General features: G+C 36.6%; 10 protein-coding genes across 18 annotated transcripts in view; 7 read left to right on the top strand and 3 right to left on the bottom strand.

The window, feature by feature from the left end:
- The window catches only part of LOC130727852 (probable prolyl 4-hydroxylase 3), a 7,673-nt gene extending 4,477 nt beyond the window's left edge, over window positions 1–3,196 (top strand). Inside the window, exons 8-9 of one of the 2 annotated variants that reach the window (XM_057579120.1) lie at window positions 34–55; window positions 2,093–3,196. The gene's annotated coding sequence lies outside the window, so the exon portion shown is untranslated. Of the gene's footprint in view, window positions 1–33; window positions 1,899–2,092 lie in introns of those variants that run through there. The other variant, XM_057579119.1, reaches the window with a different exon arrangement.
- Window positions 2,005–8,543, bottom strand: LOC130727851 (RNA pseudouridine synthase 2, chloroplastic). Of its 6 annotated transcripts, none has more exons than XM_057579113.1 (8): window positions 8,148–8,543; window positions 6,834–6,977; window positions 6,017–6,256; window positions 5,687–5,889; window positions 5,120–5,198; window positions 4,666–4,841; window positions 4,373–4,553; window positions 2,005–2,282 (listed from the first exon to the last, which is right to left on the bottom strand). In XM_057579113.1, exons 1-7 carry the CDS (start codon window positions 8,499–8,501, stop codon window positions 4,421–4,423), a joined length of 1,329 nt encoding a protein of 442 aa, XP_057435096.1. In that variant the 5' UTR covers window positions 8,502–8,543; the 3' UTR covers window positions 2,005–2,282; window positions 4,373–4,420. The 6 variants fall into 6 exon arrangements, 5 of the variants coding, with proteins under 5 accessions (XP_057435096.1, XP_057435097.1, XP_057435098.1 ...); XM_057579114.1 differs by having other exon boundaries at window positions 2,005–2,272; window positions 8,148–8,524; XM_057579115.1 differs by having other exon boundaries at window positions 4,416–4,553; window positions 8,148–8,524.
- Window positions 8,544–9,462: 919 nt separating this feature from the next.
- Window positions 9,463–15,740, bottom strand: LOC130727850 (probable nucleoredoxin 2). 2 transcript variants are annotated; one of them, XM_057579112.1, is made up of 4 exons: window positions 15,587–15,740; window positions 15,300–15,478; window positions 11,341–11,844; window positions 9,463–10,360 (listed from the first exon to the last, which is right to left on the bottom strand). In XM_057579112.1, exons 2-4 carry the CDS (start codon window positions 15,441–15,443, stop codon window positions 9,710–9,712), a joined length of 1,299 nt encoding a protein of 432 aa, XP_057435095.1. In that variant the 5' UTR covers window positions 15,444–15,478; window positions 15,587–15,740; the 3' UTR covers window positions 9,463–9,709. The 2 variants fall into 2 exon arrangements, with proteins under 2 accessions (XP_057435095.1, XP_057435093.1); XM_057579110.1 differs by having other exon boundaries at window positions 15,300–15,711.
- A 5,477-nt stretch (window positions 15,741–21,217) lies between these two features.
- LOC130712223 (uncharacterized) lies at window positions 21,218–22,759 on the top strand. The gene is made up of 4 exons (XM_057562066.1): window positions 21,218–21,249; window positions 21,344–21,476; window positions 21,558–22,099; window positions 22,216–22,759. The coding sequence occupies exons 1-4, from the start codon at window positions 21,218–21,220 to the stop codon at window positions 22,757–22,759; spliced, it is 1,251 nt and encodes a 416-aa protein (XP_057418049.1).
- A 5,578-nt stretch (window positions 22,760–28,337) lies between these two features.
- On the top strand, window positions 28,338–32,721 carry LOC130727849 (protein ALP1-like). Of its 2 annotated transcripts, XM_057579108.1 has the most exons (4): window positions 28,338–28,659; window positions 29,768–30,291; window positions 30,393–30,618; window positions 30,696–31,364. In XM_057579108.1, exons 2-4 carry the CDS (start codon window positions 29,776–29,778, stop codon window positions 30,938–30,940), a joined length of 987 nt encoding a protein of 328 aa, XP_057435091.1. In that variant the 5' UTR covers window positions 28,338–28,659; window positions 29,768–29,775; the 3' UTR covers window positions 30,941–31,364. The 2 variants fall into 2 exon arrangements, with proteins under 2 accessions (XP_057435091.1, XP_057435092.1); XM_057579109.1 differs by lacking the exons at window positions 29,768–30,291; window positions 30,393–30,618; window positions 30,696–31,364 and adding exons at window positions 31,438–31,796; window positions 31,890–32,721 and having other exon boundaries at window positions 28,472–28,659.
- Window positions 32,722–34,689: 1,968 nt separating this feature from the next.
- On the top strand, window positions 34,690–37,571 carry LOC130727848 (uncharacterized). Its single transcript, XM_057579107.1, has 4 exons — window positions 34,690–35,085; window positions 35,873–35,975; window positions 36,815–36,976; window positions 37,179–37,571. Exons 1-4 carry the CDS (start codon window positions 34,802–34,804, stop codon window positions 37,347–37,349), a joined length of 720 nt encoding a protein of 239 aa, XP_057435090.1. The 5' UTR covers window positions 34,690–34,801; the 3' UTR covers window positions 37,350–37,571.
- Window positions 37,572–38,851: 1,280 nt separating this feature from the next.
- LOC130727846 (probable 26S proteasome non-ATPase regulatory subunit 3) lies at window positions 38,852–42,795 on the top strand. Its single transcript, XM_057579106.1, has 8 exons — window positions 38,852–39,070; window positions 39,183–39,373; window positions 39,842–39,997; window positions 40,084–40,220; window positions 40,325–40,379; window positions 40,462–40,572; window positions 40,756–40,995; window positions 41,928–42,795. Exons 1-8 carry the CDS (start codon window positions 38,992–38,994, stop codon window positions 42,438–42,440), a joined length of 1,482 nt encoding a protein of 493 aa, XP_057435089.1. The 5' UTR covers window positions 38,852–38,991; the 3' UTR covers window positions 42,441–42,795.
- Window positions 42,796–46,745: 3,950 nt separating this feature from the next.
- Window positions 46,746–49,262, top strand: LOC130727845 (uncharacterized). The gene is made up of 6 exons (XM_057579105.1): window positions 46,746–47,027; window positions 47,168–47,216; window positions 47,426–47,552; window positions 48,073–48,143; window positions 48,293–48,365; window positions 48,748–49,262. Exons 1-6 carry the CDS (start codon window positions 46,835–46,837, stop codon window positions 48,859–48,861), a joined length of 627 nt encoding a protein of 208 aa, XP_057435088.1. The 5' UTR covers window positions 46,746–46,834; the 3' UTR covers window positions 48,862–49,262.
- Window positions 49,263–49,382: 120 nt separating this feature from the next.
- Window positions 49,383–50,709, bottom strand: LOC130727844 (UPF0496 protein At1g20180-like). Its single transcript, XM_057579104.1, has 2 exons — window positions 50,626–50,709; window positions 49,383–50,509 (listed from the first exon to the last, which is right to left on the bottom strand). The coding sequence occupies exons 1-2, from the start codon at window positions 50,660–50,662 to the stop codon at window positions 49,467–49,469; spliced, it is 1,080 nt and encodes a 359-aa protein (XP_057435087.1). The 5' UTR covers window positions 50,663–50,709; the 3' UTR covers window positions 49,383–49,466.
- Window positions 50,710–58,225: 7,516 nt separating this feature from the next.
- Window positions 58,226–61,423, top strand: LOC130727843 (la-related protein 1C-like). The gene is made up of 6 exons (XM_057579103.1): window positions 58,226–58,911; window positions 59,181–59,769; window positions 59,847–59,991; window positions 60,075–60,165; window positions 60,688–60,759; window positions 60,876–61,423. The coding sequence occupies exons 1-6, from the start codon at window positions 58,534–58,536 to the stop codon at window positions 61,122–61,124; spliced, it is 1,524 nt and encodes a 507-aa protein (XP_057435086.1). The 5' UTR covers window positions 58,226–58,533; the 3' UTR covers window positions 61,125–61,423.
- The last annotated feature ends 7,893 nt before the right edge of the window (window positions 61,424–69,316 follow it).

The following is a 69,316-nucleotide window of genomic DNA, read 5'->3' as shown; positions in this document are numbered from 1 at the left end:
ACCATTTGAGGACCTAATGATTTTATGTTGCAGGATACACATGGATTATTACATGGTGAGTAAATCATAATATTTCTATTGGAAAAACACAGGTTTGTTCAAACTCGATGCATTACTACGCTACATACTACCTAGTGACATTTTACTTCACTTAGATATGCCAGCAGTTTCCCCGTGTAGCTGAAAAAAATCCATTCCCCTAGCTCACGAATAATCTTTGCATTGCGGATCCTAGAGAAAAGAGAGATGCGGAAGGAGAGTAATTTCAGTTGATGATACGAATTGCTATTTTTGTTTTCGGTTCCCACTAGGGTGGGGAAGTAAGAAAACTGGTCCACCGGTGGACCAGGGGTATTTCAGATATTACCTCTTCCTCTCTTTCTCCCTCCCACTCCCCCCTCTCTCATAGCCTCCCCGACCACCACCGCTTCTGCCAACCATCGTCGCCTCCATCGACAACCCTTCCTCCACCGCCATCAAGCATCAACCAAATCTGGAAATAAAGATAGACATCAATTCCTCTGACCGCATCGCAACTCCTTTTACTGGAATTTATTTTTACTGGGTTGGGTTCAGAGAGAGGTTGAAGAAGAATCTTGAAGAAGAAGAAAAACCCAGATCAGAAGCTAAACAGAGTTAATTTCACAATAGAAGAAGCAATTAGCAAAGCCAATTAATAGTATGCCATGGTTTTAGTTTCCCAATCCCAAACAGAGAGTTACCTTTAAACGGAACGATTCACGGGACATGGGCATATACCAAGTTCTCAACGAAGCCAGTGCTCTGAGCAACACTTTTCAGAACCAGATAGACATCAATTCCTCTGACCGCATCGCAACTCCTTGTTGCCAAAGATCCAATTGAAGGGTTCAGTTCCAAACACAAAAAAGACAAGAAATTTGGAAAAAATTTCACAGACCCAGATCCGTTCACCATTGCAGATATAATTGACAGATTAATCCCAAAAGATGGTCACGTGAAGATGGAAAATGGGAGTACCTGAAGTGAAATCAGAGAGTGAGGTCTGAAATATGTTCTTCTTCTAAATTCTTCTTGCTTCTGACAAAAAGGAACAAAAAGATGAGAACTAGAAGACCCTCTGCAAATCAGTGAAGCAAAGGTTGACAAGATTGTCGAAGCTGTTGGAAACTTCGACTCTGTTGTAGTTGTCGACGATGCTCAGGAGCACCAGCGGGTGAACCACCACCTTCTCGATCGGTCGAGATGATACTTGCTGCGTTTTTATCACATCCTGGAAGCTCTTCTTCTCTCCCTGTAGATCTGGGTTCCGATCTCACCTGAAACCCTTGCTCCTAGATCGGCGTTTTGTTGAGTTCATCTTCCGCTTCCATCGTCGTGTACTCGTAGATCTGCATCATCCCCTAGATATTCTCCCTGATCTGCGTCCTGAGGTCCAGTGTGGAAAAGAGGTTGAGGTCGCCGGTGTGGAAAGGAGGTTGGGATGGAGGAGGATACGATAGCAGTGGTGATCGTTGTGAAGGTGGATACGGTGGTGGCAGTGGTGGTCATCGAGAGGGTGGATACGGCGGTGGTTACTGTAGCCAAGGATATCTTTCTAGTCTTTAGATTATGTTTACTTTTTTACCCTTTTGAGTATAAATGAATCCTAGCCACTCATTCCAAAGAATATTCTTAGATCCTAAATCCAATGGTGTATAATCCTGGTCCACCGGTGGACCAGTTTTCTTACTTCCCCACCCTAGTGGGAACCGTATGTTTTCATAGTTTCAAACGACGATGATATGTATATATTTCTAAATTAAATACTGAGTTAACGGTATATTCTGTTTTTTGGATAATGTAGAGGGGCCTAAGCCCAAGAGTTGCCTGTATACATGCCATACATGTTTTGAAAATGAATTGAAAAGAGTTCTACATACGCATCCAATCATATCACTTCATTTTTCATTTAAAATAGCACCATTAGCGCAATTTGCCCTAACTCATAGTCTCATACCATTATTCTAATGAAGTTCATAAACATTGAAGAAAAATTAAATTTAAGTTAAAACTGATTAAATTCTTTTGATGTACATTTGCTTAACATGTGTACATGTACCCTTTTCTTAAGGGGCGGGGCGAGGTAAAGTAAATGTAAGGAGCTGAGGGATATTCCTCAAATCAAGATTGCTTGAAATACTCAGACCCTGAATTTTCCCTTAAGAATTGCTATGTCAGGTTGCTTGCTTGGTAAAAGGAATAAAAGCCGTCAACTAGATGATAGCTCAGTCGCTTCCTTCTTGAGACTGGCCTGCAAAGATCTGTAAAATGTAGTAAAATACTATATGTAACTTACATATAACACCATATGCGATGTACTAAGATGCACATTGTAATATTAATAAGATGCCGAATTTAAAACTCCAAATTGGCCAAAGAGAATACTTTTTGTAGGTAAAATTAAACTCTCCACTTGAGACATTACATGTAAACTCATTGATCATATACACAGCTAAGCAAAGGAACCATTTCTCTACGAATAACTGGTTTGAAAAAAAGTTATAAAAAAATGACCAAATTAAAAATTGTGATACTAGGTAGCAGGACAATTGTGATACTAGGTAGTGTAGGACAATTGGAATACATATATCAACACTATTATTAAACAATGACTGAAATTATTATAGAAGTCATATTGCATACCTACGAAAAAGTTTCTTTATATATTTTTTGGCTTATTAAAATATGCAAATTAAAAATATTTTTAAGACAATTTTAACTTCCTCAAAACTAATTGTTTTATCAGAAAAAAACCCGACCAAACAATGTTAGATTTCTTTTTTTCAAATTTAAAATTCTCAATATGCAAAATCAATTGAAACCTATGATGCACGGGTACTCCAAAAATCGCATTGTACCCGTAACGGGTACGTACCCGGTACGGGTACGCCGTGGGTACGTACCAGGTACGTACCCAAGTCCACCCAAAAAAAAACTGGGGTACGCTTTTGGGTACGCCACGGGTAGGTTTGGGTACGCCCGTGGGTACTCCGGATACTTTTTAAAAAAAAAATTGTTCAAAACTACCTCGTTTTTGTTCCCTGATGATGGAGAAGGGAATGATGACACCATTACTGTTTGAGAGAGCTTTGATTTTGTACTGTTGGTTGTTGAACAATCTATCGTTTAATTGTTTTGTTGTGTTGACCAATCGTATTGTCTCTTTTGCACTATTTTAATTTGTGTTACTGTCTATGTTGAACAATCTTATGTTATGTCTCTTCAATGTTACTCAATCTTATGTTATGTTTCTTCAATCTTAAGATTATCTATGACGGTATGTGTTTGAAGATATATGTTAAGGTATTACATATTCTTTTGATGATTTTCATTAGGTTGTGATGGTTTTTATGTTGGTCTTTCATATAAGTATTGACCATTAGGAGATTTAATATTTTTAATTAATAATATTGTGGTAGAAAACATTTTATTTCTATTTATATATATATATATATATAAAACTGGAGGTACCTGTACCCTGGTTTTTCAAAAAATGCCGTACCCCGTACCCGTATCCATGCAACATAGATTGAAACTCTTCCGTACTCAGAATCAAGTTAAAAAGAAAGCCCACTTAGGAGAATAAAACTTGTTTTCTCAATTCACAATACCCAAATCCAAGATCAAGCACTCAACTACTCTGAACATGCAGTGATCAACTATGTCACATACTCACACATATCAACGGATTGTTTGCTTCAAAGTCACTAAATAATAAGTTTAGGCACACTTTTTGTTCCTTTATTATGATTTATATTTATATGCGCTTTTGGCCTGCCAATAAAGATTTTAGTAAATATAATTTTCTAAAATTTTTATTTGATTTAGTTAAGTCTCCATTAGTTTTTGTTCATAAAAAAAATTCTCCAAACCTTATTTTTCCATCTCAAATTCGTTAGGAACCCCTAACTACGTAAGTAAAAATAAGGATATAAAGTTTTTTAGGTAAAGAGATACTTTTTTTGGTACAAGAAGAAAGCAATAGAAGCAGAAAAAGGAAAAGAAAAAACGGGCTAGCCCTAGCCTACGGTCTCACAAAGGAGACTCCCATCGAATCAGCCAACAACAAACTACCCATGCCTACTGATGATAGACTTGATTATAATAATTTAAGGATGGAATTCAAGTAAGAAATTAGTAAACCAAAATCACGCATTGATTAAAATAGAGGAATAAAAATGTAATTAAATCTGAATTATGTTTTCCGCAAATTACTAGATGGTGTCAATTTTCATATTTATTCTGTTTACACTAACATGTTAATGTTGTTCCTCGTATTTTAAAAATTTTAACTAACAATTGTGATGGGAAAAAAGAGGTTCAGCCAAGAAGTTGGATACGAAGGCCAAACCTGGTATGTATGAATATGAATGGGACCAATGGCTTACACGCACCCTCATTAGAATTTTGAACGCTTTGAGTAAGAAACCTTCTCACTGCCAATTTTACGAAGCTGGTCCAAAATCTCATCAAAGTCTACAGGGGGTTGGCATGAGAAGTGCACCTGCTCCCCTGAATGGGGATGCTGAAACCTACATTAAACAAAGGGAAAAACAAACACACCAATCAAGTTTCGTGAATTATGCAAATAGAATGAGAGCTAAGGTTTAGCTGGTAAGTGAAATAGGCATTTATCATCTTTACCCGAGAGTCAATGCGTGAAGGCAAGGCCTATCCAAGGCAGAAACCATTTTCATAATTCCGCTATGCAAACTTGGAGGTGTTCGGAGCCGTAGCAGTGACATGATCATGCTTTTGGTCCCACCATATACCTCATCACCCAGTAGAGGAACATTCAAGTACTTGGCATGCGCACGGATCTAAAAAGCAATAAATATGGATTCTTAATACGATAGCAAATTGTAGCAGAATATGCTTTAAAAAGTTGCATTTGATGGTATTTTTTCAAAATATTGGTAAGTTAAAAAGAGGATCAGTTTTGGAGTCATTAGGAGTATAGTGAGGAGAGAACAGGATCTCTTGAGTAACATGAGAAATTGTATTCTTTTCCAGTCCTAAAACTTACGATTCATAAGATAGTGCGGCATAGAATTGCATGATACACAACTTCTTTCCAAAGTTAAGTACCATAAAGTACCTGATGAGTGCGCCCAGTTTCCAACTTCCACTCAACCAATGCACAACTTCCTCCAGCAAGTGTCTCAATTACTTTGTACCTGACATATGGTAAATAATCAACTTTTAGATGAATATAAGTCCTTAGCGTAGCACTTGTTATGAAACATTAAATATACCTCATAGGCCTTCCATCATGTGGAAGAAAGCAAAAGCAGCACAATGACCAACAACTTAAATTGATTTTACAAGGTGAGATCTTCAACTGTTTCCTTTAAATTCAATCATTTGATTATAAGAACAGAAAATCCCAAAGCATGAAATATCTTCTAGCCATTTGTCATGGATAATTACTAGTTACATAAGTTAAATTAAATCCACAAGAAAGTCAATTGGTAAGGCACCTGGACTGAATAATAAATTCTATATGTACGACCCACATATTTAAAATTATACATTTATATCAATACTCTAAGTCTCTAACTGATACATTCTAAATTTCACAATAGTCAAATATGACCAGAAACAACTAATATAATTAATATTAGTAAATAACTAAGTATGAATAAAGTGTAAAAGGATAAATCACCTACTAGCAGCATGACGGGCCTTCATGGAACTAGCTGGTCCAGTTACAGCGGTCATACGAATCCGATTATTAGGATCACGGCCAACTGCAACCTCAATTCGCCCAGCAACTGGAGTAGGTACCCCAATAGTAAGACTAACATAGACCCTCTTGATAGTACGTAGCTTGAATTGTTCAGACAATTTCTTATGAGAATGTTCATCCTGATATGGAAGAAGACAAATGACAAAGAGTGCAAAGGTGAATGTTAAACTTTTGAAGCACAAAATATTTCCATTCTTTATTGAAGCTGTAAACTTGTGATAAATTTTGAGAAAATGTAAGAAGCACCTTCGCAACAACAAGTAATCCACTTGTGCCTTTGTCCAATCTGTGTACGATTCCAGGGCGAATTGATGCCGCAGACCCTTCACAAGAACTTGCCTGGAAGAAGCTATTCAATTCATCATCAGAATCTTCTGTATATGCAAGAGCGTCCTCGTTAGAAAATTCAGCATTTGGAAGGTTGCAATGGTGAAGAATGCCATTTACAAGCGTCCCAGATGTATTGCCAGGTGCTGGATGCACAACCTAGGTTAAAGACCAAAAAATGAAAGGGTCAATGTCTGCATTTTGAGTTCGTATCCAACTATGCCTTCTGAAAAAATCTTTCATGATTAGAACAATTGATTAAGAAATATAGAAACTGAAACTCCACAAACTTAACAGCTAAGAAATTCCCGCAGATTAATGCAACTTCACATCTTTTTCTACACTTTCCTTTCTTGTTTTTCTTTGGGGATGGAAGGTTGGGGAAACAAGGCAGAGGTGTTGCTAAAATAAGTTGAACAGACAAAATGAGCCAAGCACATGTTGACATGTAGCAAGCTTTTGCAGCCAATGGGTTCATTTAAAGGTCAGGAAAAATAATTTTCAAAAACAAGAAATCCTGATAGCACAGAGCTAATTATTTTAAAAATCCCTTACACATGATTATTTTTGAAATCCCAAATTTAATCATCAAGTATACAGCTCCTGACGGTTTAAAAATTAACACAAATAAATTTCTAAACCTAAAGATAGAAGCTCACATTGTCCACAATATCCTTATGCACATGGATAATTTCAGCAAGATAAAAACAACTTGGAACTAGAGGCTTGGAATTACCATGTGTGCCGGTTTATTTATGACTAGCAAATGCTCATCTTCATAAACTATATCCAAAGGTATATCTTCTGGCACAGCCCTCAAACTCTGCAACTCAGCAATTGTACACTTGATCTCATCACCAGATTTGACATTGAAAGAAACCTGCTCAAGCATCACCACTTAAAAGCTGATGTAATCGATCTATGCAGCTCAACCACAAATTAAGAAGTAAGGGCCAGACAATATTGACACCAACCAAGAGAAAAAGGACCCAAGTCATTTCAAATGAAAATAAAAATAACGATTACTTAATAAAAAACGCTGACCTCATAACAACTCAATAAAGCAAAATGCTCTGGTTAATACTCCAATTCTTGAAATAAACAAACAAAAACCAGTATGTGAAAAATAAAGACGAGAATGTTTCAGAATCATCTCATAATCAATATATTATTTTTTTCCCTTTTGAATATGTAACGCAAAATACATCAATCATTCAACACAGCTGGTTATTGACATCAATGGATGATATACTGATATGATAGATTATAGATTATGATTTGATAGAGTCTTACCAAACACAAGGTGAGGAATAATTTAGGAAAGCATTTTAAGTTAATGGTGTGAAGAGTATATGCTTATAATTGTACAGAGAAATGATTATTGGTATGATACAAAACCAAAGAATTCTACTTTTGAGATATTAATAACTATATAAACCTTTTATTTGCCAAAACTTGCAACTTTTAATCAATTTATCGTTCCTTCTTTGTCTGATCATAGCAATTCCTGTGATTCTTGTCAAATGCATTCGTAACATATAGCACTCCTCAATTGTACAAGAGTAACAAGACAATCACTTAGAATACTTAACTTCAAAATGAATACTCTTCCCCTAGTGCAATATTGACCTATTGGCAGGAATCTATGATAAGTTATGTAGGTCTGTAAATTGTGTTAAATTCTTGTTCATATGAGTGGTTAAATTGGATTAAATCCAGCTAATTTTCTGTTTCAAATTCTTGATCTGACTATCTGAGTACATCACATGATTTAATAAGATTGTTCATGTTGCTACTTACTATTATACAAATTCATGTAAATATCTTATGAACTTGTACAAAAAATGTTGTATCACTTTAGTCAAATTAACAGTGTACGAGTCAGTGTATGATTTCACATGATAAATAACCACTTAGTTCTGTATGTTAGACTCATACTTCTCAAATTTAAGGCATGTAATTGCAATTCCACATTTCCACGCAGCAACATACAAAACGAAAGCAGAAAAGAGCTTCAGAATCGATTCACCGTTGAGTTTTAGCGTTTTACCTTATTAACAACGCGGCCATTGACATGAACGAGTCCAGATTTGATACTTGATTGCACGCGAGCTCTACTGATTCCATTGATGCGAGTAGAGATCCAACTATCGAGTCTAGGTTTTCCAGATCCGATTCTGTTATCGACGATCTCCTCCAACTGCACGCCGGCGTAATTCGCCCTTGGCTCTCCGCCGTCACCGGAGTCGGAGTTATCGGCGAAACCAGAACTAGCTCTTGCAATGGCGGAACGAGATTTGGAGTTGGTTGCAGAGAAAAGGAGTGAAGGAGAAAGTGGTGTTTGGAATTTGAATGCTCTTGGCGTGGAAACGCGGCAATAGCCACTGGAGTGAAGTAGTATCATTTCTATTCAGTTACGCGGCGTTATCTTTTTCATCAAATGGTTAAGAAGAAACTGATCTATGGGAGTGATGAAACGACGGTGTTTTAATTGGGTTCAGTGAGGTGAACTAGAAGCATGGGCTTCTATCCGGAGCATGGGCTTTTATCCGGAGCATGGGCTTTTTATCCTATGTTCTATTGAGGTCAAAAGGGGATGGATTGGAGGATATGTTATTGATGAAAAACACATATGAGAACTTAATTTTCTATGTTTATGATGGAAAGGGGAACTGTTCACATCTTTTTTTGTATGAAAATGTGGATGAAGAAATATAATGAGATCATATCTATAATTTAGCTAACTCTATGCCATGAAAAATGATATATCCTCTTAATGGTGAGAGCAAATGCATCTCACAAACGATTTTTTTCCTAACATTTGACTACTAACACTCTCTTTAAAATTTTAATTAGTGTCAACTTTTTGACTTGTTGACACTTCGAATGATAAGGTTTAGCATTGTTTCAAAGGATATAGCACCTCTCTAATACTATTTTACACATGATATGATATGATGGATCACGAGATACAAATTTAGTGATTTTTTGTTTTCAATATTGTGGCAATTATTGAGTTATGTCAATAGCCATGTTATTGTATCATCAAGCAGTTAGGTTAACTAGCACGAAGTTATACTAACTTATGTAGGGGTGTCAGATTCGAATCCTTAAAATGAAAGTGGAGGTTACATGTGCTTTAATGTTTTTTTTAAAGCACCATGATATTGTTGTTGATGGACCTCCAATCTTGTTTATTGGGCTCTTGCCCTTTTTGACTAATATTCTAAAAACAAAAAAGACAACTACAAAAAATATCAAATTTCAATTCTAAACATGCAAACCTTATTTCTTGGTTAATAGGTTTATTATTGAACAAACAAATTTAATAGGTTTATCAAATTTCCATTCTTAAGAATATTGGAGAGCACCCAAGTAATTTCTTCATTCCCTTTCCCTTTTCTCACGCTCTATTTCTCAGTCATATAATAGTAACAGCAACAAGTAGAATGCCACCCATAAAGATATGTAATAATCTAATTGATTCTACAGAGAATTTCAATCCCTGCTCAGATCAGGATATATAGACGAAAGCAAAGTTTTGCCTTTGGCACTAACACATCATGCTGCAGGTCATAAGTAGTATAGGAAGTTAATTCCTATGATCATCAGTTAATTACCTACCCTGCCCACCAAGACATTGTTGTCACGGTGCACAGTTGTGACACACTTTGGGTGCACCTCATAGCCACATTGAAGACACTGGTAAGCCCAGCTAGAACCTTGCTCATCACAAACACAGCAGATAAAAGGCCCACCCCCATTCCCATCCGACACCAAATTCAAATCATGGCGGTGCCCCTCATGAAACACCAACGTTGGAAGGTCCTTCGCCTCTTCCTCAAGCTGTTTCTCAAGCTGCTCCACTTTAGCACGAGTGAAAGGGTACGCATTTTCCTTGTACAAATTTATCAAGCTCCTTCCATGTATTGTCATTGTTTTGCCATCAGGGCCTAGAATTACCAAACAAGGTATCCCTTGCACATCGAAGTGCCTAGCAAGGTTCTTAATCTCGGGGTCTCCGAAGGGTAATGCTAACCATGGCATGGTGCTGTAGTAGGAGTTGAAAGTGGATTGGTCACGGTCGTGAGAAACTAGCACGATTTCAAAGTCTTCTTCTTCTGATGATGCTTTTTCAGCTAGTGTTTGTTTGATTTTGTGATATGCGGAAATCAATTTGGGTGCGAACTTTGAGCATGGGACGCACCATCCGGCCGAGAAGTAGAGCCCAATTGTTTTACCCACTAGAGATGCAACAGGTACCTGTCCACAAATGTAATAATAGAATAATAAAATTAAGATTATAAAAATACTCACAATATATAATTGAAACAATGCTTAAATACGTTGGGTTTATCTTTAAAAACATGATATTTATTGTGAGACTATCCGTGAGACTAATATTTTACTTTATTGTCAGCACATTAAGCCATAACAATTTTTATCAATGAGTTTTTTTCGCCCACAATCAACTCATTATAGTGATTAATTTATAAGAATAGAGCCTCCTAACCAACCAGGGATGACAATTTTGCCCAAACTCATGGGTACCCGCCCGAACCCGATCCGATTTGACGAACAAATCCCAAGTTGACTGGATTTGGGTTTGGGTTTGAGTTTTGCCCGTTACTGTAGCAGTTTATGGGTTAGGGTTTGGTATTAGTTAAATCCGTGCTCATACCCGCCCAAACCCGAACCCAAAGATACCCAAAACATATAATTACAAAATAATTCTCATACATGTATATATTTATAAACTTTGTTCTTTGACAATTAATTGTACTTTTATATGTTTGAGAAAGTAAATTCTAAACTATTGTTGTCTCACTTTGGTGATGGATGAGGATGATAAATAATATTTGTTTTTTTTTTCTTTCTATGAATTTCACTTTTTTTTAATGAAAGTAGGTTTTAAATCGGGTTGCTATTTCACGAAAGGAATGGGTTTGGGTTTGAGTTTCGGGTAAATCCGAAATCCAATGAGTTTGGACATGAATTTCATTTTATCGCCCATAAGAATTTAGGTTTGGGTTCTGAGATTTGAGTTTGGGTTTGATAATTGTAAAACTGGTGCGCAATTATACCCGTTACCATCCCTACTCCTAACATTCTAAATTATTGACTAGTGCACGAGTGACCTCATTACTTAATTTCGGACCTCCTTAATTAATTAATTATCAACAAAACGTGGAAAACAGTAGCATGCAAGCTAGATCAAGATTCAAGATATTGGAACGAAGTACCTGATTTCGCCCCGCGTGACTCAAAACATAGTCTCTATGTTGATTCGCCAGCAAACTAGTGAGAGTCTGATTTTCACGCTTCTCTTTCTCTTCCTCCAGCAACTGCTCAACCCTCTCCTTGCTAAACGGATAAGCTTGCGTCCCATAACGATGAACAAGCTCAACACCATTGCGAAGCGTTGCGTCGTCCTCCTTAACGTGATCTTTAGCTGGTTGCAACATGATCAAGCATGGAATCCCCTCCACATCATACTTTCTGGTCAATGCTTTCTTCGTTTCCAAATCTGAGAACGGAATCGCAAGCCACGGCATGGTTTCATAGAAGCTGTTAAAGGCATCCATGTCTTCATCAGAGGACACGTACACGATCTCGAAATGAGGGACGCTGGATTTCAGGTCCTCGTAGACACCAGCGAGTAATTGGATGAATCCACGGCATGGTGGGTACCAGTTTGCAGCGAATAGGAAACCCACTATTTTCCCTTCAAGATCAGAAACTTTCACCTGCAATACCCACAACAACATTATTTACACCATCTTAGCAAATTGGCAATAGAACATAACAATGTTCAATTTTACAACATTTTTTCAAGGTAAATTATAGTCCGTATATGAGAAATGTGATTTCATTTATCTAAAGGGATAGAGTCAAAGAGTAAAGTAAATCTTCAAAACTTCAATACTTAATTTTTAACTAACAATTATAGTAGCTTATTTTACTTTTTAATATGCTACTACAATATAACAGAGAATATAACAGAGAACAGAGCTCGACTAGTGCAACATATTACTCTGCTTTAAGAATTCAGATGAACACATCTAATTAACAAGTTTGAAGGGCTCCCTTATACATCAAGGGCCTCTTGAATGGTGATTAATGTGGAGGAGAGAATTGTGTGATTACAATTATGTGAGTGAAGATAATTATGTGATTAGATTATGGAGGTGGAGGAAATCATGGAAAATAATGTGGTAAAAAAGATGTATTTGGAGACCAATCTCAACGGTTAGCTAACTTGTTGCTCGTGAGTTTCTCTTTGGGCTGGGCCAAAAGTTTGGCCCATCATAGCCTACTAATGTGGTAAAAAGGGGATGCATTTGGATACCACTCTCAATGGTTAACTAACTTGCTGCTCCCGTATCTCTCATTGGATTGGACCAAAGTTGTTTGGGTCATCATAATATCTCTCGGTCGGGACCAAAACCTCCCATTATAGTCTAGTAGCCAATTGTGTACATTGCTAGTCAATTTCCTGAGAATCTTGGTGTAAACTCATGAAGTTGCACAATTGGAAAAAATTCTCTAACATATTAATTTCTTAGCCATCTATGCGACATATATGTTAAAGACGATTTTTATCTAGCACCATAAAAATCGCCACTAATATGTGTCGGATGAATGTCACGAAAATTGTGTAGGCATGAATATCACAAAAATAATATTGATCATCGTTCATTGGATTTGGGGAGCAAATAAAATTATATATGTAGGACCACTACCCTAGCAATGGGATCACGCAGAATTGTTGGAAAAGAAGGTATACGTGTACGTTAAAGACTCTTTGATGAATTGGAAAATGCTTGGAGAGCTTGAACGGCTTGAATTACACCGACAACGGTGTTCACAATGATCTAAAAGTAGAGGTACTATAAGAACAGAAGAGAATCAAGCCTAATCCAAATCATGAAAGGGACGGGCCACCGCAAGGGCCCACCGTTTTGAGGGGATAAAGGGCACGTGTACAACTTAAAGCGTAAATTCGAGGACTAGTAGGGTATACGGAAATGGTTTAGGTGACACTTGGCCTTTGCTAAGTGTGCTTGGTCCTCCGTGACAGCTGCACATCGAAAAGGACTGCGAACATTAGGCATGTGTAAGCTTGTGAATGCTTGCATCTTTTGATCGATATCTAACTAATTCTTACCAATTGGGAGGTTTAACTCAAAACCAAATTAAAGCTAGGTTAGAGATAATAATTGCACAATTTGGTGGTATCTCTAGAGACTAGAGTTTAGTCAATATAGGACATTAACAGAGACACATCACATTTGGAGCATAATATTTATAAGATTAGACATCTATCTGTAAGTGACATCTTAAATGCACTAATTTGTTCATATTTCTCAATGTAGGAAATACATTAACAAAGACAAGACATTTGAAGCATAATATTTGTAGGATTAGTCATCTATGAGTGATATATATCTTAAATTTAAATTAAGTCTAACCCTATTTCAAAGAGTTAGATTTGAGGTAAGGATTGTATTATTATATATTTATATGAACTATTTTGAACTCATCTCTAATTAATGTGTGATCTTAACACGCTTATGATAGCAAACAAGAAGATTTTTTCACCATTCGCATCTTCAATTCATTGTTCACTTAAAAGGGGTTGTTTAAATGACAAATGACAAAGTTTGGGTTAAATAATCCATCATCCAATCACATTAGAGATAAATGAGCTAGAAATAAATTAATAAATAAAATATAGAAATTCCAACTCACTTATCTTCAATGTGATTGGATGATAAATTATCTAATCCAAACTTTATCATGAGTTATTTAGAAAACCCCACCTAAGTAAGCAAAATTGCTTTCAACGCTACTATATTTCACAAAATGCTGGGTAATAAATTCCCTTTCTACATCAATTATATGAGGTTTCTAGCTTATAACTGAAGAGCGGAATAGTAGACGTACGAGAATCCCCATTAACAGCACAAACAAACTTTCTCTCTATTAAAAATTGGGAGGTCTATACTCAACCACAAAAGCTAGCTCAAGAGTTGAGGTTTGCACTACCCTTATAAAGGCTATCTATGCTCTATCTCTAGCCAATGTGGGACTTCTAACACACCCCCTCACGTTCAGGACTGAACAACCTGGAACGTGGGATCAACAACAACGGGTGGCCCAATAATGGGAGGTCTCCACAACAAACAACAACTGGATCTAGGATAGGCTCTGATACCATATTAGAAATTTGGAGGCCTATACTCAACCACAAAAGCTAGCTCAAGAGTTGAGATTTGCACTACCCTTATAAAGGCTATCTATGCTCTATCTCTAGCCAATGTGGGACTTCTAACACTCTCATATTTTAAATATACCCCTACTTCGCTAGCTGCCTCAATTTTTTGGGTGGAGAAACAACTCCGACAAATTTGGGTTCTTACCTGATGTTAGAGATTCATATACAAATTAAATAGATAGAAACGATTTTTACCTATCTGATTCAGATATTAAAGCATAAAATATAAATAATAAGTTTCATATGGGAGTTTGAATCAACTCACTAGAGATCAAAACCAGAGCTAGCTTTTTCAAATTGAGGAGTTGAATCTTTTAAATAAGTCCTCTTTTTAAACCCTAGAACTGAATACTATTCGGCAGAAGATTGATGCCATAGAGGGATTAGAGGCTCTCCTAGAGCTAGCTAGCTTTTCAATCCTCTTCTAATTTGGGATTGCAACTATATCTACTACAAACTATATATGAAAAGCATAGGAGAAGTTGTTTTAGCTAGTTCCAATTCCAAATGATAGAGGAGTCTTAAACAAACTAAATGATTTGTGAAAATAATCTTATATTAGTAGAGAAATTATTGTTTTCTCAAGTATTTTTATTAAATTTCCTAGGAAGCACTTGTTGTTTCCCTGCTATTAAACACAAATTAAACTTGGAGCTAAGATTTTAGAACATGTTCAGACAAATAAAATCATCTCAAGATCAAAATAATAGATGTGAAGTGAACTGACCAGTGACCATCCTCTCAGACAAAACCATGGAACTAAAATGATATACTAATACTATAGAAGTTTCTGAGCGTACGATTGTTTTCAGCTACTATAATTATAATTATTACCACCCCATGGATGTCAGATTGACTCTGACAAAACAAGAGAGAGATGGGAAAAAGAGTGATGATGAATAGAGAGTGAAAAAGAAAGAGAACCTGAGCCCCAGATGGAGCAAGCAGAAAATCACGATCTTTAGATGCAAGCAGATGAGATAACTTCAAGCTTGAAACTTGTTCTTCCTCACAGTGACCGTTGTTATTCACGAGAGCTTCAGTTCCATCCTTCATCTCCATCCTCATCACTCTTTCTCTAATTTCTGTTTCTCAAGCACCACCTAAACACAAGAAGAAGAAGAGAGTAGAAGAAGAAGAGTCTGATATCATATCATATCAATATCACAGTTACCCCCGACACTAGTATTCATTTCAAGTTAGAAACGAACCATATTCTTTCCACATCCTCAAATCAGACATCAACACCTTCACACGTAGCACTAGTTCACACCCCCCAAGGTTTTACCACCCTACGCCGCACGCACATGGAGAATCATGGTGCATCAGCATTCCATGACTATTGCCACGATCTCATTCTTGTAGACTACGTGTATGGCTGTGATTCACCAGATGGAGTGTTATTGCTGGTAGCAGTCATACCGTGCTGTCAGAAAAGACTTTTTTCCGAAATTTGAATAAAATTGATTGTGCCTGATACGGCAAAGCTCAGTTTTCGACACCTGGACACAACTTTAATTTTCCTTTCTTTTACTTTTATAACCTCCATGCCCCTTCTTTCTGCCAAAGCTTTGATAGCTATGACTTTGCCGTAATATGCAGCAAGTCCATATCATGTCTCTTCCCAACCCAATAGATGTGAACCAACTTCCATATATTCACACTAATATTTTGATTGAATTAAAATTTGCAAAATAAAGTTTGGGTAAAGTTAGGGGCTGTTTGGGCTTTATCTTTACAACTTAGGAGTTATTTACAAATCACAATCACATTTAATGCATATGTATTTTTTTTTCAACCCGCTTGAAATCGATCTCTAGACCTCATCTTACCCAACTCATATATTTTCTAACTTCTACCATTTGAGTTATCTTACGGGGACATGCATATAGTATCTCATAATATAGCAATCAGAATTATAGCGATTAAGGCCAGTGGCGGATCCAGGACCAGGGTCAAGGGTTCAAATTTTTCAAATGAACACATCAGTAAAAATACAATTAAAAACGACTTTAATATGTTTATACATCAGAAATTATACAAGTCATAGTTGTCCTCTACGTTATTTCATATTCTGAAATCGTTGAACAATAAACTCAAAGTCAGTGTTATTAAATACATCACTCTCAATGTGAATAACTAAACAATCGTTCAACCATGTATCTCCAATTCGGTTACGAAGTCTATTCTTCACAATATTCATCGTAGAGAAACCTCTTTCTACAGTTATTATTGCAACAGGCAAAATCAGTGCCAATTTCAAAAGAAGAAAAACTTGTGGATAAACAACATGTCTTCCTTTTTCAACAAACATCTCTGAAAGTTGTTGGAGTCTTTTCAAAGAGACAAATTCATCATTCATACGCATATGGATGATGTAACAATCTAGTGCATCACCAAACATCACTAAATTAAACGGAGTGAACTCATTTGGATAAAAACTTGTAAATTCCAACATCTTTGTCTTATCAAAAGCAGAGAGCAAATTAGGTGGATCCAAAGAAGCCAAAGAAATGAGCAATTGAGTATTAATCTCACCAAAACGATAATTAAGTCGTGAAGATCGACGGACGAGGAGGGTGGGAGGTGTGGCGTGACAGGCGAGTATGAGGAGGGAGGCGCGGTGGACTGGTTTGGTTGCTTGGCGGGTGCTTGGGTAGTTGGGTGGGAGCCTGGGAGGGACTTCGGGTACTTCGTACACGAGAGAAAGAGAGACAAAGTGATTGAGTGAGAGGAGTGAGTGGGTGTGGGTCTTTGGTGTAAATAGGTGCAAAACTTGGTCTACTAGTATAATTTAAATTTTCAGGGGTTTAAAAAAATGATATAAAAGGGTAAGTGCAATTTTTTTAGGGGGTTCATCTGAACCCCCTTAATAACATAGGTCCGCCACTGATTAAGGCAATTTAGATTATTTTTTATATTTAATTTGTTTACTTATTTCCTTATTTAATTAGAATTAGAGGTCTATTAAAAACTATATTAACTAAAAATATGGGTAGTTTTCTTTTACTAAAGTCAATCATTCACAATATAAATTATAGTGCATTCTGCTTTTTTTCTCTCTTCTAATTCCTTTTCTTTTTACATTGTTTCTCTTTACATTAACACTATGTTTATTATGAGAAAAATTAGAAAAGATATATCGTAAAGATTAGGAGAGAAGTTGAGTAATCACTATTAAATGTTTGGTGAAGTCTTAGGGTGCGAATAAATAAATAATTTTAGTGGGGCCCATAACTTTTTATAGTCTCTCCAATCTTTTTTTGGACATCAACCTTGTATTTTATTAGCAATGGAAATCTGAATACAAGATATTGCCTAAGCCATGTGGCTCCACTTCCACCCAAACACGTTCAGGTTCAGAGTATGCCAAATTCGCCATATAATCGGCGGTCATATTACTAGTGCTCCTAACAAACGAAAAATGAAAATAACGAAAACAATAGGAAATAACACGACAATCACAAAAAATTACACCCACATAACTTACATCACCACAACCATTATTCCATAGGTCATAAAGCTTATAGCAATCTGTCTCTAGCTGTCACCGCCCAGCGGAAGGCTTGGTCCTCTGCCACCACTAGAGAGGTACTCTGCTCCAAAGAGGATGTTGTCGCTGCCATAAGCTCACCTATTGTGTTCCTTCCCACCAATCCCCAACCAGCGCGAAGAGAACCTAAGAAGGATGTGTCAAAATTGATTTTAATAACATCACCCATTGGACAAAAGCCAGCGCGTCGGGAGGATAGCTGAGGAGGAAGCCACTAGCTCCTCCGGAGGTGCCTCCATCAACCATGCCACACGGTGCAACACATCATCCACCTTCGCCTGACCCCCATCGAAAACCACCTTATTCCTACATCCCCACAAAGCCTCCATGATAGAAGCCACACATAATAGCACCCCAGCATCAGCTACAAACACCACTTCCTCCAAGAATTGGCCTATCGTACCTACTTGAGATCCTGCAATCCTCAAACCAAAAGGATAAGCAAACCACACCGCCTGGGCAAAGGGGCATAGAAGCAGTGAATGAATAGCAGAGTCAGGCGCCAATTCGCACACAGGGAACATGGGGTCAATCTCTATCCCCTTATCGACCAACCTAATCCGCACATGAAGCACATTGCAACTAGCACGCCATAGGAAATTCTATGCTCTTGGACGGCAGTTGCTTCCCCACAACGACTTCCAAAACTTCTCTCCCAATGAACCTGCAGTAAAAGTTCCTGCACTCGCATGCACCTGTTCACGCATTAAAAATTCATATCCAGACCTGGCATTATACCCTCCATCGCTACTCTGTCCCCAAATAAACCTGTCACCACACGTTACTGCTGGAAGAGGAATAACACAAATTTTTGCTGCCACAGTAGGATGAAAGTAAAAATCAATGAAGTCACTCTGCCACATGTGTGAATCCTCATCTATAAGATCAGCCACTTTTTCAACATTAGGCACAATCGATTCATGATCAGAGAGGAGCGGCTCATAACCCCCCGGTAACCAAGGATCCCTCCACACACTAACAGATCTTCCATCCCCAATACGCCATAGCCCACCACCCTGTAAAGTCATCCCTGTTTGATAAATACTAGCCCAAGCGTAGCTTGGGCGATAACCCAACCGAGCATCCAAAATTGTACCACGCCGACAGTACACAACCCACCACCCCGTAAAGCAATCCATGTGTGATAAATACTAGCCCAAGCGTAGCTTGGCCGATAACCCAACCAAGCATCCAAAATTGTACCACGCTGGTAGTACACAACCTTAAAAATCCTGCTCACCAACAAATCAGGGCTATTGTAAAACTGCCACCAGTTCTTTGCCAATAGAGATTGGTTGAACGCATGAAACACACGAAAGCCCAAACCTCCTACTGTCTTTGGCATGACCAATTTCTCCCATCGGAGCCAATGCATCTTCCTCTTATCCACATCACCTTTCCACACACAAAAATTACTAATCATGGCCTCAATATGTGAACACACACCATAAGGGAGAGCGTAGCAAGACATAACGTATGATGGAATTTCCTACGCCACATATCTAATTAGGACCTCCCTCCCCGCACTAGACAAGGTCTTATCCTTCCACCCCTTAAACTTCTTACAGATTCTTCCTTGACAAAGTTAAACTCCTGGGATTTTGACCTCCCCACCACAGTAGGAAGACCCAAGTATCTGTCAAAACTCTCTACTGTCTTAAAAGCCAAAAGTTGTACAAGCTCATCAATTCTGGTACTAGGCACATTTCGGCTCAAGAGAGTTGGGATTCATCAAGATTTATCATCTAACCCGAAGCCTGCTCATATACCCGCAAATTTTCCTGAATACGTAAAGCCTCCTGAACAGTTGCTCTAGCATAAATCACACTATCATCAACAAAAAATAAATGAGACACCACTAGAGCCGTAAAAGTAATACAAATCTCATGAATAACAGAACCCTCAATTGCACGTCTCAACATGGCAGACAAGACCTCCCTACAAAGAATGAACAGGTATGGCGAGAGAGGATCTCCCTGCCTGAGGCCACGACAAAGAGCGAATTCAAAACAAGGTTGGCCATTTAACATAACTGAAAAACGCACCGTAGAGACACAACCCATAATAAGAGAGACCCAATGAGTCGGGAACCCCATCATCTGAAGTAGTCTCTCCAATTTAAGAAGAAATGAGTTGATTTTTTCACTCGACTGGCGGAAACAATATGATTGTCAGAAACATTCTTATATTGGGAATAATTATTTTTAACCCAAAAATTAACATTTTTAATACTTCATTTCTTTTCTCTCCATCTTATCTTTTTTTCTTTCTTTTCTCTCCATCTTATCAAATGACCTTAAATTTACTTTATTTCTCACTTTTTTTTTTCTCTACTTTTCTTCTCTTTTTTCTAGTACTCTCTTCTATATTTCTCTCTTTTCTAAATGTATAGATGCACATACATACGTGTGATTTGATAATATTTTCTTTTCATTGTGCTTGATTATACATACTTCAAATCTTGCTTTTTTTTTTGAAATGCAAATCATGTTTGATTATATATTTGAGTATTTACTAAAATAATCTAAATTAAATAGGAGATCACTTAGCTTGCAGTTGGGGCAGTAGCTGGATCAACTAGGAAAAAGACAAGATGATGTTTAGAGCTATCCTTCAATTATATATATATATATATAGCTAGCTCAAGAAGACGATTCAAACAGTGGGCAGCAAATTAAGGAGTCTATTAATAAGCAAGCACACATCACACTGAGGTACCGGTACTCCTCTGCTTTGTTGAGGGTAGATGTTTGCAGTGTGGAGTAATGTTTTTCCGTTTATCCTGCACAACACACTAATAGTCGACTCACAATTTAACAATGAGAATTGTTATTCAGACCCCCCATAACTATTTAGACCCCCAAAAATATGGAAAATGTAAAAAATACCCTCAATGAAAAGAGAAAATTTGAAAAACACCTCTCATTCCATCTTCACCTTCTTCCTAATGCTTTCTTCAAACCCCTCTCACCCCCCTCTCACCACTATCTTTCTTCTTCAACTACCAAACCCACTCTCAACTTCCACACTCACATTGTTGCCGGCCACCGCGTCCACCACCCAGCCACCGCCGCCGTCGTCCTCACCCAACACCATCACCAACGCCGCTGTCGCCGCCGTCATCCTCACCCGACTTCTCCTCCCTCGTTGCTGTCGTCGTCTGTGAAGGTACTGCACTAATCCCGATCTAGATTTATCGCACTTTTAATAAGCGTTAGCACCGTATTCTTTGTGTGCGTTAATGTCGCACTCTGAGAGTGCGTTTTTCTGTTATTATTATCCCGTCGCAATGTTAAACCACGTCTCTGTCGCACTTATAAAGTGCGTTTGTGACGCGCTTTATAAGTGCGATTTATACAGTTCTGGCCTGTAACAGAAACAGTAAACAATTTGCAATTTTCGTTTTGCATTTCAGAATGAGTCACCCTAAGTCATATGAAGTGGACATGCCACAAGAAAGGGTGGAAAAAATGCAATTAGCCAATGTAGAAGATCGACATGATGTGCCAATTGCAGCGGACTACACAGAACAATTTACCACAGACAGGGTATTTTCATAACCAATGAGTGAGTTTATGTCAAATAAGTTGAATTTATATGTGATGCGTATATGTGTTAATATTCTTTAGGTTTTTGCTACTCAGGATGAGCTTTTGGATTGGGCTAAGAATGTAGGAAAGCAACTAGACTTTGTGATCATTATTAGAAGGTCTGATTGTGGAAGCAAGGGTCGTGGGAGTAAAGGCAGACAATTGGCTATTTTGGTGTGCGAGATGAGCGGCAAGTACAAACCGTACAAGCCGGTGTTGATGCGGAAGGGGACAGGAACCAAGAAATGTGATTGTCCGTTCATGCTCAAGGCGAGATACACATCAGAAGATGGTTTGTGGAGGTTGACTGTAGTATGTGGAGACCACAAGCATGCGCCAGCCGAGACTCTGGTTGGCCATGCCTATGCCGGTTACCTTACAAGTCAAGAAAAGGATATGGTGGGTAAAATGGTTGACAATAAAGTCAAGCCAGGTAACATGTTGCTGGCATTGAAGGATGTCAACCCTCAGAATCTGACTACCATAAGGCAAGTGTACAATGAGCGGATGACACACATTAGGGCCAAGAGGGGACAATTGTCAGAGATGCAGCACTTGATGATGTTGTTGGAGGAAGACAAGTACACGCACTGGTCCAGAACTGAAGAGGGTTCCACGGTGATCCGGTCCTTATTCTGGGCCCATCCAGTTTCCATCCAACTGTTCAACCAATTTCCTACTGTTGTCTTGCTGATAGTACATACAAGACCAACAAGTATAAGATACCATTGCTGGAGATGGTTGGTATGACATCAGTTGGATTCACATACACCATCGGTTTTGGCTACATGTGCAATGAGCGTGAACTTGAAGTTACATGGGAACTTAAAAAACTAAGGGGGTTGCAACTTAGGGAGAAGGACATGCCTAAAGTCATGGTTACTGACAAAGACACTGCTTTGATGAACGCAGTTACAGCCACATTCCCTACATCAGCTCACTTGCTATGCCAATTCCATATTGCTAAGTGTGTGAAGGCAAAGTGCAAGCTCCCTATCGAAGACAAGGAGATGTGGGATGATGTCGGGGACGCATGGAATAGAGTCATGTATGCCGAGTCAGCGGAGGATTTTAATGCGAGCATGGACTTCTTACGTTCACTTGTTGGGGAGCACTCTGATCTCATGCATTACATTAAGGAAACTTGGTTGCCGTTTAAGCACAAGTTTGTGAAGTATGCGATTGACCGATATATGCACATGGGTAACACAACTACAAACAGATACATTCTTAGACACTGACATTTCATTAAGTATGCTACATTCATTAAGCATGTACTAATGTTAATGTTATACCTTTGCCCAAGGTTGAAGGTGCACACGCAAAACTGAAAGCGTGCATCAAAGATAGCAAGAGTGACATGTGTGCGGCTTGAGCAGCTATACATAGGTGCATACTGCTCGAGCATACACAGATTAATGCTGCTTTTCAGGCAAGTATCTTCATCAGAGAGCACACATTTAAGGAGAAGTTGTACGACAACCTGCGTGGTGTAGTCTCAAGATATGCGCTCATGTTGATCGCAAAGGAGAAAGCGCGCGTTGGAAAATGCGGCTGCACTATGAGGAGGACACACGGCCTGCCTTGTTCATGTCAGATTGGTAGGATGGCCACTATTCCATTGACGGCAGTGGACCAACATTGGATGAGGCTTACATCAACATCTGCACTTGATGAATCCCAACCTGTTTTGGGATTGAGCATTGCGATAGAGTTAGACGTCATTGCAAAGATGTTTGAAGAAGCTAATGTTCCGAGAAGACAACCTATCGAAGAGAGGCTTCGGGAGATTGCATACCCGGATCAGACTTCTATGTGTTATCCTCCAAACAAGTTGCCTACAAGGGGTTGGCCCAATGAACCTAAGGGTTCTACCAGACGCATTCCTTCATCTTGGGAGAATGCTGATGCAATAGCTGGGTCAAAGCAAGCTAGCAACTCATCAGATCCACAAGGCAAGGGGCGTAAGACCCGGTCGGCAAAACGGAAGAGCATTCATTTGAAGCAATCTGCACCTAAGAAGAGAAGCAAAAAGATTGCAAGCAACTCAGCTAAACTCCCGCCACAGCACCCGAAAGGCAAAGTTTACTCGGCCACCTACATCCATGAAGTGCCCGAATTCCTCCGTGAATATGTCATTGACATTCAGAATGTTGAAGATGATGGGAATTATGAATATAGATGCATTGCTTCCTTGATGGGTAAGGGAGAACCGAATTGGCGTCAAGTTCGACAAGACATGATAAAGGAGCTTAGATTACGACAAGGTGTTTATCATGGTATGTATGCCACCAACATACATTACGAAAAAGTACTACAAGCCTTGCATCTTGCTCCAAATGAGTTTGCAATGAAGGAGAAGTGGTTATGCGTGCCGGATATGGGCCACATTGTTGCTACGATGTACCAGATTGTGTTCGTGACCTTGTCGAATCGAGGGGGCGCCACCTACTTCCCTCTCACTGGTCCAGTGCTACATCTGTCAGAGCACCAGATTATATGTTTACTCCTTGTCAACAACAACCACTGGGTGAAGGTACTGATCAATATTACATTTAGTATAAATTTACCTTACATTACATGAACTTTATGAGATGCTTAACAATATAATTGATCATTTTGTAGGTGCTTATTTAAAGTAACTTTCCTTTGCCAACGGTTAATCCACAATGGATGTATCATTGTACTGTTGAAGCTCGTGGTTGGCAGCTGAAGGTATGAAAAACGGTAGAAAGGGGGGGTTTGAATAACGTTTTCAGTACAAAACTTCCACCTTAAAGATTTTGGCAAATCTTTCGAGAACTTAAGTGCTAAATATAAGAGATAGAAAAGCACACAAGGATTTTATCCTAGTTCACTTGATAAATCACTCAAGCTACTCCAGTCCACCCGTTAAGGTGATTTCTTCCTTCTTAGAATGAAGGCAATCCACTAATCAGGTAAGAGTTACAACTGCACTTGAAACCTACAAGTGACTAACAATTACACTGACTTAGCTCACACTAAGATTCACTCTCTTAGTCTTCTCTAGGATCCGATCAACCTTGATCTCCTAAAGGAACTAAACAAACTGTTTATCAAAGAATTGTTTACAAGAGATTTGCTTCTAAAAAGCTAATTGTAAACTCAATGAATTTCAGATGAAAGAAAGCTTAGAATATTTTGAATATGTCTTGCGCGTGTGTATTTCTTTCTTCTTGCCACTTCTTTCAATCTTCAGCCTCTATATATATACTCCAAGGATTAGGGTTGAGCGTTGCATGGGAAATGCTACCGTTGGAGGGCAGTTCTGGAAAATCCAGCTTCTGCTGTGGCTGAGAACGTTAGGTAGGTCGTCAGGAAGGTACACTTGCTTTTGTACTTGGATAGCGACTTGACCTTTTAACCTAGGAGACTTCTGATCAGGGGAATACTTCATATTGGAACTTGTGAAGCCGGTTGATCAGAGTCAGAGGGAAAGCACAGATCCTCTGACCATTGTATCTTCTGATTCTGAACTCAGAGGGAAGAACATGGCCTTCAGAGTTTCTTGCTTCTGGACTTCAGAGTTTCCACTATTCAGCTTCTGGATCTTCAGAGTCTTCTACACCATCAAAACATCTGAACCTTCAGTGTTTCTTGGTTATCAGAACTTCTGGATCTTCAGAGCTTCTAGCGACTGAGTCCACATCAGAGTTTGTATAGCTTCAGAACTTCTGAAGCTTTTCCACTGTTCATACTGAACATGGTGAATGCGAAAGCGTTGCTTGGGTTACCCTTTATACACAGTGCTTCTGATTTGTGTGAGATTGAGTTGAGGTCAGAGTCTGTAAATAGCACACTCAGAAAAAACACGTTAGAGTACCACAATTGTTCATATCAAAAGGTTAACTTGTAATCATCAAAACATAGAGTTGTACTACTAGATCAAAACTTGATCTTACAGCAGCTACCATACTTGGATCGCATGACCCTATTCAACGAACTCTATCGAAAGGCAAATGTAGACATACATAAGATCGATGGAATCATAAACCTCGCTGAAGATTAGTTTCGTGATGTTGTAGTAGTCCATTTGCAAATTTTCATATTAGCTGTAATGTATCAATGATAGATTATAATGTAACATTTATGTTTCTGTTGAAGTTTCTGTTTCTGTTGTGTTAAAGTATCTGTTTCTGTTTGTTTATGTCAAGTTTCTGCATAATCTCGCCCTTTAAGACTGCGTGACCAACGCACTTTCAGTGTGCGATGGTAACGCCTTTCCAAAGAGCGACGCATATTACGCACTTTGTAACTGCGCGCCTAACGCAGTTAACTAAGTGCGTATATGTGTCTTTCCTATGTATAGTCAGACACTGAGACATCAACTCGGACACTACTTAATCGCACCTTGAACGTGCGCTGGCAACGCATGTTCAAGGTGTGTCTACGTCGCTCCATGGGTATGTGCGATAGACACACACTACAAGGGTGCGTTCGAAAGGGGCATTTTCGGATTTCCGGTTTTCCATTGGGTCTGAATAGCTGGGGGGGGTCTGAATAACAATTCCCTTTAACAATCAAGCAATGCTAGTAGTATTATATATTGAGGGAAATGGGATAGAGGAAAGTGGTAAAGGAAACAATTATCAAACTTTAGGAGACCTAACCCCAAAAGCTAATTTAAGAGATCACAATTATCTCACACGAAAAAAAATAACAATTATCAAACTTTAGGAGACCTAACCCCAAAAGCTAATTTAAGAGATCACAATTATCTTATTTTATATCAGAATTATCTTGATTATATACCTACTCAATATGAAACTTTTCAACACAACAACCATTATATTCCAGCTTTATCCAAAACCTTGAATCTCTGTGACTAGGTGTTGGGATTGACTCATTATCTTATCAGTTATTTGAATTTGATTTAAGGGGATTGTAATATGGGTTTAGAGGGACTCTATCTTATCTTATATATTTAGATAAGACTTTATCTTATGAGCTTAGATAAGATTCTATCTTATCTTATAGTTTTATCTTATAATACTAGAGTTAGTAGTGTCATACAAATAGATAAGGTTTCTAACCCTAAATGTAAGTACTTCATAACACATTGAATGAAAATGAGTTATAACTACACTATAACCACATAAGTAGGCTCAATTGACCGAACTGTGTGACTTACGTTGTTGTTTTAACACTAGGTGATCTAAAGTTCCATTATTATTTTCATCAATTGTTCTAATAAAAAATTGAATTTAGCACATTATAAATTTATTAGAATAATTAAGGGCTGCAAAGGTCCAACTCGACCACTTAAATCATAAAGGCATATGATCACAAACTAATTATCCTAAAATGTTAAACTTCTGTGTAAGGATTAATGGATAATTATATATATATATATATATATATTCAATATTAAGAAAAATAAACAAAAACAAACAATTGTAGGTGTCATAATATAATAAACAAAAACAACAATCGCTATTTGATAGTGTCATCTAAAAGTTTTTAGGGACATGGATAAACATCTTTTTTAAAGTGAAATATAACATTAAAAAGTCAATTCATTCGTGTACACTAATAATAATAATCATACATATTTACAGTCTTTTAATTTCTATTTTTTTCTATTATATTATGTATCATATTTATTATTTTTTTCTACCCTCTTCTTATATTTAGGTGTTTACACATAAAAATGTTAACGAATCTTTATTATAGAAAAAAATTGTATACCCCATTTTATTAATACTTTAATTAGTTCATCCATGCACACAAAACACAAGTAGTAATTAATTGTGCATAAAAAATAAACCAAAGGTAATTAACAAGTAATCTTCAAATAATGATGTCATTGGGTTGAAATTAATTCAATCAAACTAAAACATTGATAGTTTTTTTTTGTGAAAGATGCATAGAATAAAACATAAAAAAATTGTTAAAAACTACACTTATATACAACATGCGAGAGCAAATCTCGAAGATTATTACAATAAAGCATAAAAGATAAGGAACAAACATGGACACTCAAGCTGACAACTAGTCAAAAACATGATGCAGTTAATACCCTAGAGGTCAATCAGAAACCCCAAAAATTGGAGAAGCTAAATGACTTCTATGTGAAGAGAATATTTTTCTTGAGAAGTTGAGGATCTAAGGTTGGCTCTACAAATTGGACAATGCGAGTTCTCTGAGAGCCACTTGGCAATACACTGGAGATGAAACGCATGGTTACAACCGGGGAGCAGTCGAGCTGGCTGCTCGCTCTTAATAATGTCAAGGCACACAACACATTCGGTGGCGCGGGCCAACTCTTTGCCGGTGATTCTGGGAAGCTTATCCAACTGCAAAGAGGACAACCCTTTGATAGGCTTCGGTAGACGACTGAGATGGCGATGGAATTCATAACAAGAATAGCAAAAGTAGACCATGAAAAATATTCCGCCCATAGAAAGTATAGAAAGTATAAAAGCAACCCAAAATTTCTGCCCCATAGGAGATGTGTAACACCAGCTACACAACAATATTTCGCAAAATAGAAGACTAAAATTGTGCGTTGCAAAGGAAAAATCAATATGAATTGAATGAATATGAATGCTCTGATGGATTGGATGAAGCTTCACGACCAAGTGCAAAGGAATGAATATGAATGTTATGATGAATTGAACTCCAGGGGTCACGCTCTCAAGGGAGGATGTGATTGGTATAGAATCAGTTTACTGTTTACAAGAAAGTGATAAAACTTTTGATACGTTTTATTTAATGAAAAAAGATATCATATCATCTCTATCCGGTGAAATTTAAGATTTAGGGCCCGTTTGGTGAACAGGAAAGGATAGGATAGGATATGATACTTATCATATCCTGTTTTAATCCAGTGTTTGGTGGTCCAATAGGATATGATAGCTTATCCTTTTATCATATCCTATCCTACCTCTTTAGTTATTTTTTTTATCCTAGGGGGGACACATGATAGAAACGGACCGGACAGGATAAGAAAAAAAGTTACGTTCTTCTCCTTACTCTTCACGCGTTTCATTTGTCTTCTCTTCTGCAAGCCCTACTCTCCTCCTCCTTCGTTCTTCTACTTCCAGTGCTACTGGCCGCCGCTCTCGCTGCTGCCGCCCGCCGCTCTTGCCGTTGCCGCCGTCGCACGCACCTGTTGCAGGTATGGCAACTCTTCTCCTCTTGCGTCCTCCTTCTTCTTCTATTTATTTATCTTGGTTTTTCATAAAGGGGAAAACGATTTCTTCCTCTCTTCTTTCATTTTCCCTAATTTATTGAACTGATATGGTGGTCTGGGTTGCCATGTGAATGAATGAGATTCTAACCCTAAAATTTCAGTTGCTGTAATTTTCAATTGAGCTGTTAAAATTGTTAATTTCTATTTCTGGGTGTAGCTTAAAATTTAATCTTGTTATATATGAGTTCTTCTCCACCATTGATTTCAAATTTAGTAGCCTAATTTATGTTTCATGTTGAGAAGAACATGGTTGAAGGTTCACGGTTAATGTACCAGTTTTTTCTCCCTTGGGTCTGCTATTTGTGTTTTATTATAAATCCATAAGATTGAAGCAAAGATTGAAGCAGTTTGTAATGGAATGCCCAATTATAAACCATAAAGCGCATTTTCCTCATAATGGTGGAGTCATAGATTCTAGATTTCTGATAACTTCAGGTAGTATTTGATGAAAATGACGAAAAACTTAAAGGATTGAAGAATGAGTGTGGTGAAGTGGTATACAAGGCTATGGAAAATGCACTGATGGAAATGGAAGAATAGACTCTTTGTATATGGCATGCTATTCTTGGCAGTAGGATTTTGTTGAGTTTTGGGGTAGTCTAGGTGGCTCTTTCTTCTGTCTTTTGAGTTTTTTTATTCTCTTTTCCCCTTTCTTCCTTGTTTCTTTTGGGTTGAGGTACCCCTAGTACCTCCTTAAATGAACATTTTGCTTACCAAAAAATAAATATATGAGTACTTGCAAGTTGACACAGGGTCTAGATTAATTAATTATAGATCTCAACATAGTATTTTCCCTCCATAGAACATTGTAGATATTTATGGTAGCATACCAAATCTGTATACTCATTTAATTACCTATGTATGTATGCTTAAGTGGTAGCTTTGATGAGTTCTCATTTAGTTATCTATGTCCCTTATGTTATGCTTGTAATTTTTTTACTAACTTCCTTGCTATTTTTTCCCTATGGAACCATAAACTTCACATTAATAGTTTACTATGTTTATACTTGTCATAATTGTGTCTTGATAACAGGGGTAAATATGAATCAAAAGCAGCGTCGAATGTTAACATATTTAATTATGGAAACTACGTTCTATCAGATGGTGGGGGTTTGTTTTGCCATTGCAATGGCAGTTAGCTCTTCTGCACAATGGTTTTATGAAAATAGTTGTCTTAGGCAACTACCTATAAGTGGGGAAGGTTTAAGAGGAGAGTTATTACAGAGATTGATCAATCGAGATGATGTGACATGTATTGATCAACTTCGTATGGATATTAGGTCTTTTAATTTGTTATGTGCTCTCCTCCGTAATGAAGGTAAATTGAAAGGGGATGGATTGGTCACAATTGAGGAACAAGTGGCTATGTTTCTACACATATTGGCACATCATTCAAAGAATCGTGTCATAAAGTTTCTCTTTAAGCGGTCGGGAGAAACAATTAGTATGTATTTTAATAAGGTGTTGAATAGCGTTGTACGAGTGCATGCATCACTCCTTAGAGCACCGGATCCTGTATTAGAAGATTGTTTAGATGAAAGATGGAAGTGGTTTAAGGTATGATCTTAGCCTATTGTGATCAAGAAATGACTTTCATTGTCAATAGTTGTGTATTATTCTTTTAAGATATTCATTTTGTATTTGAGTTTTTTCTATAGAACTGTCTTGGGGCACTAGATGGAACACACATTGAAGTTAATGTTCCAGCAATTGATAAACCAAGATATCGTAATAGAAAAGGGGATATATCTACCAACGTCCTAGGTGTATGTGCTAGAGATATGAGGTTTATATATGTGTTACCCGGATGGGAAGGATCTGCATCGGACTCAAGGATATTACGAGATGCAATTTCTAAGAGAAATGGTTTAAAAGTTCGAACAGGTAAAAGCATTGCATATTGCAAAGTTTATATGATTATATGAATTAAAAATATTTTAAATTGACACATTTTATTATAGGTTACTATTATCTCGTGGATGCTGGGTATGCGAACTCTGAAGGATTTCTTGCTCCATATAGAGGTTATCGTTACCACCGCAGTGAGTGGAAACGTGGATCCACACCACAATGTAAAGAAGAGCTCTTCAACATGAGGCACTCTATGGCTAGAAACGTGATAGAGAGAACCTTTGGATTGTTAAAGATGCGATGGCAATACTTAGAAGTCGGTCTTTTTATTCACTCAAAGTCCAAAACAACATAATAATTGCTTGTTGCCTCTTACACAATTTCATTAGAAGAGAAATGTCTATCGACCCATTGGAAGCACAACTAGATTTGGAACTTGAAGCACAATTACACAATGAGGATGTGGCACATAATGATCCTATTAGTACGATTGAGACAACTGAGGAGTGGTCTGCCTGGAGAGAAAATTTAGCTACACAGATGTGGAATGAATGGGTTGCTACTAGAAATATGAATTAGGACATGCATTTGTTTGTATTTTTTGTCATAAATTTTGGAATTTGAGTTACTTTGCTGGTTTATGGTGTACTCTTGTCTGTTATGTTTTTGGAAATTTGGTTATGTATTTGGTTTGTGTACTTTGATAATGAACTATGACATCTGTTTGTTTGTTTGTATTTATTGCACTACATTATGGAATTTGTGTCATTGTGTTTGCCTATGACATACTCATGCATTATGTCTTAATTATTTTTTTGAAATATGTTTAATAAAAGTTTGAGTATCTCATAGGAATGGACTCTGAAAGCAGCATCTAGCAAAACAACAAGAGAAAGAGAGATCGTAGACAATGGTCTAATGATGAGGATGAAGCATTATTAGACATATTGATTGAAGCTGTTAACCAAGGTCAAAAATATGAAAATGGACAATTCAAAGGAAATACTTTGAAAGCGGCTGAGGCTAAATTAGAGAAGAAGTTTCCTGGATGTGGTATTAAGGTGAAACCACATATTGAATCTGCAATGAAGAGGCTCAAAGGAGTTTATAATGTTGTTTATGATATGCTAAATCAAAGTGGATTTGGTTGGGATGATGAGAAGAAGATGATTAAGGTGGATAGTGAAGATGTGTGGAATGAGTATATAAAGGTTAGTGTTTATAATTTTTCCTCCCTAATGAATTCTTTTCTTTGACAATGTATTTGTGATAAATTAAATGCTTTTCATTTTGTGTTGTTTTAGAGTCATCCAAATGCAAAAGATTATAGGAATGCACGGATTCCACTCCTTGAAAAGCTTGCTTATGCCTTTGGAAAAGATCGTGCTACTGGAAAATTAGCTTATTCACCTGCAGATGTTGTTGAGGAATTGGATAAAGAAGAGGAAGAACAAGCTGTTCCTGATGATGTTAGAGTGGAGATGACCCCGACATCATCTGTTAATAAATCACAATGCAGAAAAGATGACCTTGTGGAAAGTCAATCAAGGAAAAAAAACAGAGGAGCAAATCTGATTGCTAATAGTATATCTGAATTAGGAAATACTCTTGGGAAATGGCTTGAATTGAGTGCTGAAAGATTGGCTGAGGCTAGTAATAGCCTCAAAGTTGATAAAGACATGTTTGATGATTCCAGGGGCGTCATGGATGAGCTGCTGAAAATGGGTTTAACGGATCAAGAGCGTTATGCAGCTGGAGATAAGATAATGTCTATGCCTCATCGTGTGCACATGTTTTGGGCTTGTCATGGAGAGGACCGTCTCAAGTTTGTGAAGTCATTGATATAATTGCTTTGAGTAATTGCTTTGGAGAATGACATATTGTTGGAAGATGTTTATGCTATTTTGCTTTGTTTATGTTGGCTTCTCTACTACATTCGGATAGTTCACCATTTTGTTGGATGTTTATGTTATTTGGCTTTGTTATGTTATTTCTAGGGTGGAGATGACATTGCTCCTCTATTACATTCGGATAGTACACCATTTTGTTGGACGGTGTTTATGCTATGTTACTTTATTTTGATGGAGGATGTTTATGATGTTTATGTTATTTATAAAAAGCACATGATTCAACTTATCCATTATATTTTCACTGTTTGTGGTATCCTTATTTAATACCCAGCGCTTTTCAAGTTTGGATGTGCCTTGGGGTGCTGATAATGTTGTCTCAAATTATTGTTTGAACTTATTTATTTTGGTTTTTATTATTAGAGAGCAATTTCATTAGGACTAGTTTATAATATTTGTTGCTCTTGTTTTTGTATGTTGGTTATAATCTTTGTTAGTCACTTGAGAGAGTTTTTAGCCTATGCTACTATTTAATCAAACATATCTTTTGTTTTCCAAGAAATAAAACAAAAGTGTCCTTTATGAAAATAATTAAATTATTTATATCATACAACTAATCAAAAACCATTTTTATAGATATAATTTTAGATATTAATTTTAAATACTGTGTAAAATATAATTTTGGAAAAATATACATTTAATTTACATTAAAGGGTAATTTTGTCATTTGAGTATAATATTTATCATATCCTGTTGTTATCCAGTCCACCTCAAACACATGATAGGATATGGGTATATCCTATCTGGTGCACACCAAACGCTTGACAGGATAACAATCTATCCTGCTCTTATCATATCCTGTTGATATCCTGCTTTCCTATCATATCCTATCCTATCCTGGCCACCAAACGGGCCCTTAAGATATATATTTGCGACTGCTAATTAGGATATGTCAATATCTTCTTTCTTTTTTTTGTTTAAAATGTCAATATCTTCTTCTATCGTATAGAGTTTGAAATATTTATATTTGAATTTGAATTAGATTAGATTAGTTGATGTGAAACTCAACTGCACGAGCCCACCAGGTCAAGGCTCTTTGAATATAATGCCAGGCCCAAGGGGTCAGTCCAGAAAGGTGTGACTTACGAGTATACCATGAATTTGCTCATTAAAAAAACCTGCAGGCTTAGAGCTAGCCCAAGTTTATCTGTAGAAGCCCAGCTGACATGCGTTGTATTGGGAATTAGTTCCCATTTTAGGTTGACCAAAAAAAGAAAACAGTTCCCATTTTAGGCTTTGCCCAATTTTTCAATGAAACTTCATTGATCTTTGACAAACAAAAACAAAAATCATGAAGAGGGAGAAAAAAGAATCACATACCCCTAAAAACATACACAGTAGTTCGTTGGTAATGATAAACTATTGTGTATCCAACTCTTATTGTTGTTTGACCAAAAAAAAAAAAAACTCTTATTGTTGATATGAGATTTGTGCTAATGAGTTATTTGTAAGTGTAACTAATCTTTTGTTTACCTTTACACTCTCCTTTTATTTTCAAGTTTCAAATGAACAAAACTATACGTGATTTCTTGTGGAGTACTAAAATCCGGCCATATTCAATGTATTAGAAGTTTTTTTATTATTAAAACTTCTACGGGGAGATGCTCAACCTGTTTTTATGGGCACTTTATCGTTTTTTTTTGAAATAAAAAAATAGATTTGAAATTTGAGCAAATTATTTTTAAATGGAATTTGAGAAATTTTATTCAGTAGTTAATATTTTTCTTAGCTATAATTTTGATAACATTAGTATTTTATTTATTAATTAATTAATTCACTTACGCATAATACTATGATTATATTAATTTACCAAAAAGTAACATAATTAAATTGACTAACCAACAAAAAATAGTGTGTTCTTAGCTAAGTCAGGTGCTGATGTGAAGTATTTTTTGGTTCTATTTTAATTTAAGTGATTGCGTGTGTTTGCCTCTCAGTTTATTCTTTTTTGCTTTTTGTTTGATTAATATATTATCATTTCCTTTATAAATATAAACAACCAAAAATAAAAAAAGTAGTCTCCACTAGACCAGTACACTCTCTCGCTAGTCACTATTATAAGCAAAGCATAACATTTTAGATTCATTAAATGAATGATGTATTTAGTCATTATTATAGACTAGATACATTATTTATTAAATGAATTTAAAAACTTTTTTTTTTATAATGACAGGAGGGTGTACTTTTTTTTTGTTCCATCAGGAAAACAGGAGGGTGTACTTGGTTTGCTCCGTTAAAAGCGTGCATAAACCTGTTCAATAATCATTCGCAAGGACTGAGATAGTGGAGCGAAAAAGTGGAAGTGAAAGATGGTGGTGGCACCGAACCACGCGACGGTGATACTGATACTGCAATTACTTATTGCGTTGCAGGTTTTGATTTTCTCACCGGCCGGCGCTGATTACATACCGCCGGCGAAACCGGATGGGTTCGTTTACCTGAACCGCCGCTCCTTCAATTTCGACTCGATTTTGATCGAAGCGTTTTATGATCCTTTGTGCCCAGATAGCAGAGATTCCTGGCCACCTCTCAAACAAGCTCTTCATGACTATGGCTCTGGCGTTTCCCTCGTTGTTCACCTTCTCCCTTTACCGTTAGTCCTCACACTTTATCTTCTTCTTCTTCTTCTTCTTTCTAAAAATGGATTTTGATTTTTAATCTATTTTTTAATGTCTTCTGTAGTTTCTATTTTTTGCATCTTATAATCTAATTTGGTAGTTAAATTATATAATTAGTGAAGCAAAAATCAACCTTCTTGATTTTTAAGTCATTCAAGTGCAAACTTCAAGCTTTCAGGTCTAAGTTCTAGAATTGATTCTGAAGCTATAATCAATTTTGGAGAGGAGCTTATGTGTTCCAGAATTGATTCAAACATTCTATATATTGATTTCTAAAGAAGAGTTATCTTTTATAGTAAGAAATTTTGCAAAATTGTCTGAGTTTTAGTTCTGTGGGAGATATGGCGCCTTTGGACTCATGGCGGACACGGAATCCAAAAGCGCGGTAACTCCACTTTGTAGTTTCTCCCCATAAGTGATTATGATGCTCTTAATGGTAGAACCAAACACCAATCTATCACATGGCTTGTGCTTGGCTTGGAATGGTTGCTGTTGCTAGGCTTGATTTCTTTTGCTTCAGTTGTCTTATTCTTGAATACTTGAATTGAAAATTCTTTTGAGCACTTGGAAGACATAGGAACCTCTCATCTTTCGAATCATGTAATCGTGTTCAATTCTGAAATTCAGCAATGATAGATGAGTCTGCTAGATCGGTAGAGTAGATCATATTTTATACATTATCTGTATGATGACTTCAAAAGCCATTCCATATATATATGTGGTGTATTGGAAATAATTTTTTTTTCATTCTGGAAATTGCAGTTACCATGACAATGCTTATGTTGCATCTCGAGCTTTACATGTTGTGAATGCATTGAATAGTTCTGCAACATTCCCCTTGCTGGAGTTGTTATTCAAGGACCAGGTTAATATTTCCAGATTCACAATCAATTTCTATTTTGCTGCATTGGTTAAATATGATACATATTGGCCTGAAGCTTTTGCCATTTGCTTGGCTACTCTAGCGGTTCTCAGCTCTTATAACTCCTCATTGTTGGTTGTCATTTTTAGTTTTACTTCTCCACTTTGCTCTCAGGTTACTTATTTTTGAGTCATTTGCTGGAGTGTGGACCAGCTTGAATTAGCCTTTTATGCACACTCACACAGACTGCACCAATTTATACCATAAATATATTTTTATATGCATTAATTTGGGATTGTTACTAGACTGTAGAAAATGGTAATCTCTTGCCTGTTCTTATTGTACCCAAGCCAGAAGATGGAAAATTATTTTCTTCTATAATTTTTTCACTCCCTTTGCTTTCTTTCTGCTTGTTTTGTTCAAATAGCCTACGTTTCAATCATGTGTTGGTTGAGCTCTGCGCCTGATTCTTGGGGAAATTTTGTGTGTGGGTTCACACCATGAGAAGTTTCTCTGGTGAACTTTTGTAGTTGAGAAACTGTTGCCTAAATCATTCAAATTGTTGGGTCAGTTCTTTACAATTTACTCTCCATTATTCTGCAGTATCTTGTGTTACTATAACTCATATCTGTTATAAATATTTAAGGAAAAGCAACAGGGCTACTTGTATAATCATATTTATCTGTCTTAAGATTGTATACACTATACACCTTACTTTGATGTCATGGTGATTTTGTTTCTTCTATATTTCACTTAAGAAGAAAATGCACACTAAGGATGCAATCTTTCTATGAAAAAAATTATTCAATTTTGATGGCTCACCAGTGCATACCATTTAACAGGAGAAATTCTATGGTGCTCAAACACGGAACTTATCTAGGGCTTCTATTCAAGAGGAGTTTGTTAAGTCTGCAACAGAAGTAATTGGAAGCTCTTTCTATACTTCCGTAAAGAATGGCTTCAATGACTCAAAAACCGATCATCAGACCAGGATTTCGTTTAAGGTAAGACAAAATGTGGTATCTTTTTAGGTTGAGCTTAGATTAGCTTTGTTTATTAGAATATAACTGGATTTGGAACTTGTGTTTAATTATTGTTATCTTATCTTGATTCTATAAGACATGAAAAAGCATGTAAATAATGCTCATCTTTCAATCTAGTACATTTTTCAAGTTTGATTAATTGTAAGTTTCTTTGACAATACAGTATGCTGCTTCAAGAGGGGTCTACGGAACACCCTTTTTCTATGTCAATGGATTCTTGTTGCCTGATGTAGGAGACTCCATTGACTACAAAACTTGGAAGAAGATCATTGACCCGTTGGTTGGGGCGGAGAAAAATGTAAAAAATGAAGAATCCCTTCACTTCTTCTTGTAAAAAGTGCAGGTCTATGAAGTTTAGTTGCATCCGCACTTTACCATTAAGGAATCTAAAGAATGTACTCACTGTCTGATAGGTGTTGATGCCATTAAGGAATCTAAAGAATGTACTCACTGTCTGATAGGTGTTGATGCCAATAAATGCAATAATTGAATTGAAGTATTAAAATGTATTAAGATACCTTGCATATATGAATAGAAAAATACGTGTTATATACTAGTATTTGATCTATGCAATGCACAAACAGCTGCTCCATGCTACAAAATTAAGATGTGTTTGTAGACAATTCTCTTCTATTCAATCTTGTGCAAATTAGCATATGATATGCATTAAGGTTCATTGAGTTGTTTGAAGCTGCATTTCAGCTACCTTACAGCTTTTTTTACTAGCCTATGATGTTCATTGCAAGAAATTCATATAATCAACAATGTTTAAGCTAATAACAAAATTGAGAAGATTGTGTAGTGGTCAATACCATAAGCATTTTTCAAGTTTTAGCCTTCTTACAAAGTCACATGCCTTTAGTTCAAATAGCAAATGGGTTCTAAGGCTAAAGGAGCCAATAACTAATGAGAAGATGGTGTAGTGAATTTTCACAAAAATAAAACAGATATGTTCAAGCTTAATGTATAGCAAAGATTGTCTCCAAGCTAAATTTGAAGTCACAATTAAAGCAAAATGAACTACTCCATGCCTAGCTTTTATGCATCATGGACTCAAATAAAATAAATAGCCTTAATGATGTAGAAAAACAAAGTAGCAAGCAACTCACACTATTGTTCTTTTGTCATTGGTTTAACTATCTTTTAGGGGAACAAAAGTGCTCAACTTTTTAATTTATTCAAGTTGTTCCACTTTAAAAAAGGAACTAAATGTAGAAATTATTTGTCAGGCGCATAATAGTGTGTCTGGTAACATTTTAATAAAACGATATAACAATTTACACCCTTTTATGTTTTTTTCCCATCTGAATATTTTTAATCATCGTTCAAAAAAGTAATAATAATAAAAAACTTTACCAATTTTTTTTTTTTTGAAATTCACTTTACCAAAATTAGTTTGACATCAATTTTACTTTTAAGAATAGTTACAAGAAAACGGGACAGGACGGTTGAATTGGTAAATAGTCATTAAACTTAATTTTTTTTTTTGAATAATACACCATCCGACCACTATTATAAGCAAAAAAAAAACATTTTAGATTCATTAAATAAATGATGTATTTAGTCATCATTATCTACTAGATACATCATTTATTAAATGAATTTAAAAATTTATTTTTTTTCTTATAATATTGACCGGAGAGGTAAATATCAACTGATCTGATAAACATGTAGAATGTGGCACACCACTTTCTAACGGACCATGAAAAAGCCCATTAAGTAGCCCCTTAATTCAGCAAACAATAAACGGGCTTCTAGAAAATATTGAAAAGAAGAGCCCATAACTAAAAATAAAATCATTTTCTTTATCAACACGAAAAAACGATGCGTTTTAACCTTCAGAGAGAGAGAGAGAGAAAACATGTGTGCCTACTGAGTGACCGATTGCTTCCTTCTTATTGCTTCTTCAGTTTTCATTACTTTACTTTGTAGATCAGAGTTAGGGTTTGCTGGGATTTCAATCGATTTCATCGAAGATGACTCAAGATCTTGAGATGAAGGATCGCTCAACGCCTTCAAACTCGGTTTCGACGCCTGTTCCTTCTACTCTGCACCGTAAGAATCTTGAATCTTCCTTCAACTACTACTACTCTAACCGTTTCAAATTTCTGTCAAATCATCGTTTCTACTGAAATTAACTTTTTGGTTTTTGATCTGGGTATCGCAGATTTGAAGGAGATAGCTTCACTCATTGAGACCGGTTCTTACTCGAAAGAAGTTCGGAGAATTGCGCGTGCTGTTCGCCTCACAATTCAATTGAGGCGCAAATTGACTGCTTCGATTATCTCGTCTTTTCTCGATCATGTTCTCACTCCCGGTTCTGAGGCTCATGCCAAATTGTCTGCTTATCTTCCCAAGGTAACTTCCATTGTTAGATTCAGGGGCTGTTGCTGTTGAAAATAGTTTCAGATTTCAATTTTGCACTTGTCATCTGCTTATTGTAATTTAATGTATGAAGGGGATGAATATAGTTGGGTGTTTTTGGCTGATGTGAATGAATTATTCCTCTATAGAAAGTATATGTTTTAGTCACTTAGGTCTATTGTCGAAACTCGAATGCACAATTTACCCCATTTTCTTCCCATGGCACAACTGATATAAGTATATAACTTGATAGATATTGACCCTGATTAGCTATGCATGTGTGGAAGATTCATATAATTTTACGAGTGGGAACTTGATGAGGGTGGAAGCACATTATTTGATGCTCTCTCTCTCTCTCTTGTGGCTATATTTACCTGGGAAATGTTGGATTGTTTCCTTGCTATGCTTTTACTGTGTATTGAATGGTCTTTGAAGTCATGAATTTTTTGAATGATTACACAGGAGGATGATCATGAGATGGAAGTGGATGCTGCAACTTCTGCTATTCAAGCAACTTCTGCTATTCAAACACCGGCCAAACATTTGCTTCCTGAGCTAGAAATCTACTCTTACCTTCTTGTATTACTTTTTCTGATTGATCAGAAAAGATACAATGAGGTCAGTTCCATCTTACTTGTATTTTTTTGCTGCACCAACTATTAACTGATTATATATGCTTAAGCTGCTCTATTTTTTCGTTTCAGGCCAAAGCCTGTTCCTCAGCTAGTGTTGCTTGGCTGAAGAACGTGAACAGAAGAACTGTTGATGTTATTGCATCCAGACTGTATTTTTACTATTCTTATAGCTATGAGCTCACGGGTGATCTTGCTGAAATTCGGGGGTGAGTGTGGTGCTTATCTATGTATTAAACAAATCAAAATTGTTAAAAATTCAATTATTTTTAAGTAACACATTTTAACAAAACTTTGTGTTTCATCTTTTCAGCAATCTCCTTGCTTTGCACCGGATTGCCACCCTGCGTCATGATGAGTTGGGTCAGGTTTGTTTCATCTTAGAACTTACACAGAGGTTTTTTTAAGTAAAGGCTTATGCTGTTGTACTTACCTGTTGATGCAATGCAGGAAACCCTTCTTAACCTGTTACTTCGCAACTACCTTCACTACAATCTATATGATCAGGCGGAGAAGTTAAGATCTAAGGCTCCACGGTTTGAAGCACATTCAAACCAGCAGGTATGGTAGTTTTATTAACCTAAGCATAGAAAAAAAAAGTTTCAATATCAATGGTAGATAATCTCTGTGGGAATGCTGAATCATTTACTGATTAAGTATTATAATTTTGTATCTATTATAGTTGATTGTTGTTAAAAGTCTTTTTTTAATTCGTTTCCCTTCACTTGTCCATATTTTTGTCAGTTCTGTCGCTATCTCTTTTACCTTGGGAAGATTCGGACGATTCAGTTGGAGTACACCGATGCGAAGGAATCTCTTCTGCAAGCTGCTCGGAAAGCTCCAGTTGCAGCACGGGGTTTCCGAATTCAATGTAACAAGTGGGCTGTGATAGTGCGTTTACTGCTGGGAGAAATACCTGAGCGGACTGTCTTTATGCAAAAAGGAATGGAGAATGCTCTGAGGCCTTACTTTGAGCTTACTAATGTAAGTTCACTTATGATCCAAATGAAATATTTTCCTACCTAGTTCTAATGTCATTGTAATTTATTCAGCCTCCCTATATCTCTCTTAATCACAACAATTGAACTCCTGTATTTTGTATAATTATAAATTTAGACATCCTGTTTGTTCATCATGTGGTGATAGGTTGCGTGCCTTCCACTCTTTTGTCTTGGAAATGTTTTAGCCATTTTATTCTAATTCGGGAATCACTCTACTTTTAGAAATTATAAAGAGGGAAATCAAATAACAGAAACTTGGATAAATTGTATGTGTAGTGATTCCCAACAATGACCAAATCCTTTTTCCTACTATGCGTGGTCTGCTGCAAGGATTACCATAATGAATTGTCGTGAATCAAGTCTAATGATAGGCCATTTAAATCTAAATCTCTCTTTTTAGTTTGATGTATTATTATTCTTTGTCTCTCTCTAAATATAACTATTTGACTATCTTCTATCTTATCCATCCTTCTTATCGGTGCTTTTACAAATCCTCTCTATACATGTGCAAACCACCAAATATGAAACTTTTATTTCTCTTTTACAGTTACAATAAATTTTGGGTACATAGGATTGGAACTATTGACCTCTTAACCGGTAAACGATGTTGAAAATGATATTAATATGTAACCACTTCAGTGATGATTGTTTCTAAACAAAAAATATTCTTACTGAAAACTCCCTTGTATTTCTCCTTATGTTTTTAATATAGCTCAAGGTCATCGTTAGTGGTCAAGATCTCGCAAAACTAGGGTCTGTATCAAAACACAATTTTATGCATTTGTTGAGCCTTTGTTCAATCTTTGATAAATTCTCTATTTTTATCATAATTAGTTTTTTTTATTTATATTCATAGTAATGTTATTTGCTGAACTTCTCTGTGGTAGTGATACTACTTATGTTGTGGAATTTCAGGCTGTCAGGATTGGAGACTTGGAGCTTTTTAGGAATATTGCAGACAAATTCGCTACCACCTTCAATGCAGACGGAACTCATAATTTGATTGTACGCCTGCGGCACAATGTCATCAGGACTGGTTTACGTAACATCAGCATCTCATACTCCCGCATCTCATTGGCAGATGTTGCTAGAAAATTGAGGTTGAACTCTGCAAGTCCCGTTGCTGATGCTGAGAGCATTGTATCAAAGGCTATCCGTGATGGGGCAATTGATGCTACATTGGATCATGCAAATGGTTGGATGGTCTCTAAGGAAACTGGAGATATTTACTCCACCAATGAGCCTCAGTTGGCTTTCAATTCTAGGATTGCCTTTTGTCTTAACATGCACAATGAGGCTGTGCGAGCCCTGCGTTTTCCGCCGAACACACACAAAGAAAAGGAAAGTGCTGAGAAGAGGAGAGAGAGGCAACAGCAAGAGCAAGAACTAGCTAAGCATATTGCAGAGGAGGATGATGACGACTTCTGATAATGGTCTTTCTTTACAGTTTGTTTCCATTCTGCTCTGAAGTTTTATTATTTGAATGTTCTACTCTGAAGGATTTGTCATGATAATCTTTTTTTCTATCTGAGCGATACATTCCTAGGCAGTCAGATGAGACTCTCCTTTTCTTATGGAGGAGATATGGGGTTGAAGACCATCTCTTGACAGCATGATTCAGTTACATTACCGTGTGTTCTCTTAACATGATAATCTTTTTTTAGTTTTCTTAATCATCTCGTTTAGTTTATACCTTTGTGTGTGATTGTATTTAGTTCATTCTACCAAACATCGTTACTCCTTTATTTTTGTTCTTCGTCATATTTATTGGGTTTCTTTTGTATCTTTCCCTTTCAAAAGGTTTAATTGAAAGTAAGGTAGAAGATTGCAGTAAGATTTGTTAACCGTTTTGTGATACACCTTGCGCCACACTAGGTTAAGATTTTTTACTATTAACCAAGCATTACAAATGAGCCAAACGGTCGTCATCTCCAAGCTCTTACAAGTGGTATATGGATCCGCTTCCTCATTACTTACTTCTTTGGTCGAAAATTACGAGGTTTCTTTTCATCACACATCAATCTCATCCTAGATATTATTTAGAAGGAATTAGTATGTTAAACTTGAACCGACCACCTATTTGTATCTACTATGAATCCGTACGATGCACAAACAAGCAATTTTATAATTTTTTAAAATAAATTAATAATTTTTTTTTTGTTACAACGGAAGATTAACAACATAACATAAAGCTAAACTAGAACATCCCTGCAAAGCAGGGGAACAATACTCGCTGGAGGGAGTTTCCAAACTTGCCACCCACACCTCACTCTAGTCGCATATTTCACCAAGGCATCTACCACCATATTCCGCTCTCGCGCAATATATTTCACAGTCACTTGCCAATCACGACAGAGCAACTTCCGGACGTGCTGAATTGCATATCGTTGCCAATACGAATTCACCTCCTGCGTACCCATCACTAATTCCGCAATCTGAGAAGCACATCACTTTCCGGAATCCTAAGTCCACCACACATGCCAAACGCCCGCGCACAGAGCTTCTAATTTTGCTGCAAACACATCACCACCACAGCCCCAGGACGCTGCAAATCCTGTGATCCACCTCCCATCCTTGTCGTGTAACACTCCCCTTCCGCCAATGACGATGAGGGCTGGAATCATACTTCCATATGTACATAATTCAACCGTGCTCTCCTCCCTCACTTTGTTCTCTTGTGTCGTGGCCTTCTTCACATAGCTCAACCTTCCCCATCAGTGAAACTCTGTTGCGAATGGATACTATTATTCACTAAATTAAATTAAACAATTTAGATATTACACTCATTTTAATTGTTCCCTTTATTATTATATAAATATAGAATTTTCGTTTTAATATGAGTAAAATACACTCACTCCCCTCAAGGTTTGCAAGAATGACACTCCACCCCATTCTTTTTTAAAATCTACACTCCACCCCATTTTTTATAAAGGCAAAATTTAGTGACGAAAACAATTCGTCACTAATAAAAAATAATTACTAATTAGTTAAAATTTAAATAAGTTTAATGCATATACACTATCATACATGAATTTATGAAAATAATTTTACTGAATTAAATTTAAAAAAACAATCCACTCTGTCTGTCAGCGACGGATGTACATTGGGCAAGGGTGGGGCAAATGCCCCCACCTGATTTCCATAAAAAACATTAATAACATTAGTATTAAGATATATTGCCCCCAACAAATACTTACAAATGCTCTCACGCACTCATATTGCATCCAATCATAAGTTTGAACTTTAAGCTTACAGTAAGTAGTAAGTACCCCCTTCAAGTTCCACTTAACTTGCCATGTTTCTTAAAAAGATTACCATGTTTTTTATTTAATAAAACGAATTAGTCACAAACTCACAATTTTTGAGGTTAGGTGACTACAATTTTTAAGTACTAATTTATTCACACTTCATTTTTTCTTTCATTTCATTTTCACTTTTTATATTCTCTTCCTATTTCCTTTTTTCACTCGTATTACATCATTTATCACATTTCTTATTTCTCTCTATTCTATTCCTGTATCTCTTAAACGGAGGTGTGTTTTATGTATCAACAACATATTATTCACAATTTTTATTTGGCCACAAATGGGTCTGGGAAAGGTAATTTTATTATAATCATCACGCTTTCAAACTAATATATTAAGTTGGTAAAACATATATACTATTTGGTGAATTCTAATTTTTTTTTATCTTTAATAGTGATATTTTATAATTTATATGTTATAAATTTTTGTGTTGTGATAAAAAATTTGTATATTGCCCCCACGATATAAAATTTCTGGATCCGTCACTGCTGTCTGTTAAGTCCACGTCTCATCTATCTCCAAATCATATTTCTCACCACAAACGGTCACCACCAAGTCTTTGCTCCCTTTAACACGACGACCACCGTCCCAGAATGTGAAAACCTATGGCACCACCATACCTCAAAGTTTTGTTGCGACCTGAACCCCAGAACGTGAATCGCACATTCCCAAAGCCACTTGTTCAACTACTTCTTGTGAACTTCACCCCCTTTAAGTTGCGAGCGAACGCTCTGTTGGTTTAAGATGTTGTTGGATTTTGTTAAAAACGGTGCTCCACCGCATCGTTGGGTTCTAATAACCTCCGATCCACTTCATATTTCTTAATTTTGTTTCTCTATTTTCTTCACCCATTTGTCTTGCTTTTTGGGTCTACAATCCAATTTTGAAAATTGGAGGTATAAAGAGATTATTTTGATTAAAATTGAATTATTACCAAATATGAAAACACAAGCATGTTTCACTATGTTCGAGATATGGTTTGTAAACCGGTCAGGTGTGCTATTGCAGAATTTGCATTGTGAATTTACGGAGAAAGAACGTGATTGAGAGAATGAGGAGGACTGTGATGTTTTCATTTTTAAATTTATTGGATTATATTGAAAATATTTTTTGAAATTATTGATTAACAATTTAAATAATAACTAATTATTAATGAAGAATATTTTTCGTCACTAAATTTGCCTCTATAAAATGGGGTGGGGTGTAAATTTTGGACAAGAATGGGGTGGAGTGTAATTCTAACAAACCTTGAGAGGGGTGAGTGTACTTTACTCTTTTAATATTTATATATCTGGGGCATGTGTCATAGGAATAGATAATGAATATTGTATTTAATCATGGATGACTATGATTAAAAATGCTTAATTATCACATGTGTTTATGATTAAAAAATGCTTAATTATCACATGACAACACATGAATGGTTAATAATATTTTGTATTGAACTGCAAAATCTATTATGAACAGTAGGGCTGCACATGGGTTGAATTGGGTGGATTTTCAGGCCAATCAGGATCTGAACCAATCAAAAACTGTTTGGGTTGAGTTGGGTTGGATTTCCCGAATTTTAACCTTCAAATCCGAACTAACCCAATCCGACAATGTTTGGGTTGGTTTGGACAGATTGACTGAATCGCTATATTAAAATAATAATAAATCTGGAATGTTGAAAAAATTTGAAAAATTGAAAAAATAATTTAGAAAAAGTTGGTAAATTTGTTATAGTAACAAATAACATAAAAAGAAGAGTTAAGAAAACAATGTGAAACAACATGAAATAGTAACACATAAATGCAAATAGCCAAATACCATAAAAAAGTAGGACAATTGAATCAAGTTAATCAATACGACAATGACATAACCACTTTGATCTTAGATGTCTCAATTCTCCAACATGTCAAATAACTACAAACAAAATAAAGGAATGAAGCTATAGAATCCGGTCTGAGGTGCCTCTGGAACTTCTTTTTCTCGGTCAGGAGAGGTACGAAGTCACTCGACGTCATAAAATCATAACTGTCAACTTCCATACAACAAGAAAAAACTACAAACAAGGGTTTTAGATTTTACATGTAGGAGGTTAGGTAAAATGTTTAAAAATATATATTAAATAATATATTATTATTTGTTTGGATTTCGGGTTGGGTATGATGGATATTATTGAATCTGATATCCGATATAAAGATGATTGATTGCAATAAAATTCATCATCTAACCCGCATTTTTTCTATTGGATTTGACGAGTTCATTAGATCTGCCGGACTAGCCGGACAGAATAAGTAATGGTGATTTTTTTGTCACTAATAGCCCATCTAAGATAAGTGTGTGAAGCCCATGAACCAAAACAAGTTAGGTAAGCCCAATCAGACTTAACTGAACAGAATCAGAATCAGAGGGCAAATCCTATGAGAATCTAGCAAGTAACTGCGAGTATAACCTACTTGTAGCAAGTTCTAAAGTGTCAAGTGTGATTGTTGTACTTTTATTTTTTCATTTTAACTTAAAATAAAAAATAAGATGTCGTCGACCATAAACACGGACCAGATCATCGTCGACGAATCCAAATGTTCAGAAATCGAACGACCGCAACAGAGAAACGAGGAAGATGAAGAAGCAGAGTTACAGAAGCTTCTACTCCCCAACGTGGATGAACTTCCCCTCACTCCTCCTTCCGCCGTTGAAACCAACTTTGTCTCTTACTTCGCTCTCGGTAACTCCTCCAATTGAAACCTTTACATTGTTTTTTTTTCATAAACCCTAAACCTCCTCAATTTCAATTCAGTTAATTAATAAATTATTGAAGTGAAACTCGATGATGTTTCTTCATTGGTCTGTTATTTTGATTTCCAGATTTTACGAAGCCAGGTCATGATCATTACATTTACCGGCACGCCAATGGGTATGCTATAATTTAATTGTTTGTTGCAGAGTTGCACTTATCATTCTTATGATGTTGAGGCTCTGCTACTTAAAGTTAATCATATAATGTAATGTAACTGCTACATATTATGTTGAAAATTTCCAGTTCTTGAGTTTAGTTTTGTAACTTTTAGCATTTTCCTTTTTAGTGTTATTTATTTTTCTGTATCTGTTGTTATGATCTTGTAGGTTGTGCGTGATCGGGTTGGCGCCTTCCCATATTGCTTTCAAGGATGAAGGTGGAATCACAGCTGTAGATTTCAATGTTGGAAAGTCTGATCGTAGCGGGATGAAGGTCACTGGAAAGCGGAAGAAGGTACTTTATCTCAAAGTGAATGCTGAATTGTAACCCAGCCCCAAATGAACATATGTCATGTTTAGGTTGAATTGTATCCATACATGCATAAGTATATAGTATATACACAACCAAAAGGATAGCCAGGCCGGTGTTGCGTCACCATAAGACTTTTATATGCGTGTGAAGATTGAAGAATGAAAAACGCCAGTTCCTAATATGCTTACATTTTACTTTACTACTTTTATTGTTGTGAAATAGACCTACTGCTGAATGATGTTGTATAATATATGACTATCTTTGTGAATGGATTTAGTTCAAAACTTCCATCTTCACGAAAATGCAGAGTCTGTCCTTATCTATTGCAAGGTTTATCTTTATTTTTGTTTGTGATTGGGTAATAAACCATTGAGGCAAGCTTCGATGCTTCATGACTCACAATAGTATTGTTTGCTGAAATTTTGTGAGTTCAAAATATTTATTTTTTAAATAGTTTTTTCTGTTGTTCTGTGTAATTAATACAGGATGTATCTTTATGCAGAATGCACAACACCTTGAGTCCAACTCGGCTTTGTGTAAAATTTCTACAAAAAATTATTCTTATATCGTGAGGTATGTTCTCTATTATATTACACTCATGCAATCTTCGGTTTATTTTGTATGTTTTCTTGTGTATTTGTATGCTTTAATAATCACGAACTCCTTGTTTCTGTATAACCTCTAAATTTTTTGATAGCTTAACTTGTGGTGACTATTTATAGGTGTTGTGTGAAAGGTTCCCTTTTGGAAGTGAATCAACAGTTAATCAAGCAGCCAGAATTGCTTAATGTTTTGGTAAGCATAACCAAAGTCTCATCCAGTCTGATGTTTTTGTGCTGGGATAACATAGATAGACCTTCCTTGTGACTGGAGTGATAGTTCTAATATTACAATGAAGAATTAGAAACATGCGTGTCTTTTCCATCCTAAATTTTACAATAACACCCTAATATGTTTGAGTTGCGTCTTAATCAAGTCTGTCCCAATAATCTTGTTACCTTTTCTAATTTAATCCGTCAATGAACTTGTAGCACTTACTTAAATAGGGATTTATTTATTTATTTGCAATTGAAGATTCAGCATAAACTATAAATAACATTGTTTAGCAATAAAACTGAACATTTTTTCTATCTGTTTTTCTTATTCTCCTTATCAATTTTTGTTTGTCAACATTTAGGCTGACAGAGAAGGATACATTGCTATTGTCATGCCAAAACCAGCTGATTGGCTCAAGGTCAAGGATTCCCTTGTCAGCATTCAGGAGTACAAGAAAGCGAGGGGAACCAATTGATCTAAAGCATTTGGTGCCCTGTGATTGCCCCTTGAAAGAGACTCTGTAAGAAGCACTGTGCCATATTGAAGTAATTGCTTGATTTTCCCTTGTGATGCTTCATTTAGTCGGGTGCCAAATGCTAAAAACTGAATGAAATTGAGAGAGCTTTAGGTGAAGATGCTGAGAAACCTCTTACCCCGTGATATTGGTACATGCCAAGTGGAAGGGTCATATTAGATTAATATCTCAAATTCATGAGCTACTAAGAAGCTCATGATATTGGGGCTACTAGAGGACCGTTCTTGGGGTTTTTGTTTTCTTGTTTTTTATTGTATTGTATTATTTTATTATATTTATTTTTCTAAAGTCTTTTGAACAATATTAGTTAATAATATAATGGACTTGTGGCCACTTCCTGATTTGAGTTACAAGAGTATCATAGCTTTCTTAGGAATAAAAGAAGTAATTTAGGGTGGAAAGTTTAAGGGGGATATGAGTTTCAGGTACACTTAGTCACTGAAACCTTCCTCTCTTAAGTAAAAGCTTCTTATTGAACTTAACTCATGTGCCGCTAAAACTTTTTTCTCAAGGAAGAAAGGAAAAGTGTGGTGTCAAATTCTATTTTAATGTTGCTCCTCTGTAATAGCTTCCATAACTAGTCTTCTAGATCTGTTTATGGTGAGAAAACACAAATAGACATGCTCTTCAAGCTCTTCCAACATATCCACAAAGCTAGATTCGTGGTCATGAAATTCCCTCACAACATGCTCTAGTATTTCACCCCTGCAACTGGTGCCATTCTTCACACAGATATCAGCAACCTCTCTCCAATGTTCTACCTCATCGTCTAACCTCTTAACCACACGGCTCATAGTATCCAAATCATTGATCAGTATAAAAACCCCTTTAGCAGCAACATCAAGTTGCTGGTATAATCCTTCAGAAGTGTTTCTGCTCCTCTGCCTTTTATGAACCCACTTGAATCTCTTCCTCATGAAACCAAAAAAACTACCCATGATACAGGGTGCAACAACAATCCCAATTATGCTATGGAAAGCAACGACTAGTGAAGCCACCACAAGAGCACTTTGCAAAATGACTAGACCTGTTTTTCCAACCTTCTTGCAAACCCGCTTAATTATTAATCTTCTTTGGGTTTTCCCTCTCTTTGAATTTAGTCTTTGCAGGAGCAACATGTATCTTTCATGGATGTCGCCGAAGCTTACACTGGACAAAGGGTTATCTTGCAATACAAAGGAAGCAAGCTTTGTATAGATACATTGGTTTCCATCAAATTGCACTCTTTTGCTTTGCTTAACAATGGTTGTGATTCTATCACTGGCAAGCCGTGTTTGGCGCACGCCTTCAAGGATTGTGTCGCAACAACGGCATGCTTCTAAGGTGGCTTCGAAGTAATCCACCAAAAGATGATGCATCTTCATGCTCCGTGTCATGTTTGTCACAATTTCTTGTCGGGGTTCCAGCAAACATTCAGTAAGATGCATGAAGGAAGTAAGGGGAGAAGACATGGAAGAGTCTGATTTCTGCTCTTGAGCTTTGTTGCATATTTCAACGTAAGATTTTGTTCTGAATGCTTTCAGGTATTCTCTGTTTACGTTTGGCTTGCCAGAAAAGCTATCTTTGTCACATTCTTTGCGTGACCTACCTGCATTTTTGCATTCATTTGCCAATAATTAGTTTCTGAAACAATTAATGATTGAAAGGAAGATGATGATAAATATTAGATCAAGAGAGAAAGTGTGTAGCAGAAATTAAACTCACCCGCTTTTCTTTGCAAGAGAGAGAACCACTTTGTCATCGTTTAACTGAAATAAAAGTGTTTAGAGATTAAGTTTTATATGCTGCTCATTTTCTTTTTAACCTATATAATGTTTGGATATATATAGAGAAAGAGGGAAAGAGTGTTTTCTTGGTTGGGGAAGGAGTTACGAACTTAAGACGAAAACCGTTCTGACAGTCACCACCACCAAAGATAAGCATGCTCTGTTATGGGTTTGATTACTCAAGTTAACTTATCTCACACGGTGTGTTCTCCCAGACAACTCCTTCTACAAGCTCAGTTTATTCATTTCCAATTTCAATTCATGAAACTTGAAGGTCAACCACTTCTTTGGGATCATATCCATCATTGAAGTCAAAGAATAGTTATGGAAATTGTAATGAACTAGTATGAAAATGAATTGTTGCACAAGTATTTTTAAATTAAGGAACAACTTAAAATATAAAATTAAACATTTACAAAACTATTTAAAATGGAAAATATAATTTAAATAAAAAATATAAGACAAATCATATTTAAAGTGAAAAAAAATAATTTTAATGTTCAATTGTAAACAAAATTAAAACTATTAATTTAGTGATTAAAGCGTTTCATATTTAAGAAAAAAAATTAATGAAAAAAAATTAAAATGCAATGGTACTAAAAAAGATTAAAACGTGTTGCGTAATCAAAATATTATGCAAATGACAATTAATTTATTCTCTATATAAAACTAAATTATTCAAATCAACGTTTATCATGCTAACAAGTTTAATGCTCAGTCTTAATACTTTGTATTCGAATGAGACGATAGGATATAAATGTGCATGAAATTAATAAAATGAACCAATTATAACATGACATTGAAAATTATAGAAATCATAATATTCTATATTTCTATTAGAACTAAATTATAGTAGCTTGTCTTGTATAGGCTTCTTTTTTGCTTGTATTTAGGCCATAAAAATGTAATTATTGCCGCTAAAATTGCATTTTATCGTGGTGTCGTGCATGATTTTGCAAAAGTCATGTTTGCTAGCTAGCAAGACAATATTGACCTGAGCCAACTATTAATAACTAACGCGTTTGTGTATGAGATGCAAAGCACAGATGGCGCAAGAGAAATATATTAACGTGGTGTCTCCCAACTCTTGTTATGTGTTTGCTTCACATGATTTGAGAACCCCACGGATCTCGCATCTTCATTCATTCAAGACTTCAATATATTTCAGCTACTTTTAGAACTAAAGATATTAAAGATATTATTGCCACTTCACCTATTCAGAAATTCGCGTCCTGGTAGAGTAATTGCAGTGTGACTCGGGCAGAGTACTTTATTTCAGAAATTGATAATTATATTTATAACTAATATGAAAATCGAATTGTTAAATTTTATATTCATGATTAGTTATTTTTGTATATGTGTGTTATGAAGACATTTTTTATAGGTAAATGTTAGTTGTTAGTAATATTAGTAAATTAGTCATCCTCAGGGTTCGAACTCTAGATCTTTCACTCTTTATCTCACCAAACTCTTATGTCTCAAGCTCTTACCACTTGAGTTGTCCTTCGGACGTGTGTTATGAAGACATAATACGCGTGATGAAGTTTTTAAAGAATGTGAGTTTTGCTTCTGAGATAAATAGTTAATCGAAGTTGTTATTCGGATCTCCTCCTATCTATTCGTACTCTGTTAAATTTGTAAAATCTGAAAATGTCTCTTATAAAATTTTTTCGCTCGCACTTTGAAAGTGCATAGGTAATAAGACCATTCTTTTTTTTCCTGATTAATTTCTAGAAAAAAATCTGAGACTGTCACTTCTTGATTAAGGTAATAGGATCATTCCGAGCTCAAAAATGCAGTCAGAATCTCCAAATTCTTACACCTTATAGGAGTCGCTTCACAATCAAGAGCAGTGCGGTTTGGAAAATTTGACAATTTTTTGTCTCGAATGTGAAGGCGACTAACTACAAAGTTGAAGAAAAAAATAAAGTAATTGGTCTCTTGGAATTTTGCCAAATTCATTCATCTGGTATTTTATTTTGTATTTAAAAAAAATTATTTCACCATAAATCTTCAAATATTCCATCTTGATGTATGGTGGTCTCATAATTTTTAAAAATCATCCGATGTTAGTTTTGTTGAAATTTGCATCTAAACGCGCATTAAAAATGTGTTAACTTCACACTTTAAAAGTGCGTGAGTCACACACCTCTAATGTGCGTTTAATTACAAAAAAGGTTTAAAAACGATTGTAACAATGACGACGACGGTGATGGAGGAAAGATGAGGGAAGGGAAGATGGAGGTTGTGGTGGCAGTGGTGGTGGTGCTGAGTGGAGAAAGAGGAAGGGTGAGAGGAGAGTGAATGTGAGGAAGGGGGTGAGAATTTTTTATATTTTTTTCATTAAGGGCATTTAAGTATTTTTTCAATTTAAAGAGGTGTTCGAATAGATGTGGGAGGGGGTCCGAATAACAACTCCCATAGTTAATAAGTCTTTATCTTAAAGTCATCCAGAAAATAAAGAAAGCAATGTTCAATCAATGACATCTTCCACTTCCTCTATAACTTTTGATTATTCCCTTCACATTGAAATTCTACTTTACCTCTAACCCATCTACCCATCTGTTTTGGAAGGCTCCTCAGCCGATCATTCCCTAGTTCGATCGCACTACCGCTTCACCTTGTTGAGTTTAGGGACGATCACCTTTGATCGACCAAACTCGGAAGTGACTGGACTAGACTGACCAAACCCTTGGGAAAGAAAGATCCTTATCGATCACCTCACCAATCTCATCACTTACTCTATGACCTACCTACAAGGGGTAAGCGTGAAACTCAAGACCTAGTCCCCACTAACGAGGAACACCTGGTCGTTGGATCACTACAAACAGTTGGCGGCACAGAAAGATCCAATTCCCAACACTCGCTCGAGTTCTAGGCACTCATTGCACCCTTCTAGACTACCCTACCCTGTGAACGGGTATAGAAGGCCAAAGCAAAATTGAGTCAGGTACGCATTCGATTCTTCGTGCTTAGAGTATTTCCCAAACCCCCCAGACACTAACTTAGGCATCAGAGTGTTCTCGTAGGGACCCCTCCTAGACTCGGTGACGATTCTCTGCCCCTGCCTACGCCTCTTCATCCCCAGTTGATAAAACACTCTTTCGCCGGAGTTCCACTATTTCCTTCTCAATCAATACTTCCTCGAGTGTTTTAACTCGCTTAGTACGACCACTATCTATCAAACTCAATACTAACAAACACAACCTAGCATGTAAAAAGAAAAAAATATATATATATCCACCCTCTAAATGCAACCAATATGGCGGGTTATGTCACATGAGACATTCATGTCCTTTAGAGAAACTTGACTAAGTAGATGCTACTCCAGCTTACTCACACTATTTTCGTCAAGATCTTCATGTCTCATTGCCCTTGTAAGATCACACACAAATTGTATTGTTCACTATTAATTCTTCTCGTGAATTGAAGCTTGAAAGAAATTGAGAAGAACTTATGCAATGATTTTTTGTCAAGGAACGTCTCGCTTCCATTACAAAAAGCACATCTAGTGCATATGAATGCCTTGCTCTAATTGGTCATCCTGCATATGATCTTAACTTGGTGATTGTTGTACTCTATGACCTCGATCGGTTTTTAGCGTTTCAATGCGATCGAGGAGAACTTCACTCCAATGTGATGAATTGCTTAAAAAACTAATGGATTGTAAATTCTTCTCGAGTGTGATGGAAATAACAATCATTCTCTCTCATCTCACTTTGTCAAATGAAATACCTTTACTCATGGATGAAAACTACTTCAAATAATATCACACCAACCCATCTCACACACATGCCTTTTTTTTTGTCAAACTCACACACATGTCTCAAGAGGTATCAATTTGGGTTGGCCCGACCTATTGACATCAGCCCACAACGGGCCAGCACGTTCTCATGTAGGTTTGGGCTTGACCAAAATTGGTGGAGACTATCAACCAACTCTCCACATGATATGTGGGTTTAAGAAAACAATTGAACAATATTTTGTAAAAAATTATGTAAGATAAAATTTTTATGTTTCCACTGTGGAAAATATAAAATAAATTAGTGAATATTTAATCTTATTTATTTGCCTTTGTGTTCTTAGCATGTTTATAATTAACCAAAAAAAAAAAACTAAATCATAAGTAACAATGAAGAAATTTTGGACAGCTTTGATTGGGCCCAGTTGAGCTAAACCTAGATTGGACTTGATTTTTTGCAACTCAGCCAATACTTTAATTTAGTCGAGCTATTCGAGTCGGGGCATACAATTTAGCCCATTTTCACACCTCTGATCTTAAGTGGTTCAATAGCCTCAAACGTTTGCCAATTATGGAGAAATATGGCTATACTACCGATGTATTTCAAGCTCAATCGCTTGCTTAATGGTTGATCCTGCCAAATGCTCATATCGTTGATAAACCTACAGATGAAAAAGGAATTTATCAAACTAACCAAAACTGTCAACATAAGAAGTAAATTGGTCAGACTCACAGCGGTGTGAGACGAGATATGGTTATGGAAGAAACTATGAATGATGAACATCGATGGACACAGGTGCTAAAACAATGAAGGATGAAGAAAGAACAAGGCTTGCGACGATGAAAATAAGCGATGTTGCATGTAACGACGCCCCTTGCGGTTGTGGAAGGTGCGGTAACCACCATAGTGTCAGGCATAAATGAAGAATGAAGAATATAACAAAGAGAGGATGAAATTTCCAAATTACTAATATGTTTATTAGGTTTAGGTTAATTTTTTTAGAATTTCATAATCATAAGGAAAAATTGTTAATTTTTACAATTATAAAATAATTAAATAATATAATTAAAAAGTTTAGGACTAAACTGCAAAACTTATGACGTGGCATTATATGACACTAAGCACCCATCTATTGGTCAACTAAGAGGAGGCATGACTGTCCTCTTAAATCACATTGGTCATGGGAGAGAGTTACCATATTTATAAGGCAAACTTTTACATGTTGTTTTGTGAGAGGGGGTTACAATGTTGCTTCTCAATTACCGAATCAATGAATGCGTTGGTGTAAATGAGTTGCCTTGTCATTATAACTTTTGAAATTTGAAATCTGGTCCCTCAACTATTTGTATTATGAATTTTATATTTATATTAAAAAATTAAATGTTTGATTTATGATATTCAAATTGGGGTAAAACAACTTAATCTGTTTGTTTAAAAACAAAACTTAATCTGTTTGCTCTTTCAAAAAAAAAAACTTAATTTGTTTTCTTCCAAAAAAATAAAATGTTCATCTTCTTCATCGATGAATACCTCCCCATTCTCCATGTCCATCATCATCATGAACCACCACCACAAAGTCTAATCTCATCAGCCCCATCCTTCTCTTTTTTCTCCTTTCATTCCCAACCCTCTGCTTTGCAAGTTGCATCCACCAGAAAAACACTCCTTGTCTGCTTTTGTACGAGGGAGAAGCAAACACAGGTAGATATTTTTTAAGGATCCCTGTCGAAACTAAAATTGGAGGTTGAAGAAGGCAATTGAATGAAATTAATCCCATAAAACAACGAAATCAACCCACAAACCCCCAATCTATAACAACTCTTGAAGCACCCAGCTGAACGTTGAAGCCATGGTGTTCCAGCAAGCACCAGATCTGCACAAATGGGTGTTATTCCCCTTCTTCTTTTCCAGTCACTGCGATCACCGCCTACGACCTTTGCTTCCGCCGCTTACGACCTCCCCTGCGACCAGGATCTCCATCGAGCATGGCATCCGCAGTCTCAAACTCATCATGATCTGGGTTTTGATATGAATTTTTGTAATTTTGAGTTTCAAACAGGTCTTTAGGTTTCGAACAAAGTTGCCATTGGTGGTGGTGGTGGGGGCTTGATCATTGTAATTGGCAAAAAGTTGGGGATAAAATACAAATTTTAAGAAGTTTAGGATTCAAATTTGAAACATAGTCAAACAAATGACGTGGCATCTTAGTCCACTAAGCATCTTTTTATTGGTCATTGAGTGGGGGCATGGCTGTTGTTTAAAACACAACCAGCATTTTTAAGTTTGCCTTAGACAAGGTAAAAATTTAGGCTTAAAAGCACTTTTGGTCCCCCACGAATGCGATTTGTGCAAAACGCGCCCCTAAACTTAAAAAATAGCACTTTTGGTCCCCGACGTTACACTTCGTCAACAGTTTTGGTCCCTATTCCATTTACCGTTAAAAACTAACGTTTTTCTGGAAAACTCAAAAAATATTCATCATCTTCAAATGTTCATTCATCATCTTCATCATTTTGTCCGGAAAATCCAGAAGAAAAAAAAAAGCACAAGAGGTGCCATTGAAAACAAGTTCAGATACAAATAAAAGCAAAAGATAAAGAGACAAAAACCAAAAAACTTAAAAAATTCAAGCAAGAACCAAAACAAAGAAAAAAGATAAGAGGAAGCTGATACATATCAGCAAAACCAGAAACAACTTATGTGGAGGAAGCTTGAATCATGCTTCGTCATCCAAGCCAGTACACCCAAGATATAATGATAAAGATTTGCACACATCAAGAAACATGCATAATCGTAAACATTTATTATTATAATTTGAATATTTTTCTGTTATGTTAAGGTACAGAAGCAGAAGATAAGATACCCTGAACAAAGACAATATTTATAGTTTTCCTCCAAGGTAGAAAAAGGCCCAATGAAATTAATTACATCCATTCACCTGCGCTCCTCAATCCTAACGGGCAAGCCACCTTTCACCAACGAGGTGAGGTGCACTGTGTACTCCGCCACCGCCGGCACAACCTTAAACCTCCTCATAATCCCAGCCACCACCCCTTTCATCTGCAAGAACGCCATTTTCATCCCTAGACACACCCTGGGCCACGCCTTAAACACCAAGTAGCTAAACAGATCCACCCCCACAAAACCCACTTCTCATCCTCAACCCGATTCAACCACTTCTCGGGTCGAAACTCGCCCCATCAGAGCCCCAAATCTTCTTGGACCTCCCCATCGCGTACAGGTGATACGCCACCCTCCAACCTTTCTTCACAAAAGTCTCGTTCGGAAAAACATCGTCGTGCGCCATCGACAACAACCTCATACTCTCGCACAGCGCCGCATTCCTCTTCCAGATCTGAATCGTGAAGCCACCGACTTTCCAGATCTGGCTTTGGTGGCGTTTCTGTTACGGTGGTGGTGGCTGAAGATGCGGCGATGTTGTGTTGCGGTGGCTCCGATTTGGCTGAGGAGGTAGCTTATGAATGTTGGGTTTGGTCGTTCTGAAGAGGAAGAAGATTATGAAGCTCAAGAACATTCTGGGTTGTTAATTTTTATTTTATTTTATAATTAATTTTTTTGGTCTAATTACATTTATGTCCTCATAATCGTTAGTTTTTTAACGGAAAAGGGAATAAGGATCAAAACTTTTGACGGAGTGTAACGTAGGGGACCAAAAATGCTATTTTTTAAGTTTAGAGACGCGTTTTGCACAAATCTCATTCGTGGGGGACCAAAAGTGCTTTTAAGCCAAAAATTTATAATAGGCACCAACAAAAAGAAAGACAAAATATAACGTGTAAAATTAGGTTTGGTAACAGAGAAACCTTGCCCCTTGCCCCTTGCCCCTTGCCCCTTGTTCTTGTTCTGCTGTAGTGATTTTGTGAGTCAGGAGCGGAGGAGAGGGGAAGAGATCCCAGTTTTTCTGTTTAGAGCCGGAGGAGCAACCTTCTTCTTCTTACCTTTATCACTTCCCCTGCCCCTATTCTAACTATATAAACCCTAATATGTTTTTTCATTGATTTATTAACATGCTCTTGATTATACACTGATCAATCATCTTTATCAATCCTTATTCACCACAAACCCTAATCAGCAAATCGGCAATGGTTATCGCAGCCGATTCTTCTTCCCCTAACACTACTACTGCTGCCGCCAACAACAGCCCGCGAAAAAACCTACCTTCTCCCTGGGCCCAGGTCGTTCGCTGTGCCGACTCAGAGCCACTCCTCCACCAATCGCTGCCTTCATCATCTTCCTCTACCTCCTCCTTGTCCGCTGATTCCGATAGCTCCGATGCTGATAAGGCGAAGAACGCCGGTGCCCCGAAGAAACCCGCTTGGAAGATGCCACCCAGTGACGTCGCCGAGGTTAGTCCTGTAATGGGTGCTGTGTCTTGGCCCGCTTTATCTGAGGCCGCCAAACTTTCTGTGAAACCAACATCTGACTCCTCCACAACCGATGGATCACTCTCCACTACTCAGGTTAGGTTTCCATATCATATCACCCCTGATTGGGGAAAAATAAGAAATTTGATTTGTTGTCTTTAAATTTTGTTTGTAATATGATAGAAGAACAAATTTATTGAATAGTCTATAAGTATTAGGTTCATTGTTCATTGTTTATACTTCATGGTGTAATTTATTTGTTCCTGCATTTGATATGTGGTGGTAGAGAAAGAGGAATCATATGTTTATGGAAATGGTGGTGACTGGTATGTTGGTCTTGCATGGATTTTGCTATTGTTTTGTAGGGGCCTGTTACTCCACACTCCCCTCAGACACAAGCTAATAGCAATAGCAATGTGAAACCTAGTCCTGCAATGAACACTGATATGCCTAATAGACAAAGATCGACAAAGCAGGGAGGCAGCAATAGCAATGGGCCTGCTCCTGTGCGGGGTAACTTCACCAACACTGCCCCGAATCTTTCACCATCACCTCCCCTGCCACCACCACCACCTTTTCCTGTGCTTCAGATCCCTTCCAGTTCCTTTACCAATGGGGTTCCGGGCCCTTCCCCAAGAGATCCTTTCAGGAACAATAACTGGGATACAAGATCACCAGTTGGGGGTTTTGGGCCACCCATGAATGAACAAAGGAGTCCTTCCCGTAGGGGTAATTTTGGGCACCATCCACGAGGAGGTAATGGTTCACATCATAATAATTATGACAACAGGCGCGATCAGGAACGTTTAAATTATGCAAATTCTAGAGATGCCCGTGCACCCCAGCAGAGGATGTCTCCACGGGGATTGATGAGGTTCCCGCCACCTAATGCTGCTCCTCCATTTATGGGGCCTCAACCACTGCAACCCTTTCTAAACCCTGCTGGGTTTCCTGGTGAGTTTATCTCTGTATTATTCAAATGTATTTTCACTACAAAACACGACTGATGTTATATCTCATTTCATTTTTAGAATTTTACTATTTTCCAACACTTCAATTGGAATCTTTTGGGCGTATGCCATTCTTCACGCATGCACCTCCTCCTGCAATGTTCTTCCCCGTTGCTGAAACTCCCTTGACCGATGTGATTATAAAGCAGATTGATTATTATTTTAGGTATTTTATTTTGTTTTCAGTTATTTAGTTTGTTAACTAATGCTTGACGGCTGAATTTTCTTTTTGATGTTTGTTTTTTACAGTGATACTAATTTAGTGAAAGACAACTATTTAAGGTCAAACATGGACGAACAGGGTTGGGTTCCAATTACTTTGATTGCAAACTTCCCTCGAGTAAGTTAATTGTGCTTGATCATGCATTGTCATTCATTATATTCAATAAAAAATTCTTTCTGATGAGCCTTTAGTTTTTGATATTTTGTCAATTGTATGGTTGATTAATTTTAGCCTTTTAGGCATGTACTAGTCATTTGCTTTCGGTGTATTTTTTAATGGATTGTTACCTTTGAGGATTTTGCTGTTTTATAGCCCATCAAAATTTGCTATTATAGATGCAGTTATAGCGGTTGAAATTGAAAGCAAACAAATATGTGGAGCTGGGAAAATACAATGAAAAATTGGGGTTTATTGTGTTATTCTGTTTAGTTGCCTAACTTTTATTGTTGTAATCAATTTAGAGAACGCACACTAATTGAGATTTTAACTGTTAAGATTAATGTATATGTTGTGAAATGATCATGGATTATTATGTTACCAGTAGTAGTGTACTTTTTGTATTTATATTGTTATTTAATTAAACTTTCATACTAAATATCTTAGGTTTGTTTATGTTCTAAAAAAAATATATTCTTGCAGGTTAAAAGTTTGACAAGCAACGTTGAGTTGATTCTGGATTCCTTGAAAACTTCCTCTGTCGTGGAAGTGCAGGTAAAATATTTTTTTATTGTATTTTTTTCATGCAATGGAAGCATGTTTGTAGTATATTTTAATAGTCCTTAAGTCATTCAATTTGTTGTATTTCTTATCTTCAACGGATGCTACAGGGTGACAAGTTGAGGAAGCGTGATGATTGGATGAAGTGGCTGCCCTCCACCCAACGTGAGGTTGATTCTAGTTCAATGTCCACTGGTGAATCAAATTACAATAACATAGCTCGTGATTTTGAAAAAATAACTCTGAATGAAGCACTTCTAGATAAAGTTAATTCTGATCCTACCACAAATGGGGAGGCTATAGAATCTTCCGATCAGTCTCAATTCACAATTGGTGATGCTGCAAAGAGTTGCAATTAAAACTCACTCAATAGATCCGCCCCATCCCAAAATACTTACCCCATTCTAGTATCCAACTGTGTGAGTGATTTTTGATTTACATTTTTTTGAAGGGATGGTAGATAGGTTGTTCAAAAGTTTGTTTCCTCCCGATAGTCACCAAGGTCGATTCTGGTGGTAATTTTGAGTCAAGAAGGGAAAGAAATAAAAGATTTATTGAATTATTATGGTTTTATAGATGAAAAAGAGTTAACGAGACATAGCAGAAATCTGGAATTTTAATTCAGGCTCATTTATTGAGTTTTTGGTTTTGTGGATTATATTTAGTTATTTACTAAAACTTATTTATATATTGCTGATGGTTTATGGGTTGTATCTTGTATGTGTGAATGAAGTAGATAGGCGTTCGTGATGTTGTGTGCTCATGCAAGTAGTTGGTAGCTTGTTTGGCAGTTTATCCTGTTTGGCTGTTTGTACATCTGGCTTAATTTTGTATTTTCTTGTTTGAAGCCTATTTCTCCACTTTGTTTCAACAGTTTTTTTCCCCCTACATATCCAAGTAGAAGTTCATTTGCTGATTTGCATTATAGTATGTTTTGTTTCACATTTAAACTTCATAGAAATTAGAATTACTTCTTCTGCATTTCCATAATTACTTTTCTCTTTAACATGAAAATCTGCTGAATTTTGAGGCACATAGTGGTTTTTCCTTTCATCCCATACCCCTATCCGGGATTCCCCCAATCATAATTTATATGTGTTGCTATCAAGGTTGTTCATGATAAGAAACATGTATTCCACCATATTTAAGTACCATATGGCTGTAAATTGTAAGTTGCATGTTATACTTCCTTTTATCCTCTTCTATATTCTGTGCAGCAGGTTTTTGGTGAAAAGCATTCATTGTTTGTTGTGTTTGTGGTCCTGGACTACGGCAAATTGGCTATCAGAGTATCAGTTAGAAGGACCATTGAACCATATGATCATAAGAACCAAAAAAGAAAAAAAGTACGTGGTAAGCTCAAACCATGAAGTCACCTAGGACTTGGAGCTGAATTAAGGACTTGGAGTATTAATATATAAATAGCATTTTCTTTAATTAATCAAACATTCCAGAAAATGTGAACTACTTTACATTCTAGCATATAGGGTTAGACATTTTTTTCATACTTTACATTCTTGGTTTTTTATTAGTTTTTCATTCTTGGTTTTTGATTTTGATTTAGTTTTTTTTTCTTGATTAAGTCTCCACGAATTATTGTTAATTGAAGTTTTTTTCTCATTCATTGTTTTTGTAACCCTCTGAACATCAACTTTAAGTCTTCAACTAATAGTTATGCCGTACCAAAAAAAAACTAATAATCACGAATGAATAAAATAATTAAGTAGAATAAAAAATGGAACTCGAAATAAGTCTTTGGCTAATTAGCTTCATGCTTCTCTTTATGTTTCTAATATAATAGGCATTGGTTCTCATAATCCTTTATTAGTTTATTTCAAATTGCCAAACCTCCTATTTTTGCCATCGATATACTCTCCCCGGGGTCCCCCCTAAAGCAGCAATGTGATAGCATAAAAAATGATAGTGTCAGCTACATGATAGATTCTTCACCTTATGCTCTACACCATCATGGACTTTGCAAGAAATAATTCATAGTTCTTGGCTTCTTGCACAAGCGTAAAAAGTTTAATGTTATTTTAATCAACTGTAATAATTTTTAGTCGTATCAATTATGAGTTGTCTATGTTTTAGCTTTTATCTGTTTGGTCTAGATACATGTATGTAATCATATGTGAGTCTGAAACAAACACATTATATATACTACTAGCTTTTTAGCGGATTTTCTTTTTAAAGTTATTTCACTTAAAATCGTTTGAATTCGATGGGATCGAACTGTAAAAAAATCAACTCTTTAAAGTGTGAGACTTACTTTAAATAGTGAAGTCAGCTACAGTGACGTTAATTGAAAAATTAATAATAATATTTTTAAGTAACATTAATAATTTAAAGAACACTAAATGTGCTATACTGCCTAATGCCTATACATGTGCAAGTCTGTAATAATAATTACAACCATTTAGTTTTCAATCAACAATTGTAATACTTTACCCTTTAGTAAGTATTTAACATAGCAATAGAGGAGTTCAAAAATAACATAGCAATAGATAATTGATAAATGATATTTTTCAGTTTGAAAATGTTGAAATTGAAATCTCTACCACTTGTTTAAGAGATGTAGTGCTAAATCACCTACTAACTCACTCGGTCAATGAATCTACTTTTAAGTGGATTTTTAAACGTTTATTTGTTTACACACCATGAGAAACTATTCAAACATATTTCTTAAAAAAAAGCATACCAACCGTTGGTTGATTTAAATAGTAAATACTTAATTTTTTAAAACAATATTTCAGATTTAATTTTTTAAAACAATATTTCAGATTTGAGTCTGATAGATGAAAAAATATATTCAATTACCTCCAAATGAGGTTGTCTATATATAAGCAAAATAAAATAAAACAAAGCCTGATATATTCAATTTGAAAGAATATTAACAGCTCAACTCTCTTCTTGATCCTAAATTTCTCACTCACACTTGACATTATATAAAAAACAAATGTACTATTTTTTTGTCTTGACAAAGTGTCTCATAACTAGTAATCTTGAGACTAATTAATTACCGGACAATTAGTATACTAAGTGACAAGAGGCTGATAAAGAATTTTTTTTCTTTCTCAAGAGTTTGAATTCAAACTCTCTATTACTTACTTAACAAAATGCCCTCTAAGTAACACGTATGTTTTAAACTGATTATTCGTGCTCAAATTTATTACAATCAATCAACAATAAAAATTCTGAATTTAAGGGTATCCTTTTTATTTTCATATAACTTCAAGAGTGCATATAAATCATATACCCAAAACTTGAACTTAAACACGAGTCACTAAACTGAATTAAATGCATAATTGCGCATCGCCTCTGTCAGGCCAATCCTCACTTTTTTTTTTTTTAAAAAAAGGCCAATCATTCTCTGTCCCTTATTAATCAGAGGGTTGATAAGCATAAGTCTAATCAACCATGTCACTGGTAGAAGGCTCATGAGCTTATAGATATTGGGCTAAAATATAGTTTCATACCATATCTCTTTTATTATTATTGTTTTATGATTCCAGCCTTTTATTATATTTCATGTTCTAGAGTATTCTATTACTTAGGATGGTGCTACATGTAAGGTCACTTTTCATTCCTTAAGTAAGATAGTTACTATAAATTGTATTGCTTCCATTATGAAAAGTTAACAAGAAAATTGACAAAGTTTTATTTTATCTTATTTTCTTAGTTTTCTTTTGATTTTCTTCCTTTGATTTTACTTGGTAGAGTTTCTCTCTACCAATTTGGTGCTTTCATCATTCTGTACTCATGCCTCTGCCAACAAATCTGTATCAGCAAGCTCTGCTTCACTCGGATTTGATACATGATCCAACCATGACTTCACCGTGGCTTTCTAACATGAACAACAAGTTTTCTGGGCACACTACTACTGATTCTGGGTTCAATGCTACAGTTACAAATTACCCACATATTCCGCCTCAACCCCCACCACCCACACACCCATCACCATCTTCCACCTACTACCCACCACATCAACCCTCTTTTGCATACGCACAACATGCATCCCACCAATACACAAACCAATACCAACAAATTACTCATACACATCACCCACACCCAGATCTGTCTTTCTACCATTCAAAACACCCAGCTTATCACTCACCGCCACAACCCCCACCAACCCCATATTATTACCCAAACCATAACCCACATATTTCACATGTTCAGACGCACAAGACCAAGGATAGCTCAGAACTTCCCTCATTCGATGGAGCAAACCCAAGTTCTTGGCTATTGGAGGTCGGATTATACTTCCTTCAGAATCCCTACCCATGGGAAACCCGTTTCCAGCTGCTTGCTCAGTGCATGAGAGGACAAGCTTTAACATGGTTTGAGATAGTGCATGATCAGATTGACTCATGGGAGAAATTTAGGGATGATTTCCAGTGGCAATTTATAACAAACAGTGTTGTCTTCAACAGTGGAAACAACCGATCAAAGAAATCTGCTGCAAAGCCATTTACGAATATGTTCCAATATGCAAACTCGGTTCCAACTTCAAGCAAAGCTGAAAAATCTCACAACTCTGGGTTTCAAACCACATCAGAGGTTGCATTTTCCACCACATCTGACCAAGCTATTCCTCAGCGTGTTGCTTTGTGCAGTGGGACTCTACAGACACCTGATTCTCTCTCTGAACCTGTGGACATTTCCCAAGATGATCCTCAAATTAAATCTGCACTCGTTACATCCCCAGATTTGGCTATGGAGAAGTCTAAGGTTATCTCTACTCCAACCTTTACCCAGGTTCTTTCCATCCCGTCCCAGCTTAGGTCTGATACTATTTTCCCTATATTGGACACTGTTTCACAAACTGCACCCCAACTGCTTGATCAAATGCATGAGAAAGAATCTGAAAAGAAAAATGCTGTTGCTAATTCCGAAAATCATGTGATGACTGAGTTACGTGAAATGGATAACAAACTATTTGATCCTGGTATTTTCAATGCTACTTTCACTCTACCCGATGATGACCTCTCTCAGTGCGTTCTTGGAAATTCAAAGTTGGGTTACCTGGGTCCTATTATGTTGCCCACTACAGCTAAGTATGCTAATGCTATACAAGAAATTGGTCTGTACAGTGAGCTTACAAAAATGGTTGAGATTCCTGACAGAAGTGAACAAATCGTAGGTGACACCATTGCTTTGTCAGATAAGGCTGAACCTAGTTGCAGCTCCGAGGCTTCATGCCAAGCAGAATTTAGGATTACGTTTGAGCTAGTTTCTACAGTTGATATGGATTCTGTGGAACAACCAGTGGCTAAGCCTCAAGGTTCATCGACACTAGATCCATCTTCTATCTCTAGCACCGTCGAATCTATTTCCACCACTATGACATCAGTTGTTGTTGAACTTGCGAATACACAAGTGGTTAAATCTCGACGCGGCAAGGATCTCTTGCTCCAAAAGGAGGTGGAAGCACTCTCTATAGCTAGATCAGAGGACGGAAACAATGATGACTCTAGCCAGATTTCAATGTTGATAAGTTCGTTCCCTGACTCTCGAGTTCAATCTAAACACTTTCTCGTCCAGGACAAAAATTCCTACTCTGTGGCTCCGGCAGTGACTAAACATCAAGAAAAATCTATGGAGTCTTCTAATCAGATGATTGATAAGGGCCTTGAAATTGTATCCTTAGTGGATTCTCACCTGGATTCATCTGCACAGTTGGTTCATTTTGGGTATGAGGATATACCAATGGATAAGACTAAGGGTCAGTCCTACAAGGTTTCTGACCAGGTGATATCTAATTCAATTCCTAATACACACAACCTGTTTGAGAAAATGCCAAAAAGAGGGAATGCACAGACACACATTGATCACAACATAGCAGACCTGCTTATGGAATTACCCTTTACTAGTTTTCTTTGGTGGCAATTTCCTCACTTTATGCAATTAGACCCTCACTGTGAAGCTATAATATCTGGATTACTTGAGCTATCCATACTACAGTTTGATCCTGGAATTCTCGTTGCAAGGTTTATTTTCTCACTGCCTATGCCTCAAATACTTGGTTTAATTCAGAAATTGTTTGATCCGGGGATTACTTTGATAACATGTGGTTCTGTCTCTAATTGGCTTGATTATCCTATGTTGTACTTGACCCTGCACATGGGAGACTTTGCATGCTCCCGTTCACACACACTTGAGTTCATGGAGCTTAAGTTTGGTCTGTCTTATGCTGATTCTTCTGTCCAGCATGGACTGTCTAACTCTACATTTGATCCTGGTATATTGAATGCTCCTTATTTTCAAGCCTGTGGCCAATATGCAATGCTTCATTATTTGCCAACCCCAATTCAAAGGCTTTCTCTACTAGCCAAGAGTGAATCTAATGGTATAGTCCCTAAATTGAACTCTGAAGCAAAAGCTGAGCAGGAAACAACTCAGAAGGCTGATTTTGTTGTGGAACCTATGCTGGTGGAAGAACTTCCTACTAGCTATGAGACACTTTCAACAAAGGTTTCTCTCTTACCTTGTGCACAAAGCTCAATTGAGGAATTATACAATACTGGTATTCTTGTTCATGGGTTGTTTGCATCATTGCTGATAGCTCCTAAGTTCACAGAATTCATCCCAACATTGGAATTGATTTTGGAAGTGTTTGATCCTGATGTCTCCATGTTTGAGAAGTATCCTAAAATTGATTTTCATTTTAACTCACTATTCACGCATCTGCATCTGGATGAAGCTATACAATTGTTGTTGGCCTATGGTGACTTCTTTAAACATGATATGGGAGATTTATCAAGTTACCTGAGACAAGATCAATTGGTTTATGAAATTCAGCATGCACCTTGTATTACCCAATACCTTCACTGGTATATGAGGCAAGCATATTCTGACCCTATGTTATATGTTTTTGTTGCTGGTGGAATGCACCCTATAGAGGACATAGTGCTCTGGCATAGCACAATATTAAAAGAGTTAAGTGTGATAGCAGTGGAGACTAGAAAGATACAACAATTGGCATCCTTCATTGATTTGTATGGTCCAATTCTGCTGCCATTTGATCCAGGGATATTAGCTACATTAGATAGAACTGTCAGTATTTTTTTCTGCTCTTTGTTTCACACAAAGTGCTACTCTCAGCAATGTCATCTCAACTCTTTTGCTACTGATCGAGCACACTTCTACAAGACTTGTGAATTACCTTTGATTATCCGAGATTTCCCCCACAAACATGACCCACCTGATCTTCTCCCTTGCCACTCACAGTTGGGTCACAACTTCTCTTCACATGAAGCATTGATTGAGCGACAGACCGCACTTGGGCTTTCCTTTTTGCATCAGCTCCTTACAAATGGCCTGCACTATAAACTTGCTTCAACACACTTATGCAAGTTCCGCCAGTTGACCTTCATTAGGTGTTTTTATTGCTACAAACAGGAGACCGCAGAACCTTCCTCACTAACATACAGAACATATTGGGGAGACAATTGCTATTCACGTGGCTCACTTATGGAGCACTGGACCTATCTCCTTGGGTTCCTCGTTTACCGTTGGGCTGCATCACCTGAACTATCTGTTACTTCTCAATTGAACCATGGCATTGTTTTCCCCTGGGACATGGTTCACCATATTACTTGTGTTGCTCTATTGCTATACCATGCTCCCTTAAGTTCCCCATTCAGCTTGCTGGCCATTTCTTTTATATTTAGCCAAGTTGATGGTTCTCTTCTGACATGGATTCTATACATTGCTTGGTTACACTTGTGTTGGATATTGGGTCAGCTCGTTTGGATTCATTTTTTTTTTTCCAACCCATCCTTGAGGACAAGGATGCTCTTTAAGGGGATGGTAATGGTAGAAGGCTCATGAGCTTATAGATATTGGGTTAAAATATAGTTTCATACCATATCTCTTTTATTATTATTGTTTTATGATTCCAGCCTTTTATTATATTTCATGTTCTAGAGTATTCTATTACTTAGGATGGTGCCACATGTAAGGTCACTTTTCATTCCTTAAGTAAGATAGTTACTATAAATTGTATTGCTTCCATTATGAAAAGTTAACAAGAAAATTGACAAAGTTTTATTTTATCTTCTTTTCTTAGTTTTCTTTTGATTTTCTTCCTTTGATTTTACTTGGTAGAGTTTCTCTCTACCAGTCACTTATTCTTTGTCAATAATTCAACATTAATGCTTTTAAATTTGTTAGGTCGTATCCTTCCAAAACATCTCACCCCTCCTCCCGGTCCTTTCTGTGAATTCTGTGATCCCTGAACGTTAACATGATAGATGATAACTCTATAGTCTGGGGAGATAATTAATTAATGTGTACTTTGTATTCACGTGAAAGTTAAACTTGAATTCGGCAATAATGTGTGAGCATGTTTTATAACATTTTTTAACGTTGTGTAACTTTAAGTTTAAATATTTTTATTATTTTTTTCTTTTTAAAAAACATATTTTAAAAATCATTTCTTAAAATTGTTTTTAGAAATAGGAAACCAAAACAAAAATCAAACAAGCCATAGATAGGGTTGGCAATGAGAAGGGGTAGGGTGAGAAGTGATTCCCCACTCTCTGTCCTC

This window comes from Lotus japonicus, chromosome 1 (genome assembly GCF_012489685.1).
Source record: "Lotus japonicus ecotype B-129 chromosome 1, LjGifu_v1.2".
Taxonomy (NCBI): domain Eukaryota; kingdom Viridiplantae; phylum Streptophyta; class Magnoliopsida; order Fabales; family Fabaceae; genus Lotus; species Lotus japonicus.
Note: the sequence above shows the minus strand (reverse complement) of the source record. Positions and strands in the feature narration are given on the sequence as shown.

Coding starts and splice junctions, on each gene's coding strand:
- LOC130727851 (XM_057579113.1), bottom strand. CDS start 8,501: ATGATACTACTTCACTCCAGTGGCTATTGCCGCGTTTCCACGCCAAGA. Junction 6,257..6,833: donor TAAATAAACCGGCACACATG/GTAATTCCAAGC, acceptor TCTTTAACCTAG/GTTGTGCATCCAGCACCTGG. Junction 5,199..5,686: donor GCCCGTCATGCTGCTAGTAG/GTGATTTATCCT, acceptor ACCATATGTCAG/GTACAAAGTAATTGAGACAC.
- LOC130727850 (XM_057579112.1), bottom strand. CDS start 15,443: ATGAGGATGGAGATGAAGGATGGAACTGAAGCTCTCGTGAATAACAAC. Junction 11,845..15,299: donor TTGCTCCATCTGGGGCTCAG/GTTCTCTTTCTT, acceptor TGGGTATTGCAG/GTGAAAGTTTCTGATCTTGA. Junction 10,361..11,340: donor GTCACGCGGGGCGAAATCAG/GTACTTCGTTCC, acceptor ATTTGTGGACAG/GTACCTGTTGCATCTCTAGT.
- LOC130712223 (XM_057562066.1), top strand. CDS start 21,218: ATGTTAAACCACGTCTCTGTCGCACTTATAAA. Junction 21,250..21,343: donor GTCTCTGTCGCACTTATAAA/GTGCGTTTGTGA, acceptor TTTGCATTTCAG/AATGAGTCACCCTAAGTCAT. Junction 22,100..22,215: donor ATGTTGTTGGAGGAAGACAA/GTACACGCACTG, acceptor TCTTGCTGATAG/TACATACAAGACCAACAAGT.
- LOC130727849 (XM_057579108.1), top strand. CDS start 29,776: ATGAATCAAAAGCAGCGTCGAATGTTAACATATTTAATTATGGAAACT. Junction 30,292..30,392: donor AAAGATGGAAGTGGTTTAAG/GTATGATCTTAG, acceptor TTTTTTCTATAG/AACTGTCTTGGGGCACTAGA. Junction 30,619..30,695: donor TGGTTTAAAAGTTCGAACAG/GTAAAAGCATTG, acceptor ATTTTATTATAG/GTTACTATTATCTCGTGGAT.
- LOC130727848 (XM_057579107.1), top strand. CDS start 34,802: ATGGTGGTGGCACCGAACCACGCGACGGTGATACTGATACTGCAATTA. Junction 35,086..35,872: donor GTTCACCTTCTCCCTTTACC/GTTAGTCCTCAC, acceptor TGGAAATTGCAG/TTACCATGACAATGCTTATG. Junction 35,976..36,814: donor AGTTGTTATTCAAGGACCAG/GTTAATATTTCC, acceptor ACCATTTAACAG/GAGAAATTCTATGGTGCTCA.
- LOC130727846 (XM_057579106.1), top strand. CDS start 38,992: ATGACTCAAGATCTTGAGATGAAGGATCGCTCAACGCCTTCAAACTCG. Junction 39,998..40,083: donor ATCAGAAAAGATACAATGAG/GTCAGTTCCATC, acceptor TTTTCGTTTCAG/GCCAAAGCCTGTTCCTCAGC. Junction 40,996..41,927: donor CTTACTTTGAGCTTACTAAT/GTAAGTTCACTT, acceptor GTGGAATTTCAG/GCTGTCAGGATTGGAGACTT.
- LOC130727845 (XM_057579105.1), top strand. CDS start 46,835: ATGTCGTCGACCATAAACACGGACCAGATCATCGTCGACGAATCCAAA. Junction 47,028..47,167: donor TGTCTCTTACTTCGCTCTCG/GTAACTCCTCCA, acceptor TTTGATTTCCAG/ATTTTACGAAGCCAGGTCAT. Junction 47,217..47,425: donor ATTTACCGGCACGCCAATGG/GTATGCTATAAT, acceptor ATGATCTTGTAG/GTTGTGCGTGATCGGGTTGG.
- LOC130727844 (XM_057579104.1), bottom strand. CDS start 50,662: ATGACAAAGTGGTTCTCTCTCTTGCAAAGAAAAGCGG. Junction 50,510..50,625: donor TCTCTTGCAAAGAAAAGCGG/GTGAGTTTAATT, acceptor GCAAAAATGCAG/GTAGGTCACGCAAAGAATGT.
- LOC130727843 (XM_057579103.1), top strand. CDS start 58,534: ATGGTTATCGCAGCCGATTCTTCTTCCCCTAACACTACTACTGCTGCC. Junction 58,912..59,180: donor GATCACTCTCCACTACTCAG/GTTAGGTTTCCA, acceptor ATTGTTTTGTAG/GGGCCTGTTACTCCACACTC. Junction 60,166..60,687: donor TGATTGCAAACTTCCCTCGA/GTAAGTTAATTG, acceptor ATATTCTTGCAG/GTTAAAAGTTTGACAAGCAA.